The sequence below is a fragment of the Silene latifolia genome, chromosome Y (genome assembly GCF_048544455.1).
Source record: "Silene latifolia isolate original U9 population chromosome Y, ASM4854445v1, whole genome shotgun sequence".
In the NCBI taxonomy this organism is placed as follows: domain Eukaryota; kingdom Viridiplantae; phylum Streptophyta; class Magnoliopsida; order Caryophyllales; family Caryophyllaceae; genus Silene; species Silene latifolia.
The window spans coordinates 125,430,045-125,502,133 of NC_133538.1; the positions used below are offsets into that span (position 1 = coordinate 125,430,045).

The 72,089-nt window shown below is 39.5% G+C and overlaps 1 long non-coding RNA gene across 1 annotated transcript; it reads right to left on the reverse strand.

Annotated features, from left to right (window-relative positions):
* Positions 1-27,093: 27,093 nt before the first annotated feature.
* LOC141627335 (uncharacterized) lies at positions 27,094-30,554 on the reverse strand. The gene is made up of 3 exons (XR_012536902.1): positions 30,366-30,554; positions 28,301-28,398; positions 27,094-27,135 (listed from the first exon to the last, which is right to left on the reverse strand). It is a non-coding gene; the product is annotated as an uncharacterized LOC141627335 (long non-coding RNA).
* Between the last annotated feature and the right edge of the window lie 41,535 nt (positions 30,555-72,089).

Below are 72,089 nucleotides of genomic sequence, written 5' to 3' on the forward strand. Positions count from 1 at the left end.
CTTTGATGAGAATCTGGTTCTATCGAAAATTTTATTTGAAACTTTTGAGAGAATTTTTAATTCTTACGATAAGTAACCTTTTAAATGTTTTGGTTACCGATTCCAAAGTTCCAGTTTTATTTTATATAACCTTTCATTTCAACTTTCAAGTTTCGAGGACGAAACTTTTTAAAAGATGAGGTGATTGTAACACCCGCGAATTTCCCTTTTTGACATTTAAAATTTATTAAACCGTTTAATCACTTTATTATATATTTTTGAATTATTCAATTTAATTAATTTTATGTCAAAGACGATTTTTATGTACGTATTATATAAAAGCTCATTTTTATAAAAATTCGTATTATTAAATTATATTTTTAAGGCATAATTTGTATGAAAATACGTATCTTAGTCGGATAACTTTAATAACGACAAATAACATTAATTCCCGTCTAGCATAAGACCGTCATAATTCATTAGTAAGGCTAATTTATTTCGGACCAGCCCAATTTCGACAACACAACATCCTCGCCTACTCTCTTACTCTCTAAGTTAAATAATCTTTTATTATTATTATTATTATTATTATTATTATTATTATTATTATTATTATTATTATTATTATTATTATTATTATTATTATTATTATTATTATTATTATTATTATTATTATTATTATTATTATTATTATTATTATTATTATTATTATTATTATTATTATTATTATTATTATTATTTATTGTTGTATTTGTTTGCGCGTCCCCACACACCCATCCTCATTCATACTCCCTCCTGCCTTTCTTCTTTCTTTCGAAACAAAACAACAACAGCAGCAGCAACAATACTCAACCTCCATTTTCGCCCCCTTAAATCCCAGATTTCTCCCTTATTCCTCAACCAAATCTCCTAATTCTTACACCATTAGCTTCCCCTGTTCATTCTTCATCTTTTGAGGTAAGAAAGTATTGTTTTTGTGGTGATTTCAGTTTGACCCATCTCATGAAAGTTCTGATTTTTAGCTCTTTTATCTCGTTTTATGTCCTCTAGTTTAAGAAACTGAAGAACCGGTGAGAAGCTCATACTTTTTAGACGTTTTCTCGGAGTTTTGAAGGGCAAAAAGGTAACGGTGATAGGTTACTCGACAAACATGTCGAAAGTTCCGTCTTGCTTGTCGTTCTCTGATTCTTGTTTAAATAAAGTTTAATTCTTTACTCCTTTATTCGTTTGTATAATGAATTTGTCTCCAATTAGGCGTCTGAGATGGACGGTATCGTCCCCTGCTTCTCTGACCGTCGTATTAATGGCCACAGGACTGGTGTCGCACGACTGTAGTAGTCGAGACAGTGGCTGCGGGCGACCTGTCACGGTCTTTGTTGGGTCAGGTTGTAATGGTTTTGTAGGTGGTTCCGACATGACCGTGCTTGGCGCGTTTTGGTGGTTGTTTTGTAGAACATTGAGTAAATTAAAGTGACGTCTATATGGAGTATAAAAACAGAGAGCCAATCATGCATAAAGAGTTTGATGGCCTTACTAGATACGGTTATATTGAGAAGGTGTGATTGCTTTGTTTATATTGTGTTTAATTTCCGTCTTAATCTTGCCTCAAGTGTTGTCTTAAAGTGGGTTGAAGGGAATTGTTTGAGTGTCGTTGTTGGAACCGTGATAGATGGACTTTGTGCTATTATTGGAACGGTTTTGGTGCACCTTTTGGACTGTTTTTGGACAGTCGAAATGGTGGTCGTATGGGCTGTTTTGGTACGGGTACACACCCCTTCTTCCCCTCTTCCCTTGTGTATTTCAAGCCTTGGTGATTTGGTTATTAATTGATTTGGGCTTGCTATGGTTATCCAATTGGGTTGGCCCTATTCATCTAGTTGGACTTGTCTTGTTTATTCGATTGGGCTCATTTAGTTTTAGGTATTCGGCTCTTTTGGTCCTAAAGGTTGGACTCATTAGGTTTTACTTGTCGGGTTCCCTTAGTTTTATTTATTGGGCTAGTTATGTTGAAATTAGTTGGATTTGTGTAGTTATTTTATTGGACTTGGTATGCTTCATTTGTTGGATTTCACATTTTATCCCGTAAATTTCACATAACGTAAATTATGCATTATCACTCATTATATTTTATTTAACCGGCATGTTAAATTATAAAATGGAACATTCATTAATATAATACGAGTATGAGATATTCATTATAAGTACTTGTAAGAGTCACATTCTTGATAATGCCATGTATTGTTCTGTTGTGAGAGTCTCGGTCCTATCGGATACTAGAGGTGAGCTATAAGCCCTCTAGTTGCGATATGATCGTCGGGGTTGATGTTCCCATCCGTATTTATGGTGAGATGCAAGCCATAAGTATGAATGTGACATTAGTGATCCCGGGTCATATGATGTTTGCATGATCATTCTTACCCCTATTGTGACTCAAGTGTGACGTTTTACATTGTGTGACGACTTGACATTCCTTATTTACCCCTTTCGGACCTTTGGTTACGAGTGTGTGCCATGTTTCCGGATTGGGTTATCTTTCCTCTTTCGGACCTTTGGTTACGAGTGTGTGCCATGTTTCCGGATTAGGATATCCTACCGCCTTTCTTCGGACCTTTGGTTACGAGTGTGTGCCATGTTTCCGATTAGAGGTTACTCGACCTTTGGTTACGAGTGTGTGCCATGTTTCGAGTCTTGGATACGATTGGTATATCGTATGTCGAATCGGGTGACGTCCATCCCGAGAGTCTGGATCCAGGTTTAGACTAGGACCGTATTATGATCGTCGTCCTACCAGGAAGTTGGAGTCTAGGATGTAGTCTTGTGTGTGGTATCTCGGACATGCTTTAAAGGTAGCCTCTGAGTCGGATACTCCGTCTACACTTTGTGTCGGTCTTACACTTGTTGAGTCGATCAATATGAGTTGGTTGACTTGGTTACTCCATGCCCTTGATTGCATGTTTATTTTAACATATCATGCCTATTCTATTAAGAAAGTATTATGCCTGTCTCATCATGATCATTCATTATATCTCTTTATTCTTCATTGTTCACATATGATGCATGATTTATATGTTTAATTAAGTGGTTGTTTACTTGCATTTCGACATATTGTGGCTGGGAGAACCTTGAGTTACTCCCCACTGACTGTGGCGTTCATGTTTACATGAATGAAAGGTGGTGAAGATGCTAACGTGGGGAAGACGTGTGGGCTAGCGAGAACTAAACCCTCGGACCTTAGTTTCTAATTTAGAAACCCTTTATTTGTTTATTCGTGGGATATCTTTTCCCCGCTTTCTAGACTTAGGTTGTAATAACCTAAATCTGTCTATCGTAGTACTTGTTTCATTTCGTTTTTGGCACCCGCGTTTTAATCTTTAACTAGTAATCTAAAAGTTTTAAAATTTCACAAATTTCCGGTTTAGTTTATTAGTTATATTTTTCGCTTTATCGCGGGGTGTCACATCCTTTGCCAAGGATAGATGACTTGTTTGATCAGCTGAGTGGTGCATCAGTCTTTTTTAAGATTGATTTGAGGTCGGGGTACCATCAGGTGAAGATTAGAGAGGTGGACATACCGAAGACAGCTTTCACGTCGAGGTATGGCCATTATGAGTATGTGGTGATGCCTTTTGGGTTGTCTAATGCACCGGCTGTGTTTATGGATTTGATGAACAGAATCTTCAGACAAGTTTGTGGTGGTGTTTATCGATGACATCTTAGTCTATTCCAAGACTAAGGAGGAGCATGCGGAGCATCTCAGGATTGTGTTGCAGACCTTGAGGGAGCATGGGTTATATGTTAAGCTGTCCAAGTGTGAGTTCTGGTTAGAGAGAGTTTCTTTTCTAGGGCATGTGATCTCTAAGGATGAGGTAGCTGTGAATCCGGCAAAGATTGAGGCAGTGACAAAGTGGGAAGCACCAAAGAATGTTGCTGAGATCAAGAGTTTCTTGGGTTTAGCTGGGTATTACAGACGGTTCGTGAAGGATTTCTCCAAGATTGCTAGACCTATGACAGCTTTGATGAGGAAAGAGAACATGTTCCATTGGGATGAGAGTTGTGAGACGGCGTTCCAAACATTAAAGGAGCGTTTGACCACAGCTCCTATCTTGGCATTGCCTGAAGGGATTGAAAACTTTGAGGTTTATACAGATGCCTCAAAGAATGGGTTGGGATGTGTGTTGATGAAGAACGGTAAAGTGATTGCCTATGCTTCTAGGCAATTGAAGCCTTATGAGGAGAACTATCCTACACACGATCTAGAGTTGGGTGCAGTGGTATTTGCTCTCAAGATTTGGAGACATTACCTTTTTGGGCCGACCTTTAAGGTATTTTCTGATCATAAGAGTCTCAAGTACATCTTTACTCAAAAGGAGTTGAACATGAGACAGAGGAGGTGGATGAAGCTGATTGGCGATTATCACATGGATATTATCTACCATGCAGGGAAAGCCAATGTTGTTGCAGATGCTTTGAGTAGGAAGAGTGTACATTCTTTCTGTATAGCTTTATCTTTAATGAGGTTGAGAGGTGAGGTGGGGAAGTTTGGGATATATATGATGCAGAGAGGGGATGCCATGGGAGATTTGACAGTGCAGCCTGATCTTTATGATGATATTCGAGGTAACCAGGCGTTGGATCCTAAGATGTTAGAGTGGAGGGCTGGAGTAGAGAAAGGGACAGTGTCTCGATTCTCTATTCATACAGATGGTAGTCTGAGGTTTGATGGGAGGTGGTGTGTCCATAATGATGAGGAGTTGAAAAAAGACAATCATGACAGAGGCACATTGTACACCATATTCAGTACATCCAGGTGGTGACAAGCTATACAAGGATTTAAGAACACGTTCTGGTGGCCTGGGATGAAGAAAGAAACAGCTGATTTTGTGGCCCGTTGTTTGACATGTCAGAGAGTTAAAGGGGAACAGCGACGACCACAAGGTAAGATTCAGTCTTTAGAGGTACCTGAGTGGAAGTGGAAATCCATTTCTATGGATTTTATCATGGGTTTGCCGAAGAGTCAACAGGGTAACAACATGATATGAGTAATATTGGATCGACTGACCAAGTCAGCTCATTTTGTGCCAATGAAATGTACATGGACTAAGGCACAATTAGCTATGGCTTATCGGAATAATGTGCTAAAGTTGCATGGAGTCCCTAAGGACATAGTATCTGACAGAGATGCGAGATTTATCTCCAAGTTTTGGAAAGAGTTGCAGGAATCTTTGGGCACAACGTTGAAGATGAGTACAACATTTCATCCTGCGACAGATGGTCAGACTGGGAGAACAATCAAGACTCTTGAGGATATGTTACGAGCTTGTGTGATGGACTATGGTTGTAGCTTGGAACAGAGGTTAGATTTGATTGAGTTTTATTATAACAACAACTATCACACTAGTATTGGCATGACACCGTTTGAGGCCTTATATGGGAGGAGATGTAAGAGTCCGATTTGTTGGGACGGCAGTGTTGAGGCAGTGGTTCTAAGACCAGAGATGGTACATGAGATGGTTGAGCAGATTAAGATGATCAGGGAAAGGATGAGAGCGGCTCGGGATAGGCAAAAGAGTTATGCAGATCTACATCGCCGGGATATAGAGTTTCAGGTTGGGGACAAGGTTCTTCTGAAAGTGTCTCCTATGCGTGAGGTTATGATATTTGGGAAGAAAGGCAAGCTAAGTCAGAAGTTCATCGGGCCTTATGAGATCTTAGAACGGGTTGGAGAGGTTGCTTATCGTTTGGCTTTACCAGCTGCGTTGGAGAGGGTGCATAATGTGTTTCATGTATGTCAGTTGCGCAAGTATGTGAGTGATCCGTCACATGTGTTAGATGCACAGAGCATAGAGCTAGATGAGTCCTTGTCCTATCTTGAGGTACCTAAACAGATTCTTGACCGGAAGGTTAGGAAGACTAGGAGTGGTGAGACAGTTTTGCTCAAAGTCTTTTGGTCTAATCACGAGTTTGAGGAAGCAACATGGGAGGCAGAGAAGGCCATGAGAGAGCGTTACCCTTTCCTTTTTGATCAGGTGTGTATGGTTACGGGGACGTAACCTTATTTCTTTTAGGGGGGTAGGAGATGATCGCAAAGAGTTTATAAGAGTTTTTATACCCTTTTTGGTGTCGTGTCGGTATGTGTCGGTATGTTTGTTGTGGGTTGAGTCGGGTTGAGTTCGGTTAGTAACGTGTTTTTATGTTGAGTTTTGTTTTGGTTGTTGTGTCGGGAGTGTAGTAGTGTGTCTTTGTTTTGTTGTGGTTTGAACTTCGGGGACAAAGTTCTTTTTAAGGAGGGAAGACTGTAATACTACGGTTTTATGAGTCTCTGGGTACTCTGTCGAGTGGGCCTTACTCTGTCGAGTAAGGGTGTTTTGAGATTTAAAATAGTTTCTGACCTGTTGGTTACTCGATCGAGTAGCCTTGGTACTCGATCGAGTAGGCGGCACTCGATCGAGTACGTCAGTTACTCGATCGAGTAGGCGGCACTCGATCGAGTACGTCAGTTACTCGATCGAGTAGCCCGGTTTACGGGTAATATTTTGTCGAGTTTTGTTAATAATGTGAATTAATATATAAACACTTCCGTCACTTTCATAATACGCTTTTACAAACCTAATTACTTTCAAAAGAGATTTCAACCTACGTACTTGGCAATCATCGCATTATTGACAAATCCCGGAGCTTGGAAGGTCGGAATTCATCTTTCTTTACATCTTTGTGATCCTTGCGTCGAGGGTAAGATCTACGTACCGAATTTGTTATATTTAATTAAGTTTCGTTAAACCCTAATTTTGGGAATTGGGGTATTTGTGTTAGTTTTGTGTGGTTAGTGATATATGTGATGTTATATTAGGAGGAGGATTCGTAGAGGAGGCTTTTTGATAACAGCTATTAAGATCGTCTGACTATATTGCATTCCAAGTAGGGTTTCCCTACTCAGCATTAGTCTCTTAATGTGTTGGTGGTGATTTGTGATTGTTGATTGTTATCATACGAGTATTGTGACGGTTGTTGGTTTGATTGCTGACTAGTAGTTGTGATTGTTTGTATCTGTCTGTGTTCTTCGGGGTGCGTCCCTGGCTGAGTGGAGTCACTTGCGGGAGTGGCTTTACGCCCATTATTCGCCTTCTGTGGAACCCGCCATAGAAGGGATGTGCACATTAATGGATTTGGGTTTATCGCTCGATGGAGATGAGCGGGGCTTAGGTGGGAACGGCTACGGTTCCCCACTGGCGGCGAGGAGTAACCTGTTGCGATGGGTACTCTGGCAAGGCTACACACTTTAGTGTGTAGTCAGTATTGTGGAGTTGATGATGGAGTTCGGAGTACATCTGTGACGATTGAGCTGTGTTGTTTGTTGTTTTGTTGAGTTATATAAATTGTGTGATTAGTACTGACCCCGTTTATTGTTCTAAAAACTGTGGTGATCCATTCGGGGATGGTGAGCAGTTGTTGAGCAGGTATGAGTCGAGATACATGGGCTAACTGGGATGTGTCATCTTCAGACGATTGAGTCTTCCGCTGTAGCATTAGTAGTTTGTCAGACATTTTCAGTTAGTTGATTAGATAGTTGTTTTGAGAACATGTAACCCGTATTTTGGGCATTTGGTTTTGGATTGTATTCTTCCACTAAACTTATACTATTTATATGATGTTTCGTTATTGTCTTATGATTATCATTGCCTCGGGGAACCGAGATGGTAACAGCTTTATACCTGAGTGGTCCTGGTAAGGCACTTGGAGTATGGGGGTGTTACAATATCAGCATCTATACCAGTTATATCAAAATGTGACCAAGCAAAACTAGACATTTTAGTTTTGAGGAAGCTGACCAGATTGGGCCTGACCGAGTCAGGTGCGTCTGATCCTACAAGTACCTTCCTGTCAGGGAATTCTGGGTCCAGAATGACCTCTCCTATTTCCATTTGTGATTGTACAATATATTCTTTCCTGGCAGGGGACTTTAATTACTATGCAAGGGACTTACCTGACTTTGAGGGTTTCAAAGCCTGAGTGTAACATTCCAGGGCCTGAGTGTAATATTCTTCATCTATCTTCATAGCTTTGAGGACGTCGAGCATCACCAAGTTGATTGAACTGCCTCCGTCTATCAGGATTCTTGATACCTTAGCCGTGTCAATTTGAATGGTAATTACCAGGCTATCATGGTGTAGGTCTGATATTCCGTGCAAGTCTGAGTCATCAAAAGTAATGGCAGGTAATGACTTAGACCTGGAAGGGGGTTGAAGTTTAGACTCCCTGGAGATTCTTTTGGCGGTAGATTTGGTTAAGCCCGCATTTCGAGCCTCCGTTTATGAACTCGACTTCATAGATGGGGGGAGGAGGAGGAGGATCTCTGCTGTTTCCTAGATCTCTCTTGCCCGGTCCTTCCTCTTTGTTCTTGGGCTGCTGGATTAAGTCTTTTAGATAGCCCTTCTTTAGGAGGTACGCCACTTGTTTCCCGAGTTGAATGCATTCTTCTGTGGTGTGTCCGATATCCTGATGAAAGTCACACCATCTTTTTGGGTCTTTCCTGGGGTTGTCAGATTTCTTTGGCCATCTAACCGTATCTCCCAGGCTTTCCAGGCGTTTGATCAATCCTGCAGTATTTATAGAAAAGTTATATTCAGGAATATTTGGTAAGCTAGAAAGGTTACCTTTATGTTCATGTGCCATGTTGACTTGGACCGTTAGTCCGGAATAGGAAATCTTGATCCTGGGGTTGCCTCCTTTCTGGTAGGAGCTTTTCCTGTTAGTGTGTCCGTAGCTTTGCTTTCCTCCGGATGAGTTTGTTCTGAAGTTGAGATCTTCTTCCAGTCTGACATGTTCTAAGGCGATGGATTGAACAATGGCAAAGGTTGGACATGCTTTTTTGGTTAAGTCTGCGTAGATGTCACTGTCAAGCCTGGCATAATTAGGCTGATTGGGGCAACCAAGCTTCGGACAAATCTAATTATTATTTGGCAGATAAAGGATACCAGAAGTCAAGCAAGCTACTAAACCCTTGAAGAAAGACCTGATGGTAAGCCTAGAATAGCCTGATGGGACTCTTAAACAGGCTGGATCAAATTAACAAGCAGAAAAACGGTTATATAAAAACAAATACTCATGTCCTATTCTCATGGAAGACCAAGACCAACTACAAGAGCACACTATTTCCATAAATCAGAACGTGCAAAAGGAGAAGAACAAATGTTTGTTGAGGGAGAACAAGTCAACCGGGTAAATAGGGAATGTGCCCTATTTTCAGCTAACTACTCCAACGATCAAGAGGAACGTTGGACTGAATGTAACGTTAATATTGAAAGATTATAAATAGCTCGAGGAAGCATATGTAAAGGGGGAGAGAAAGAGATCACTTGAATACAATTTGTTTTCTGTTTTTATTGTATATTCAATCATTTATTCCGTTTTAATATTCAGCTTATCCAGAAAATACAAACAACATCATTTATACTCCATACTTTCCATTCATTTATTTATACTTTTGACTTTGATATACAGAGCTAGATACCCTCACTACCTAATAATCAAGCCGGACCCTTACAGAGAAAATCTTGCTAAAACAATTGGCGCCCATCGTGAGGCATCTAGTTCATTAATCTTCAAAAAAAAAATATCTTTATCATCTTCCATTTAATATTCACAAGAGAAAATGGTGGAACTCACCCCAGAACAACAATTAGCTGTTGCCTTGGTTAAAATATAGGAATTAGAAACAATGCAAGAAAAAGCAGCCCAGGCAGAAGCTGAAATCACTAGATCAAAGAATCGGAGTCCAGCGTGAAAAAGAAACTGGAGAACCAGGCTTCAGGTTCCAAAACCAGATTTGGACCAGGAACCCCATTTTCATCTATCATCAGACAAATAGATTTCACCAGTTTTGGAACCTCGGAGAAGGATGCCCCCTCCGATCTACACGCCACCCCTGATAATGCATCAAGCAAGACGGAGACAACAATAATGATGGCCATGCTCCAGGAAATCCACAAACTCCACAACAAGATAGAAAATATACCTGGAGTACCAGATCTTGTAGCTGATGTAGAAATAGATAGCTTCGCTGACTCACCCTTTGCAGATGAAATTGCAAAGATTGATCTCCCCAATAAATTCACCGTTCTATCCATGAGAACCTATGATGGGACCTCTAATTCGCAAAACCATGTAGCCATATTCAAGCAAAAAATGCTAGCAGCCTCAATACCCAGCGAACTCATGCAGGTTTGCATGTGTAAAGGTTTTGGAACTACCTTGACTGGAGCAGCACTATAATGGTTCATCAACCTCCCAAATGGTAGTATCATGAATTTTGCAGATTTGGTCAATGCCTTGAACCAGCAGTTCGCAAGCAGCAGAGACATGGCTAAGAGACCTAGCAACCTGTTCAGAGTTAAGCAGCTTCCAGACGAGCCCCTCAAAGAATTCCTAGCCAGATTCGTCAAAGAAAAGGTGGCCATTCCTAGATCCGACGAAGAAACAGCAGTGGAAGCTTTCAGGCAAGGAGTTCTGCTTGACATTGACATCTACCTAGATCTAACCAAGAAGGCTTATCCAACCTTCGCCACTGTTCAGTCCATTGCCTTAGAACATGTCAGACTGGAAGAAGATCTCAACTTCAGAACAAACTCATCTGAAGGAAAGCAAAGCTATGGCCACACTAACAGGAAGAGCTCCTACCAGAAAGGAAACAACCCCAGATCAGCACCTTATTCTAGACCTTAACGGTCTGAAGTCAATGTGGCACAGGAATGCAAAGGTAACCTTTCTAACCTACCAACTATTCCTGAATATAACTTCTCTATAAATACTGCAGGATTGATCAAACGCCTGGAAAACCTGGGAGACACAGTTAGATGGCCCAAGAAATCTGACAACCCCAAGAAAGATCCAACAAGATGGTGTGACTTCCACCAGGATATTGGACATACCACAGAAGAATGTATTCACCTCAGGAAACAGAAGGCTTACCTCCGAAAGAAAGGTTATTATCTGAAAGATATAATCCGACAGCCCAGGGGCAAAGATGAAGGAACAGGCAAAAAGATTCAGGAAACATCAGGGATCCTCCTTCTCCTCCCCCCAATCTATGAAGTCAAATTCATAAATGGAGGCTAAGAAATCTGCGGCTTGACCAGTTCGGCCGCTAAGAGATTTTCCAGGGAGTCTAAGCTTCAACCCCTTCTAGATCTAAATTATTACCTGTTGTTACCTTTGATGACTCAGACTTGTAGGGAATACCAGACATGCACCATGATAGCCTAGTGATTACAATGCAAATTGGTATAGCTAAAGTGTCAAGAATCCTGATAGACGGAGGCAGTTCAATCAACTTGGTAATGCTGGACGTCCTTAAAGCCATGAAAATAGACGAGGAGAAAATCATCAAGAAATCGAGCGTCCTGGTTGGGTTCAGCGGAGAAACAAAGAACACCCTGGGAGAAATTAACTTGCCTACCTATGTAGAAGGCGTGGCTTCCTATGAAAGATTCGGAGTAATGGATTGTCCATCCTTATACAATGTAATCCTGGGCAGACCATGAATCCACAACGTCAAACCCATCCCATCGACATATCACTAATGCGTTAAGATACCGACTGAATGAGGGATAACCACCATCAGGGGAGAACAGAAAGCATCTCAGGAATGTTACAGTCAGGCTTTGAAACCTTCAAAGTCAGATAAGTCCCTCGCATAGCAATTAAAATCCCCTGTCAGGAAATAATATATAGCCCAATCACAGATGGAAACAGGAGAGGACATTCTAGACCTAGAATACCCTGGCAGGAAGTTACTAGTGGGATCCGACGCACCTGACTCAGTCAGGCCTAATCTGGTCAGCTTTCTCAAAACTAAGATGTCTTGTTTTGCTTGGTCACATTTTGACATGACTGGTATAGATGCTGATATTATAACTCATAAATTAAATATTGACAAATCATTTAAGCCTGTACAGCAAAAAAGAAGAAAATTTGCTGCAGAAAAAAATGAAATCATCAATCAAGAAGTTGACAAGCTACTAGACATGGGAATGATTAGGGAAGTAATGTACCCTGACTGGCTAGCCAATGTGTTAGTTGTCCAAAAGAAAAATGGCAAATGGAGAGTCTGCGTGGACTACACTGACCTGAACAAAGCCAGCCCAAAAGATCCATTCCCCCTGCCGCATATTGATGCAATAGTGGATGCCACCGCAGGCCACGAGATGTTGACATTCATGGATGATTCAAGTGGATTCAATCAAATAAAGAAGCATCCCCCAGATCACAAAAGTACAGCCTTCATCACTGAAAGAGGAATATATTGCTATACTGCAATGCCCTTTGGATTAAAAAATGCAGGTGCAACCTATCAGAGATTAGTCAACATGATGTTTAAAGACTAAATTGAAGACACCATGGAGGTCTACATTGATGACATGGTAGTCAAATCAAAGAAAGCAGAAGACCACGTCAAAGATTTGGAAGTGGCATTCCAAATATTGGAAAAATTCAACATGAAGCTAAATCCACAAAAATGCCATTTCGAAGTCTCAGCAGGAAAGTTCTTGGGCTATATGGTGACAAAGAGAGGAATGAAGCCAGTCCTGAACAGATCAAAGCAATCCTGGAGCTAGAGCCACCAAAAACGGTCAAAGACATACAAAAATTAACAGGAAGAATAACCACCCTGAACAGGTTCATTTTAAGGTCATCAGAAAGGTGCAAATCTTTTTACAACCTGCTCAGGAAAAATAAAAACTTCCAGTGGACTCCTGACCACCACTCAGCCTTCGAAGACCTAAAAGCATATCTATCTTCCCCACCTTTGCTGGCAAAACCAGTCAAAGATGAACCCCTGACGGTATACTTGTCAGTCACTGAGACTGCAGTCAGCGCAGTCCTGGACAAAGAGCTAGACGGACAACAACACCCTGTCTATTACGTAAGTAAAAGTCTACAAGATGCAGAGATAAGGTATGGCCTACTTGTAAAGTATGTTTTAGCTTTAATTATGAGTTGTACTAAATTATGACCGTACTTTGAAAGCCATCCTAAAATAGTCAGGACCAATCTTCCTATTAAAATTGTACTTAGAAAACCAGAACTGTCCGGACGAATGTGTAAATGGCCAGTCCAGCTAAGCACTTACAACATAACCTTTGAACCCAGGACAGCAATTAAATCACAGGCACTAGCAGATTTTGTGGCTGATTTCAGTCCCGCCCTAGAACATGACCTGATAAAAGAAGTTAACAGACTGACCAATGACCAGACAGACCTAGAATGGACCTTGTTTGTTGATGGTGCAGCCAATATGAGGGGTAGCCAATAGTATGAAAATTACTTCAAGCACCTGGACAGAAAGTCTTCATGCTAGCAATGACTGACTACTTCTCCAAGTGGATAGAGGCAGATTCATACAGGCAAGTCAAAGAGAAGGATGTCATAGCATTCATCAAACGTAACATCATATGCAGATATGGCATACCATCAGAAATAGTGTGTGACAATGGCACACAATTCGTGGGAAAAAGAACAGCGGCTTTCTGCGCCCAATGGAATATTAATCTGGTAACATCTAGACCAGGCTATCCAAAATCCAACGGTCAGGTAGAATCCAGCAACAAAGTAATAATTAGCTGCCTGAAGAAGAAGCTAAAAAGAAGAAAAGGCAGATGGGCTGAAGAACTCCCCCTGGTCCTCTCGGCTGACCAAACCACGCCAAAAACATCTACAGGCCAAACCTCCTACTCCCTGGTCTATGGATGTGAAGCGGTGATCCCAGCAGAGATTGATATCCCATCAGCCAGATACAGCCTGAACACAATAACAAACAACGCATCTCTGATGGAGGATAGTCTGGACATAACAGAAGAATTAAGAGATGCAGCCAACATTAGAATGGCAGCCTATCAGCAAACAGTAGCCAAAAGTTACAATAAGACTGTTAAGGCCAGGGTATTCTGGATAGGAGACCTTGTTCTCAGAAAAGTCTTTCAAAATACTAAGGAAAAAATACAGGCAAACTGGCTCCAACCTAGGAAGGTCCTTACCTGATCGAGTCAATCGTCCGTCAGGGCGCTTACAAGCTACAAACCCTGGATGGCGAGATGATCCCTAGAGCCTGGAATGCTGCACAATTAAAATTATTTCACATATGAAATGTACCCCTCAACATTCTCATTTTTTCTTTTACCAAATAGAATCTTGAATATTTGTTTACTCACACAAGTGCATTCATATAACTCACACTTTACTTAAACAAATTATCAAGATTGAGGGCCACTCCACTAGCATACACATTACTCATAGGCAAAAAATACCCAACTTTCAGTTGCAAAATAGGCCTTAAAATACTAAGCTTAGTTCGAATAAACAAACTTGGGAATATTTTTCCTGAATTGTTTGCCATAAATGGGTCATAAGCCCTCCAGACATGCATGGGTCGTAAGCCCTCCAGACAGGCAATAACCCCACCCATAAGATAAAAGCCTGGCCAGATCCACTGCAAGGAACCTGGCCTGATCCAGTAAACTAACTGGCCCGATCCAGTACGCATATAACACTACTAATATACCTTATCCAGATACATCGCAAAAAAAAATAAAAAAAAAATAAAGTACACAAGTATCAGAAAAATTACAAAAGACCAATTATTCAAAGGTCAATCACAACGTAGCTGATCAACCACCAAATATTCATTCTAGGGATGTTCCCCATGGATAGGACCTACCTACCAAAAACACCCAAAAGAAACAAATATTCATTCTAGGGACATCTCCCCTGAATGGACCAAACCAAAGACAGAAATCTAAACAGGTTTCGAATCAGAAACCGACCCACAACCCCCCACCATTTCTTGATCAGCAGATTTTTCCTTGAAAGGAGGAGAATCTACTTCCTCTTCATGACCCAGGTTGGCCAAGTTAGGGTACTGGGTATCTAAAGCTGTCTCATCCCGATCTGGGTCCCACTTAACCCTGTCAGATTCAGGATCCCTCATAGCATCAACCCGGCCTTTCCCAAAGAAATATTAGGCAGCATCAGCAAGCCGTGCCTCCACCAACTCCTTTTCAGCGCCTAGATCTTCGTTTTTCTTCAGCTGATCCTGCATAGCCTGCTTCTCAGCAACCAACTCTCTTCTGACAGCTTCAAGCTCCTCTTTTACAGCATCAAGCTCCTTCCTGGCCGCCTTCTCAGCATTTTTTGCTGCCAGCTCACAAACCTGAGCAGCCCTAGATGCTTCCCTGGCTGATCCTAGCTTGGACTGAAGCACTGACTCGATACCCCTGGACTTATGCAACTCATGGTTAACCCTATCCAACTTCTCTTCAAAGCCGACAATCTTAGCCCGGTCATCCTTGAGCTGGCAAGCGGTAATTAACCTAGCATTCAAACCCTAAGAAGGGAAAGGTAAAACTTATTAACCCAACCAAAAGGGGGGGGGGGGCAATACAAAAAATAAAAACAAGTAATGAAACCCTTTACAACCAACCTCTTTGGCCTGAGAAGTGAGAGCAGCATCATTCGCCACAAAAGAAGACAGGAGAGCCAAAACCTTGGTAGAAGACTCAACAGCCTCATCAGATAATAGCTGATTACTCATGCTGGCAGAAAAGTCATTTATCTGTGTCCAGGCAGCTTCCATATCGCCAACCTGAGAAGGCACCTCTCTAATACTCCTAATCGGCTGAGCCTAGATAAGCTCCCTCTCTTCTCCCTCTTCCTCAGCGATAACAACCTCTTTTCTTCTTTTGGATGGCTGGACGACTTCCGGAGACACAAGCTGGGGCGGTTCCTTATGAGGTTGAACGTCATTAACCAAAATATTGAGAGTTTTATCACTCGCACTACCAGTAGCCTCTTGACTCCTGGATTGCTCTGAAATTTTAGCAACCCCAGCCTTCAAATCAGCAGCACTGAAGCTAGACAGTCTAGCAGAAGATCTTTATAATGGATCAACAAAAAGAGACACGTATAAACAACAAAAAACAAATAATAGAAAGAAAACAGTCAACACAAAGAAGACGTACAGGAAAGAGCAGAAGAGGTAAGCTTGCCTTTGGGCGCCTTAATTACACTTAGCTTAGGCCTCATATACCGGGGCAACAGATCTCTACCCAGACTACCAGGCCAAGTTCTCTCTTCCTCGGGAAGAGCCAGGAATACAGTAAACTTACCACTCTCCAAAGGAGGATGTCTTAAATAGTCCAGGCCAGACCCCAAACTCTCAGTCCGGACAAACAAGTAAGTCTTCGCCCAGCCTTTATCATCTCCTGAATCCAGGTTGGTGATCAATGGAGACATCTTAGATCTGATCCTAAAATTGAAACGACCAGTAGAAGAATTTTTTAAATGATATACTGCCTTAATATCATTAACAGTAATGGTAAGATTATGCTTGGTGCATAAGTTCTCGACAGAGTGAACAAGCTTCGAGACCAGGCATGATCTGGAAAGGAGATACATCCATGGCCCGGATGGTATCAATCATTAGAGGAGTAAAAGGCAACTTACAACCAGCCTTGAAAGCCCACTCATAGATGCAAAACTAGCCTGGTGACCTCCAATTAGCCCTGATAGGACAAGATTCAGGGATCCAAACCTCGGCTGAATCAGGGATCAATTTTTTCTCCCTTAAAATCCCGTCATAATTTATTTTCAACAGGTTCTCTTCAGAAAAAGAAGACTCAAGTGACCGGAGAGCAGAGAAAATAGAATCTTGGTACTTGAAAGCTATAGCACGAGCAGGAGGATCAACTTCAACCACCTCCTCTTCATGGGTTTCTGTTGGTTCAGGACCAGCCGCAACCTTCTGAGGAGCAGGGCGTTTTTTGGCTCCCATACTCTTTGGTATTTCTTAAAAATAAATATATTTGTGAAAATTAAGAAAATTCTTTAAGAATTGCAGGGAACAAGTTAGTTTTTGATTTCTGGAAAATTAAGAGTTGTAGAGAGAATATAGCGAGAGAAGTAGAAGAATTTTGGTGAAAAATAAACTCATTCTTAACACCGTATTTATAGGAGCAGTACAACGGTGTAAAAACCCTAGAAATTGCAAAATTGTCGGCGTGACATCATCAAGCTAGCCGTTGTAGTGTTTAACGGTCACTAGAAGTCTAAGAGTCACATAATAACTATGATTCTCTTTATTTTTTGAGCCCGAGAAATTGACATCTCACCCCTGGCCTGATCCAACACGGGTAAAATGTCAAGGGGCAATTGTTAGGCCCAAATTAACCTGGACCGACTTTTGTCCAGCCTGGCATATTTAGGCTGATTGGGGAAACCAAGCTCCGAACAAATCTAATTATTATTTGGCAGATAAAGGATACCAGAAGTCAAGAAAGCTACTGAACCCTTGAAGAAAGACCTGATGGTAAGCCTAGAATAGCCTGATGGGACTCTTAAACAGGCTGGATCAAATTAACAAGCAGAAAAACGGTTATATAAAAAGAAATACCCATGTCCTTTTCTCAAAGAAGACCAAGTACAACTATAAGAGCACACTATTTCCATAAATCAGAACGCGCAAAAGGAGAAGAACAAAAGTTTGTTGAGGGAGAACAAGTCAACCGGGTTAATAGGGAATGTGCCCTATTTTTCAGCTAACAACTCCAACGATCAAGAGGAATGTTGGATTGAATGCAATGTTAATATTGAAATATTATAAATAGCTTGAGGAAGCATTTGTAAAGGGGGAGAGAAAGAGATCACTTGAATATAATTTGTCTTCTGTTTTATTGTATATTCAATCATTTATTCCGTATTAATATTCAGCTTATCCAAAATATACAAACAACATCGTTTATACTTCATACTTTCCATTCATTTATTTATACTTTTAACTTTGATATAAAGAGCTAGATACCCTCACTAACTAATTATCAAGCCGGACCCTTACAGGGAAAATCTTGCTAAAACAGTAACCCCATTTCTTCTCACCTAGGTTTTAGAACTGATAAATGAAACTAAGAAAAGTGACGGACAACCTTTTATACCAATCTCGCATCATTAACAAAACCCGTCAAACTCAGCCCGTAAAACTCACTTACTCGACCGAGTAAGGCACTTACTCGACTGAGTAAGGCACTTACTCGATCGAGTGCCCGTTACTCGATCGAGTATCCAACTTACTCAATCGAGTACCCTACAGGCAGACTACTGTTTTGCGTCAAAAACTACTTACTCGACAGAGTAAGCCGCACTCGATAGAGCACCCCAAGACACATAAAACCATAGTATTGCAGTCTTCCCTCCTTAAAAAGAACTTCGTCCCCGAAGTTCAATCCATACTCAAAACAAACATACAAACTCGACCAAGACACAACAACGCAACTAAGAACTCAAAACGAAACCCCAACCTATAAAACATGAACTCTTAACACCAACTATGTCTACCTCCACAACATGACTCACGATTTCGTATCCACCACATTATTGCCATCGTATCCACCACATTATAGCCTCTCTCGACACTAACTCCACAAACGCCGCTAGCTCCGTTTCACTAACATATTATCCACTAGAAAATATAATATCAACATCAAACGGAATGTTACACAACAACTGAAGCACGACTAAAACCTAGGAAAACAGTTCTTACATTCAAGGAAGACCTATTCATCATTTCACACAAATAGCATGGAACATTTGACTAAGCATAAATAACGACAGGAAGATTATAGAAGTCAACCAACCATCCCCGGATAAATAGGGCACGAGTCCTATTAATCAGGAAACCCTAAACCACCCTAATGGAACCGTTGCAAGGCTACTATAAACATAATAGAAGAATATAATAAGAGGATCACTTGCTCACTCACTTACCCACTCTTACTTTAATTTCATACTTGTATTCAACACAATATTTATCGTTATTATTAAGCAACCGTACTTTACCTTTCGCCTGACATACATATTCCCTGTCAGGGCAACTAAAATCATAGTAATAATCCCTCCTGGCTTGGTGCCCGTGGTTTTTTCCCTTATTCCTAATGACTTTTATACTTCTAATTAATCCCCTTTATCCTCCCTTGTCACACAAATTAGATCAAAAACCCTGGGAATAAGGGAAAAAACCACGGGCACCAAGCCAGGAGGGATTATTACTATGATTTTTAGTATCCTGACAGGGAATGTATTTGTCAGGCTAGGAATAGAGTATGGTTGTTTAATAATAATGCTAAGGTAGTTTATGATTACAAATATGAGAGTAGAATGCGAGTGTGTAAGTGATCTTTCTTCTTTCTTCTTTCTTCTTCTATGCTATTTATAGTGGTCTTCTTACCCTTGTAACGGTCCTCCAAGGTTGTTTTGGGTTTTTCCAGTAAATAGGCCTCGTGCCCTATTTACCCGGGAGAGGTTGGTTAACTCCTGAAGTTGGCTGCCTTTGTCTTTGCAGGGTTGACTGTTTCATAGTTGTTGTGAATTTTGTTGAATAAGTCTCCCATGTAAATATGAATCACTTTTCTGAACTTTAGTTATTGCCTGACGCATTTTGGTTGTGCTTAACATGTGGCTTGATGAGATATCCTTTCAGGCCTGGCCTAATAGGCGCCTGACCTGACTTTCCCTCCTGGCTGGCACCTATTCAGGTGTTTGGACGTCTTATATTGAATGTCTTCTGTTCAGGCTTAGCTTAGACAATCGCCTGATTCTTATCTGATCAGGCAGGGTAAATCTGGGCCCAACAATTGCCCCTTTTCTTCTTATTCCTAGTGGATAAGGAGATAAAAAAATTCGGACCAGGCAAAGTGTATAGGAATATTTTCCCGGAAAAAGAATTTGAGTTACTTTCAACTTCTATAACGGCTAATGTTCATAAATGAGGTAGGTTTATCAAACCCTAGGAGAGTCATGATTGGATTTGTCTATTTGTGTTATCCGTTGGATTTTTGCGGCTATAAAAATGCTTGAACCGTTTGCTTGCTTTCACATTTCCATTCTTGAACTTTCTAAATTTTCTTTCACTTCTCTCTAATTCCTTTATGAAATAAACCCTTCTTTGAAAATCTTCATATTCCAATCATTCAAAAAATGGTCGGTGGAAGGAGAAAGACTTCTGCATCAAAGGCTGTTGCTGGGGCTGAGCATGCTCAGGTAGATGTTCCAGAAATTATTCCTGAAGATGAAGTTATGGAGATTTCTACCCCTGCAGAAATTCTGTCTATGACGTACAAGGGTGTCACTTTTGCCCCTGTAAAATCTTTGTCTACTTCTTTTCCTGAGGCCAATCAATTGAAGCCCTCTTTTGAGCATTAGTTGAAAAGTAGGAGTCTTCTCCCTTCTGGTGCTAAAGTCTGGGTCCTTGAGAATGGTCCAGTCAGGATTAATTGGTGTAGTCTTGGCTGGTTCTGTATTTTTGAATGGGCTTTCAAAGGAGGTTACAGGCTTCCCTTTTCTCCATTTATGGTTGAAGTCATCAGGGCCATCAAGGTTGCCCCTTTCCAACTTATGTCGATGGTTTGGAAGATTGTACATTCTGTTGAACACCTATGTGCCAAGCATAACTTGGTGATTACCCTTGAAAATTTCAAGAATGTCTGCCATTTGAAAAGTAATATCACTAGCCGCTTCAATCTTCAAGTCAGGGCAAAGATGACTCATCTGATTACCAATGTTGATTCATGTTAGGCCTGGAAATCCGCACATATTTCAGGATAACATTTCACCATGCCCTGACCATTAGGAGGTCAGGGCATCAGGGTATCAAAAGACAGGCGCCAGCCAAGGAGAGGACAATGGTCAAAATATAAGGACAATATTTGACCACTTCAAAGATAATATTATTGTCAATATTCGGACATTAATTATATCATTAAGGAGAAAGATTTGGTAATAAAAGTCATGCAATTAAGAGAGTAATTAAGCGCATTAAAGAGCATTAATCCGAGCAATTAAGGAGGAATATTCACGTTAAGTACAAGATTTGGCAGCCGTTCAGCTCGGCTATATAAGGAGTACTTGAAGATTATTTGAAGGAGACGCATACTCGAGCATACAACATTATCACACAACACTTTAGCTGTTTTACAATCATTTGTGCTAAATTACCCAATAAGATAGTGAAATCCTCTCCTGGCTTGGTGCCTGTGGTTTTTTTCCCATTTAAGGGTTTTCCACGTACAAATTCCTTGTCTTATTTTTACTCGTTTATCTTACTTTACTTTTCTAATTCCATCTCATGCCCTGCATATTCACAGATAAGTTCGAGCTAGTTAACCCTGCCTAAACATACCCCGACCTGATTCCACCCTGCGTAAAATCCATATAAAACAATTGGCGCCGACCGTGGGGAATCTAGCTCTTTAAAAATCTTGTTTCCTTATCTTACAAAAATCCAAATAACCTACAAAGATGGCCCAGCCTACAATCGAAGAACAATTGAACTCATCCCTCCAGCAACTTGCTGAGTTGGAAGATTTGAAAGACAAGGTAGCTCAAACTGAGGCTGAAATCCTTCAGTTAAGAGAATTTGAGTCAGCTCTGAAACAAAAACTGGAAAAAACTCAAGCAACAAGTTCTAGATTCCAGCCAGGAACGCCATTTGCATCAATCATCAAAAACATTGTTTTTTCCAGCTTGGGTAGTCCAAGTGGCTCTAAATTTATCATTGTTGATGGTGATGGTAAGCCAAACAATAACAATAAAAAACCTGATGAATCTGCAGCAGCCATCATGATGGCAGTAGTGCAGGAGATTAAGAAACTAAATGAAAATTTTGAAAAGATACCTGGAGTTCCTGCCATCTTGGAGGAAGCTGCCCCTGACAGTTATGCTGATTCGCCTTTTATAGACGAAATAGCAAAAGTGGATCTGCCTAAAAAAAATGTGATTCTGTCTATGAAAATTTATGATGGGACCACAAATCCACAGAATCATGTACCTCTCTATAAACAGAAAATGTTAGCTGCATCTATCCCTAGTGAGTTCAGGCAAGTTTTCATGTGCAAAGGGTTTGGAACAACCCTGATCGGACCTGCACTACAATGGTACATCAACCTGCCAACTGGGAGTATCCATTCTTTTGCCAATCTGATCAACAACTTCAACCAGTAGTTTGCAAGCAGTAGGGAGTTGGAGAAACGATCCAGTGATCTTTACAGGATTACGCAGAAGCCAGAGGAGACTCTCAGGGTATTCCTCGCCAGCTTTAACAAGGAGAAAGTGTCCATTCCCAGGTGTGACGTTGGAACAGCAGTGGAGGCATTCAGACAAGGGCTGCTACCTCATAGTGATTTTTACAATGAGCTCACTAAGTATCCCTGTCAAACCTTCGAAGATGTCCAGGCCAAGACTCTTGCATATATCAGGCTGGAAGACGAAAAAAGTTAAAAAGTTGGATCATCCAGTGGATCAAAGGATTATGAAAAGAACAATAGGAAGAGCAACAAAGGAAACAGTTAAATACCTACTCCATATTCCAGGCCAGACCATTCAGAAGTCAATCTGGCATATGAGTATCAAGGTAAGGCTAAAGTCTTCCCATCTATTTACGAACATAACTTCAGTGTTGATATTGTAGGCCTGATCCAGCGACTTGACAACATGGGACCAGCAGTCTGATGGCCTAGGAAGGTGGAAAATCCCAACCCTAGGAGAGACAACTCCAAGTGGTGTGACTTCCACATGGGCCTTGGACATACAACGGATGATTGCTTCACCCTGACGAAAGAAGTGGCCTACCTGTTGAAATCCGGATACCTAAAAGGCCTAATCAGAACAAAGGGCGTAAATGGAGATCAGAGCAAGGAGAACCAGGAGCAAAAAGAGGACCACAACCTTCCTCCACCACTCCCAATTTATGAAGTAAAATTCATATCTGGTGGATCGTAAATTTGTGGCCTGATCAGTTCAGCAGCAAAGAAGATAGCCATATAGCCAGAACGCCAAGGACTACATCACCCTGCAAACCGAATCATGTCCCGTCAATCACTTTCAGTGATTGTGACCTGGTAGGGATTCCTAATGTTCATCATGATGGCCTGGTAATCTCAATGCATATTGGAACTGCAACAGTGAGGAGGATCTTAGTAGATGGAGGCAGCTCAGTGAACCTGGTCATTCTTGATATATTGAAAACCTTGAATATTGGTGAAGAACAAATCACCAAGAAGTCCAGTGTTTTGGTAGGGTTTAGTGGAGAAACCATAAGCACATTGGGAGAAACCCATCTCCCAACTTATGTTGAAGGTGTCTTATCCTACGAGAAATTTGGAGTCCTGGATTGCTAGTCATCCTACAATGCAATCCTGGGCAGCCATGGATCTATAATGTCAAGGTTGTACCATCAACCTATCATCAGTGTATTTAGTTACCGACAGACTGGGGCATATCAACAATCAAAGGAGAACACAAGGCAGCACAAGAATGCTATACAGCGGCATTGAAACCTTCCAAGGCAGGTAAGTCCCTTGCATAGCAATTACCGTACCCTGTCAGGAGCACTTATGTGGCACCATCCAGGATGGAAATAGATCAGGTAATCCTAGAACCTGAGTATCCTGACAGGTATGTTCAAGTTGGGTGTGACGCCCGAGAATGTGTCAGGCCAGAACTGGTAAAGTTTCTTAAGAATAAATCATCTTGGTTTGCTTGGTCTCATTTTGATATGACTGGAATTAGTGCTGATGTAATTACACAGAAACTTAACATTGATTAATCTTTTAAGCCTGTGCAACAGAAAAGACGAAAATTTGCGCCTGAAAGAAATGCGATAATCAATGAGGAAGTGGAGAAACTTCTGGATATGGGTATGATCAGGGAAGTAATGTACCCCGAATGGTTGGCTAAAGTGGTTGTTGTGCAGAAAGAGAATGGTAAATGGAGAGTTTGTGTAGATTACACTGACCTGAATAAAGCCTGCCCTAAGCATCCGTTTCCCCAGCCACATATTGATGCCATGGTAGATGCCACTGCAGGATTGTTGTTAAACTCCCGATCCAGATCGTAGGATCTTACGATCCTATGATCCAAAAATTGGTGACCGATCCCGATCCTAGGAAGGATCTTAATTTTGTAGGATCTTACGATTCAACTTATCTCAAATTTTTCTAAAGTTGAATATTAACCCGATTCTACGATCCCACGATTATACGATCCGATCCTACACTAGTAACATTTTAATTTTTTCTGTTAGTAGAATTTTATATATGACCATAAGATAGAAAACTACTATAAACTAGAACAATTTGTTGGTTCATGGTAAGATAATAGTGGTTTGAGATTTAAACACACACTACTACACATACCTTGCATTAATGACGCTTTTTTAAGCGTTTTTCGACGCTTTAAAGCGTCAAATTTTTGTTTATCGACGCTTTAAGAAAGCGTCAATTTTTTGGCCGTCGCTATTTTTTGATGCTTTTTTTTGTCAGCAAATTTGACGCTTTTAAGCGTCTTCAAGGACTATTGACGCTTTTAATTGTCAATAAATTTGACGTTTTTAAGCGTCTTCAATGACCGTCGACGCTTTTTTGGGTCAACAAGTTTGACGTTTTTAAGCGTCTTCATTGACTATTGACGCTTTTATTTGTCAACAAATTTGACGCTTTTAAACGTCTTAATTGACTATTGACGCTTTTATTTGTCAACAAATTTGACGCTTTTAAGCGTCTTAAGCGACTATTGATGCTTTTATGTGTCACTCGACGAGACAGAATTAGGCGTCAACTATTTCTATATTGACATTTCTTATTGTCACGGTATAATTTCGGCTATTAGATTTTTGAGAATTTGATTTCTTAATAAAATCGTAGAGATTAATTAAATAGACCTATATTCTGCATTCAAAACACCCTTGTAGTAATAACAAATGTAGGCGTTCACTCTAAAAAAATTGTTCCAAGGGAAACATGTAAATTAAATTAGATTTAATTTCACACAAAAAGATCATCTAGTAATCTACTCTATTGCTCCCATCTTTTTGCTGGATTAGAAGTTCCCCTCTTTTCATGTTTCTCTTAGCTGGTCTATTAAATACTTTTGCCAACCTGTTAAATGTAAACAAATAATAATATTAACTATCCTTAATACTTAATTGCCCCAAAAACTAAATAGCACAAGAAGTTAGTGTACTTATATAATTGATGCAAAGGTCATGATGAGAAAAAAAAATGAAGCAATACTTCACGTTTGGATTATGCAAATAACATTATTGACTCAAGTGACCCATTTGCTATTTCTATATCTCCAACAAATATATAAATTTTTTTTTATTGAGAAGTTCTGCGAGTGCTTACCGTTATACACACGTACTTATATCGATATCGATATTTTCGCATAGTGCTTCCGTAAAAGACATTTCTTATTCTCATCATCAACAAACATTGCATATAATCGTTTAATATAATCATTTATCTGAACAAAATACTGAAAGTCCTCGCTTGGTTGGAGTACCATGGAATTTCATTATGCTGAAGTTAGCAAACATGTCCTCTTACTAAGTTTGCATAAATTATTGGATGTTAGTTATGTGTTAGAGGCGAAATGCGATTACAAGGCATTTACCAAATATGAACAAAAAATGTAATGTACCTTTTTCCGCAATCTTTTGTTCCGTATTTTTGGATTTTCAGTCCTAGTATTTGCCTTGTCTATCATCTTCGCATCAGCTACCAATGAACTCCAAAAAAGACCTACAAACAAATTAAATCAAGAAGTCATAATTATCAAGGAACTTGGATTACTGAAGCTCCAATAACAACATCGACTTCTATACCAGATATATAGCTTCATAAGAAGATCTTTAGTCTTGACTTACTTCCACTTTGTTACGGAAACAAACGAACATTAAAGGCATCAAAAGAGTCTTACTCATAGCGAATGAATAATGTTGACATTTTGTATTGGACTGGCATTCAAAAGAGCCATAAATGGGAAAACCTGAGAAAAGAAGTGGTAAATCCTTAAATCAATAAAGAAAAGATCTTTAAAATTACAAGTTTAAAATGAATTTGCACAGGAGTTGTGCACAGCATAAAAGCATCAATCCAAACGAAAAAACAGAGGAAATATTTTTATTTTTTTGTCATTGCTCTTGAACAATAAGCTAGTATACTTGTACACTTTCATTTTGTTGTCATTGCTCTTGAACAAGAATCAGTCGTGCCAAGTTAACATCTTTCACGCATATAGCCTTCGATTACATCCAAGATAAGACGCGGTCATTGAACCTGCTAATTTAGTACTCTATAGTTTATAGTATAAAAAACAAAAATAAAAGTTTGCACAACCAAGATGAACTGTACATATGCAACTCAAAACAGACACCAATTCCCCTTTTGAATTCATATTTCCATACAAATATCCAATGTTAGAAGTAAGAGAAATGGTTACCAATTCTTTGATCAGTATATTTGATAGTGACATGCCTGAAAACAGCCCTTCAATCAGGTCTAGCAAAATGTGTCTTGACCTTAGTCCTAGAGACAATATTCATGCCATTCTTAAAATGATGTAGGGACTGAAGCATGGCGATCAAAGTTGACCCGGCAATCCGGCATCGATCATAAACGGGATATATCAATAACATTGATTAAACCTGCCACTCTACCAGTCCACCCATGGTACAAGATACAATGACAGGCGCCACATAAATATGTCAGTGTTTCATTTAGTGCATATGAGTGGAATTGAACATACCTGCTGCATTTTCATAAATATGCAGCACTGAGAAGCCGAAACTCGCATAATTTTTACAGACACAAACTATCATATAATTAAACCGTTCATAGAAGGAAGTCCAAAAGAAACATCTTAGGTCAATCACTTATTCACTCTTAGTACACAAATCAACAAACTAGTGACTATCTTTCAGTCAGAACACAATACCTTTTGTATCCCGACGATAAAAAAAATTCAACATGAGTTCTAAGTCGAGAACTTCATTTTAACCAAAAATTATTGTTCAGTCACTACTCCATATTTGCTATTTGTAAATGACAAAGTTAAGTCCCAGTTTCATAGATTAATTGGAAGGGAAAAAAAAAAGGAAACATGGGCGAGAAATTGAGAATGACTGACAACTTACTTGTATAGGAGACGCAACCCAATATCCCCTTTACTACCACCTTGCTTCTTGGGCAAAAGCGTCTGGTGTGAATGTTTGGCAATATACCCCCGTTGGCCCAACAGCTTCTTCTTGTTCCTCGTTGCGTTACCAGCCAACTCCAACACCTACCAACACATACCTTTGGTGATTCAATTCCATATATGATTAACTTGAATTATTCAATATAAACTTGATTTAAGAAAATAATTGCTGCAGTCCTGGCCAGTTTAATGTATCAGCTATGGACTGTCGGGAACAAGTGCAGAATCGAAGGGGTGATGCCAACCCCAGATATTGTTGTGAGGAAGTATTAGGAAGAAGTTAGAATGCGAGTTTGATGTATTAAACCTCAATCAAAAATTCGAAATGTTAACAATTGGATGAGTAGTCTATGTTTAGTTTAATGGTGAATACAAGCTAAGAGGACTTAGTAGAATTGTACTGATATTTTTGAACTTAATGAGAACTTACACTTTCCCAAAAAAAAAAAAACAATTGTCTACAGTGGTTTTTGAACCCGCGATTTCCGAAACAATATACGGAGTATAGCTGAGCATTCTTCAAGTAAATACAGAATTCTAAAATAGCAGAACCAACAAACGGACTAAAAAAATCGAAGGCCCAGAAATATGGAACGGATATTCATGGAGTTGAAACCCTCGGAATTTCGAGAATTTAAACAAGACGATGAAAGCAGCGATTTTTTTTCACAACTTTTTTTATGCTCTCGATTGCATTAGTCCACAGCCCGCCACTATCCGCGTCCTGCCACTACTACTCACAACAACCCCCCACCTAGCTACACCAAAAACCACAACACCAACACCAAAACCATATGCTTAGGAAAAACCAAACAACTTTCCTAAGCATATTCTGCTAACAGCTAACCTAAATAGATCGATGGTTGTTAGCAAGATCAAGCATGTATATTAACACGAATAATTTGACAGGTAATCAAATAGCGTGAAAGTATAACATCCTCAGAGCAAAATGTCTGATTAGAGCATCAAGAAAAGTTTGGACTAGTAGTCATAGTATTCCAATATTAGCCATGGTTAAGCACGTGCTGCTCACAGGTGCCTTCATATTAATTTGTTTGACAGAACCAATATATCATCAACTATTCGAGACAAAACGATTAAAACACATAACCGACCTGCATTATATATATGGAGTTATAAGGATCAGCGCAAACCAAACAGGGTAAATACTTCTTTCTGAAGTCGTTTTTCTTTCTATAAAATTATCAATGCATTAATCGTATCCAATAATATAGGCTAGAAACCATACTTTCAAGCTGTGACACTTGCTCAGGTGTCAGTTTGGCCGAGAACCCAGTGGCTGCATTCTTGTAAACATAAATCAACGACTCTTTTGCAGCATCGTCACTGTTGAGCAGATAAATTGTTATGATAAGTTGTAGATGATTAGTAAATAATGAATAACAAATATTAAAAAATGAACAGCAATTGTTGCAAATTAGTTAAGTTGCAGGTTTTGACGAAAGAAGAAAAGGTTCACACAAGAAGACCCATGACGCTCACTGACATTGCATAGACGTCTAATACTTGAGCGTAACTTTGCTCAATTAATAATAGGGTTCTTAACTTGGTGACGAGGGGGGTAGAGGAAATGTTGTCCCGGCCCTCCAGTTACCCATCAAAAGTTGAGCGTAACTTTGCTCAATTAATAATAGGGTTCTCAGTTCTCACTCAGAATACAATTTCCCGCAGGGATAACAAAACTCTACGAAATATAGCTTATATATAATTATGTCCAATAGCTAACATTCATTGGGTATGTGGGTCGATGAATGTAATTAGAGTGTAACTTCATTTTCCCGCAAATGCTCTTTGCCATGCCAGGTCATAAAGGAATAGTACCTAAGCTAGGATTAACTAAATATATTTAGTAATTTCCCGCAGGGAGTTGGACTAGCATCAAATTTCGCTCAAAGACTTTCTAGCAAGCCGGATATGCATCTGAGAATCCAGTTCTCCACAGCTTAGACGTCCCATAGGAATTTGGCTCCAATCACTATCCGAGTGACCAATTAAGCTTTACAGCATGGTTGTCCAAAGATAAGGTTTTTCAACACAGTAGCCATCCAATTTAATGTTCCCTTCATTCCAATCCACTTGTCACAGTTATCAGGAACGATCATCTTCCTTGTTCCTTAACTATTATATGTTTTGTATCACAATTGCCAAAATAAAATAAAGGTCCTCATATAGATAATCATCTCACACAAAAATATTCTTCAAATAGCGAGCTTTAGTGGTAATGGGCAACTCTCAAAGTAGAGGATTCAGGTTTTGGTAGAGTGGGTCTGTCTGAGTAAAACTCAGGATTTTTTTATTCTTTTCTTTGCATCAAAGCCCTTACGAAAGTCAGAACTAAAAGTTGCTCAAGTATCCAAAGTTAACCTTTGTTCACAAGAAAGTATATCATATCATAGATCATGCAAAGGCAGCATCGACAACTCATTCATAATAGAGAAATGTTGACTATAGCAGGAAATAAAAAACAAGTAGCGAGTATAAACTCTACACTAAGCATGAAGAAGCAGAAAATGAGTGCCGTGGGAAAACTATCCTACCTATGTGCCTGTTACATTACACTTCACTGATAGAGCAATTGGAGAATCAAACATCGTACTGTGCATTCGCAAATTTTAAGTTAGAATAATCAAAGGGTTGCTCCTTTTCACTCCGATGGATTATCAAACCTTGGGATTCTAAATATTGTTCAACTAAATCTAAAGTCTAAGTCTGAAGGTTTCTCGTATTCATGGTGATATGGAATGCAGTAACGAAAGTGAAACCAAAAATCACACATACAAGTGAAACTCATCAAAAGTAAAATACAACAATGGATATATAGATAGATAAGGCGTTGATCATGAGACTGACTGTGCTTCAACTTGATACTTGGTTTTACAAAAGTGTCAATTAATTAGAAACTCGAAGTTGCTAATGTTAATGATTCAAAATAAAAAGCAATCACTTTTTAAAGACAACAGTATTTGCCAACAAAATTTGGTCTGTTAAATTTATCGAATTAACAACATCAACTCTGCCTCAAAACAAATTATCATCTGCAGATGAGAGGAATCAATTGAACAAAGGAGTCCCAACCAACACGAATTTCAACAACTATACAAAAACATCAACTAATTAAGACTGAAAATTTATGCTTTCCATTCCTCCAATCGGAATTATTAATTGAAACTGAATGCGAAACAATAAATTATCGAATTGAAATTTTCGATCGAAATTATCCATATTCCGATTAAATCCATCAAAATTAACATCAATAACATACAAGTAATTGAAAATGGATGAGAAAATCGTACCTATGATATGTAATAAGCAGATTGCATCTTTGCGAGTTGAAGAAGTAGAATTGATTGGCAGATGGATTCGTTTTGATGATGATTGAAACCAGGAATTTTGATGTTAGGGTTTTATTTGAAGAAGATGAGAGTATAGCGCGATAGTGGATGAATATAATTAGTGGAATTATTTGAGGAATTTTAGAAATTGCGCCTCTCAGTAATTGTACCTGGCGGTTTTCCAAAAAAAGAAAAAATTGGAGGGTTATTTACATCCACGCTTTAGGAAAGCATCAATACAAAAGCGTCATCAGTGTAAGGGATTTGTAGTAGTGACAACCTTTCATCATATTTTGTTAACATAATTACGTATTTAAGTTAATAAGTAGGATCTTACGATTCTCCGATCTGATCCTACCGATTCATTTCACGGTAGGGCACGAGAGGCTGACATTCATGGATGCCTCCAATGGATTCAATCAAATAAAGATGCACCCTTCTGACCAGGAAAGTACTGCATTCATTACAGACCGGGGCATATACTGTTACACAACCATGCCTTTCGGCCTGAAGAATGCAGGGGCAACGTACCAGCGCCTAGTCAACATGATGTTCAAGGATCAAATACGTGATATCATGGAAGTCTATGTAGACGACATGGTAGTAAAATATAAAAATGCAGAAGATCATGTGAAGCACTTGGAAATAGCATTTCAAATATTGGAAAAATACAACATGAAATTCAACCCCGCAAAGTGTCGTTTTGGAGTCTCTGGAGGAAAGTTCCTTGGATACATGGTGACAAAAAGAGGCATAAAAGCCAGCCCTTAACAGATAAAAGCCATCCTGGAACTTCAGTCACCCAAGTCTGTTAAGGACATTCAGAAACTGACAGGCCAGGTAGCTGTCCTGAACCGGTTCATATCAAGATCCTCTTAAAGGTGTAAAACATTTTACAACTTGCTCAGAAAAAGTAAACAGTTCCGTTGGACACCTGAGCACGAAACAGCCTTTCAAGACTTAAAATTATACCTGTCATCTCCACCTTTAGCTAAACCAGAAAAGGAAGAAACCCTGTTAGTATATCTATCTGTCACTGACACAGCAGTAAGTGCAGTCCTGTTAAAGGAACAAGAAGGCCAGCAACATCCTGTCTATTATGTAAGTAAAAGCTTGTTAGATGCTGAAATGAGGTATGATTTACTTGAAAGATATGGTTTAGCTTTGATTATGTCATGTACTAAGCTATGTCCTTATTTCGAGTGTCACCCTATCATATTCAGGACCAACTTACACGTAAAATCTGTCATGTGGAAGCCTGGACTGTCAGGTAGGATGGCCAAGTGGTCAGTCCAGCTCAGCACATATCGTATAACCTTTGAACCCAGGACAACGATTAAATCGCAGGCCTTAGCAGACTTTGTGGCTGATTTCAGCCCTACCCTAGAATCTGACCTTAAAAAAAAAGTTAACCAGTTACAAAATAGAACCCTAGATCAAGAATTGACTTTGTTCATAGATGGAGCATCTAATGCTAGGGAGACAGGGTTAGGATTAGTGCTAAAATCGCCACATGGGGACATGATAGCTCAGGCTGTAAGATGTGAGTTCAAAGCCACCAATAATGAAGTAGAATATAAAGCCCTGATAGCAGGCCTAAACGTATGTATAGACCTCGGCATCCAAAACTTAAAGGTAAAAACAGATTCACTTTTAATTGCTAATCAAATAAAGGGAACTTATACGGCAATGGATGCAAAAATGATTTCATATTTAGAATATGCAAAAAACCTTACCAGTTTGCTTTATTTGATATAGATCAAATACCAAGAGACCTGAATACCCAAGCTGATGCTTTGGCCAGCCCAGGTTCAAATTTTACCCACGTAGTTTTTGGTAAAATACCGATTGTTCATTTATTAGAGTCAGCTATCAGTAAAACTGAACAAGTCAACCCTGTCCATCAAGATAATAATTCTTGGACCAAACCTTATTATGATTGGTTCCTCCAAGGAATATTACCTCAGGGCAGGCATGAAGCGAGGGCTTTTAGAATCAGAGCTTCAACCTATTCTATTATCAATAACACTCTATTTAAAAGATTGCAGGCTGGACCATATTTGAGATGCTTAGAACCTGATGAAGCTAAGCAAGTACTCCAGGAAATACACGATGGACATTGTGGCAACCATAAAGGAGGAAAGAGCCTGGCAAGTAAAATACTCAGGATAGGCTACTATTGGCCAACACTGCGGTCTGGTTGCTTGGAATATTGTTCAAAATGTGAAGCCTATCAAATTCATGCACCAATAATATACCAGCCATCTGAACTACTTCACTCAATTTCTGCACCCTGGCCGTTCATGAAGTGGGGCATGGATATCGTAGAGAAGCTGCCTGTAGCCTTGGGATAGAAAGTATTAATGTTAGCCATGACTGACTACTTCTCCAAATGGATCGAGGCTGATTATTTCAGGCAAGTAACTGAAAAGGAAGTGATATCTTTTATCAGGACAAATATAATCTGCAGATATGGAGTCCCATCAGAGATAGTGTGTGATAACGACACCCAGTTTGTGGGAAGAAAGATTAAAGCATTTTGCCAAGAATGGAACATCAACCTGGTTACATCCACTCCTAGATATCCGCAAGCTAATGGCCAGGCTGAATTAAGAAACAAGGTAGTCATAAGCTGCTTAAAGAAAAAACTGAAGAGAAGACGAGGCAGATGGGCTGAAGAACTTCCATTAGTACTATTGGCAGACATGACAACTCCAAAGACATCAACAGGCCAAAAACCCTATTCTTTGGTGTATGGTTGTGATGATGTCATCCCTGCAGAAGTCCGAGTGCCAACATCAAGATATATCTTGAACAATGTTGAAGCAAACAGCAGCCTGATGCAAGACAAGCTGGTCCTGGCAGAAGAACTAAGAGATGCTGCCAAAATCAGGATGGCATCATATCAACAATTAGTGGCCAGAACTTACAATAAAAATGTCACGATTAGAATCTTCGAGGAAGGAGACCTTGTCCTACGAAAAGTTTTCCCAAATAAGAAAGAAAAGTCAGCAGGCAAGCTATGCACTACGTGGGAAGGCCCCTATTTAATTAACCCAATTGTCGGACAAGGAGCATGTTGGGAAATGTGTCCTCAACAATAGTGCGATCACATGATTTAAATATCATTATTAAATCTCATTTCAAGAATACGGAACGGATGATACATTACATATATAGTCAACTGGTCCACACATATCGGTAATGATTGGCTGGCTAGAGTTTGACATTACTATCGTGCGACGGTGGTGATCAGTTGATCCCTTGAGGTCACACCTAAAGGACGATTCCCTTAATTGAAAAGGTTAATTAGTTGTATACAGATACAGATTAATTAATTCCTTAAAATTGAACAATTCGATTTGTGAGAAAGAGAATATTGATATCTTATTGTAATGGGATTAAATAAGATTTATTTTAGTAATAAAATGCTTTGTTGCTAAAATTATTTATTGTTTGAGAAACAATAAAGATAAGAATGAATGGTTAATTATAATTACAAGAAGTTGTGAATTATAACTATATGACCCATTTTATTTATGTGATCAAGTATCACTAGTCAATTTGTTGAATGTAATTTAATTAATTTATAAAATGATATTTATGTGATAAATATGCATTTAATTAATTAGTAACATGTATCATACTACATGTGACATATTGTGTGACAAATGAAAATTGACAAAAATAAAATGGTAGTCCATTTTATACATAATGGACCGAAATTAAGAGGGTCTAGAGGATGGTGGGTGATTTATTTTAATAAGCTAAAATAACATCATTATGACTCTACTTGCCTAGCCTTACATGCCTAAGGTTTAGATAAGGTCAAAAGCATAAAGGGAAGGACAATATATTGGTCCATTACCTCCCCCAAAACCGTGCTCCCTCTAACATTAGAGTAGTTTTTACTCTACTAATTCTTTAATGAATATCCATTCAAATTACATGCAAAAATGTTCATGTAGAATTTCCTCTCTTCTCTCTCTTCCATCTTCATCAAAAAGGATGAGATTTTAATCTAAATTGTTCATATAAATTACTAAGATTACTAGAAGTAGTATATGAGTATTAGTAATAGATTTTAAGGTAAACTACATTGCAAACATCTAGTACATGTTTATTTGTGGGTTTAAGGGATTGTCTTGGGTGCAACTAATTGGAGGGCTTCTAATTTGAAGTCAAGAATGTTCATCCATTAATGGAAAGCTCAAGAACTAACAAGAAGGAGATCTTGTTAGTGCCCTATATGACCGAAATCATTATGGTGAGAAAATGTTTTCTTATCTTCTTTTATTAATGTTTGCATGCATAAAATCTATGTTTAATTTTATGACAAATTAGTTTAAACATATATGAGTATGTTAGTATGTATAAAGATCTACATTTCCTTCAATCGGTATCAAGAGCCACGGTTGTTTGCATGCAAATCGGTTAAAAGTTTTTCTGAGTTATAAGAATAACAAATAAAACTTGTAAAATTTGTGTTATTATGATATATCACGAAATTAATTCATGCATGTTAATATTTCTGGTCCTAAAATGTTTTAGGATATTTTGGTTAATTTTTCGGATTTTTATTGTTCATATTTTACAATAATGGCATTTAAATATGATTTTATGAGTAAAAATGTCATTTTTGGTCTAAAATTAGCTATACTTCGAATTTTCCATTGAATTTTGGATATGTTGTCACATATATTATTTTGAGATAACCTGTAAATTTTCATAATTTTTGGACTTGTTATGGTCGAAAAATGAATTTTTCATTATTAAATTCGGATTTAGGTGAAAAATAGGTTAATATGACTTAAATTTCGAATCTGGTCATAGAAAATTAATATGTTGTCACATGCAATTTTACAAGATTTGTGTAAAATAATTGGCTATAAAGAAGTCTTTTTGCATGATTTATGGATTTTTGAAGAAAAATAGCATAAATAGTGACATTATTAGTGGAAAATTAATAAAACATAATCTATGACTTAGGAAAAACGTCTAATGTTGCATTTTATTATCTTTTTCAAATCTAAAATTGAAAAGTTAGTGAAAATAATTTTTTCATGTTTTTATGATTATTTTATTAAAAATCGATAAACCGCAACATTGTTTTTCCGGAAAATTTTCGAAATTTTTAACCTAAGATTTTTGAACATTATGAGTGTCATGGTGTTTTTCCAGAATGTTCATGAATTTAAATTTCAAATTTTGAAATTTTGTGATTTGTTTGAAGTTTATAGCTTATTTTTGTAATTTTTGGTCCATTTATGAACAATTTTATAAAATATGGGTTAATTATGGTCAAATTATTAGTGAAGACTAAATTTTGAGTCCTAAGAGGTTAGGGTAATTAACTTATGCATAAATATGAGTTTATGTATTTTTGTGATTGTAAAATGTTGAAATCACGCAAATCCGTAAAAACCCGAGTAATATACGATATTGGCTAATTAAAGGCGATTTAGCATAAAATTGAGCATGTTCATACATATTATAATGCTGCATTTTCTTTATGATTGTCATAATTTTAATTTATGTAATTTTTGAATTATGTAATTTTACTTAGTATGGCCTTAGATTTTAATTGGTATTTCCCGAAATGTATGGGAATATCGATTCGGTTGTAATTTTATTGTGATCTCGTATCACTGTTTTGTAATTTAATAGATTTATTTTATTTTAGTTACAAATGTATAATAGGAAATTATGTAATTTATTATGTAATTTAAATTCATCTCGGAGTTCCCAAAGACGGATTTCTTCAAGAATGGCGATACATAAAGACGGTGTTACCTCGAGATGCGTGTCACAACCGAAGTTCAAGGGACCAATGGAGTTGGTTTCCGAAATGTAATAGTTAAATAGTTTTTCTATTTTAGGAAAGGCCATACTAGAATTTATTTACTTTTATGCTTGCATTTTATTTTATGTCACATGCATTGCTAAATCGCCATAACTAAACATGCATTGTCTTTTTATCGAGTTTATCGACCGTGTCAATTAGAATTATCGTAGTTCACCGCTTTAGTTCACTTAAAACGTGATAGATAATAAATTGACATGACCTCTCGCTAAAACAATTAATTGAGACATAGCCTTACCAAATAGTAGAAACCATGAAAACCTATTTCGCGAGGGAGTGCGCTCGGCCCCACCGGGGTTCAAACCTTGTTACGTAGGGGAAGTGGGTGATAAATGTCTATCCACCGAATTCATGTTGATAAGGGATGTATCGGCCACACCGTGCCCAAGTTAATGTGGGTTTGGATCATGGACACATTTATTCGAAATTTGGATTGAACTCAACAAAAGTTTTTGACAAGGGATGTATCGGCCCCACCGTGCCCTTGTCGGATGTGTTTTGGGCTAAAAGATAAATGTTAATGTAATATTATCGACCAAGAGTTCTAAAAGTAGAATCGATTAAACGTTAATCCACCGAGTTATATTGATAAAGGATGTATCGGCCCCACCGTGCCTAAGTCAATATGAATTTGGGTCTTGCATTTATCATAGTTGGGTAGAGGTCACTATGTAAATGCTATACTTGTTATTTCAAGTATTTATAAAACGATAAATGTTAAGTTTTCCACTATTCCGTTTTTATATTGTTCTATTTCTTTGCCCCAATTCATATACGATATCATTTCGATTTTGATACAAATCTCCATTAAAACATCGTAACTAAAGACAAAATTTGACTTTGCTTCTAAAACCTCAAACGAACCATTGCTAAGGATCTCTTGTAAAGAGTATAGATTAAAGTTATTCATTATCAAACAAGTTTTTGATTCTAGACTAACACATCTACTTACAATGGATTATTTTTCCATGTACTTAAATGAATTAAGTACCTTGAAGCGATAAATTGTTTTGGTAATTAGTTTTGTCAAGAATTCGTAATTGACCAAAATAACGCAACCACTTCAATGAAAGTTTTAAGACTAAAACGAACAAATGAAGAGTAATCTTCATGAATTCTATTTTGCTTCTCAAAGCAAAGACTCATTGAAATGAGTGGGAGCATTCTCTTAAACCGTTAAGATGAGGACGAGGTTCAAGAAGTAAAGATTATAATGGAATTGATACAAGGTAATGTTAAAGGTAAAGTTGTTGAGAATGACGATACTAAACCTATCAATCCCGACCGATAAGTTTCCATTGTCTTAAATGTTGGACACGAGAAAGGAAACTACCCCAAATCATTGAAGTATCAACAAGTTAGTTGTGGGACATCTAATTGAACCTTCTTCTTTAATTGTTTATTTGATTAAACATAAAATTTTGCTAGTACTACTTCGTCAATATTAGAAACCAATGGAGGTTTTCATCATTGTACTTGATACATAGGATGATTAGAATATGACGACTAGCAACAATAATGTCGAGAGATAGAGTAATTGTGTACTCAATCTAGTTTTTGGATTTAAAGTTGTACTTAATTATGACTATTAAGTGCATAAACTCTAAATAAGAATATAAACTTGTTAAGATACAAAAGAGGTTTTCACCTTTGTGACCCTTTACACCATGATTTGATGTATGGCTAGCCCATCATCAAGGTGATTATATTCTAAACCGAACTAGAATGATATATCATGAAGATGATGTAAGACCCAAATTGGTAACCCAAGATTAAACCTTAAATTTTGGAATGATGAACGCAAAGAGTTATCGAGTACTCTTGAAACCATTAGATTGTTAATGGTATATGCGTATCTTGTATTCAAAGCAAGATGTCTCGTGCCTTTAGGTTGAAAAGGAGATCGAGGTTGTAAATCATCGATCCAAAATAGGTTGATCATTTTCTTTTACCAACGATTTAAGTTGACGCTAATATGTTCACTTAATAAGGTAAATAGAGAAATCTTTGAAGAATTTCAAAGAGTTCAAGGAATTACGATTTAGTCGTGATGGGATTATCAAAGTGAAGACTTTGATATAAGCCAAATGAATTGTGATATAGTATCACAAATTAATCTCTCTTAGCACGCATTATGGAATAATGTGTGGTTGGATAAGAATTCAAACGCTATTCGATATGGTTTGGACTTCAATCAAGTTACTTTGGGTTACTTGATCCTTTTTTTTTGGGAATTTATCATTTTGTCTAAATTATTTTCCACTAAATCATATGAGATATGAAATGGTATTGTACCATGTTTGTAAGTTTTCACAAGAAACAAATGCTCATTTTTCCCTTGCAATTATCACGAGCACGACGGGTTTGCGGCTCATGAAGCTGTCTTTCTAAAATACAAGTTTATTTCTAGAAGACAGAGTGGGAGAAATTATTCAAGAGCCACAAAGAATGTTATGTCGCAAGAAACTGGTCTTTCTTGGCTACATGAGACGTTTTGTGTAAGTCATTGTTTCTTCAAAACCTAAGAGGTTAAATTCGTCACTTGTTAAAAATGATGAATTCATGCTACTTTTAAGAAAGTAAAGAGCTTATAACTTACAAAAGAAATTGGTTGATTCAAGTTGATTACTTCTAGAAAGTAATGAACATATGACTTACATAAGAGTGTTTAAGTCACAACTCAATACAAGGCTTAGAGCCATGAAAATCCGAAACAAAAGGGCTTGATTAGTGACAAAGAGTTTTGCACTAACTCAATACAAGGCTTAGAGCCATGAAAATCCGAAACAAAAGGGCTTGATTAGTGACAAAGGGTTTTGCACTAATAAAGAGATATTTCAAAGCAAGATTGGTTGCAAAGGGTTTTGCACTAATTGAAATGATTAAGTCTATTTGGATCTTCTTAGGGATTGTGTATCATTATGAGGATATGCATACAGCAAGTGAATCTAAAACCCACTTCTTCAATAGAAGGAATATATTCAATACATGTCATGAGTTTTAGTAGATTCTTGCAATCCTAAGATAATATGAAACTTAAGAGAGGGTCTTAAGTAGGACATCAATGAGTTAGAATCAACATTTTGATCATGTGATAAAACATTTCTCGATAAGTCGAGAAGTTGTGTTTATACATGAAGTTTAGTGGGAGTTACGGAAATTTTAATTAGTCCGATATGTGGATGACATATTGATCATTGAGAATGATTTAAGACTTTTGGAGTATTATAATACATCTTGAATATCCGGATTTATGAAGATAAATCCACATGATATTAGCGTCAGTAAGAAGTCTTAAGTTGATAAGATTCATGACTAGTTCAATTAAATTGAACATATTTGATTGATTCCATTTGCTTCCGCTGCCGGATCAATTAAATGAGTAATGATGTATAACACTTCATATACTTTGAGTATGATGAATTGTTTTCAAAATCAAATTTAAGTAATCTTTACCAAGTAAGCCATAAAGATTACCCTTAAGTGCTTGCAGAAGCATTAAGGAAGTAAAGCAAAGTGTTTATGATGCAATTTTGTGTAAGGGTGTTACACAAGTGACAATTGACAATTGATATTGCGCATTGTTTCCGACAAAACCATAATCAAAACACATTAGGATGGTTAAGATACCATTGTGGCAATGTTAATTAAGAAGTAGATTTTCTAGAATCGTTCTAGGAAATAAAGAACAATGAGAGATATTTATAACGGAAATTGAGTACACTTGCGATCATGAGATGTGCAAGAAGGATGAGTTCCGCACCTTAATCGTGAAAAAAAGTGGGAGCTATTCTTAGGCTAGAGGGCCTATGTCTTGAGTGGATCTCGACACGTACTCAGAAAGTTTTGTAATGCAAATGTATACATTACAAAGGAAAACGAGTATGTAGTGAGGTTGAGTAAGGTACAAGAAATTGATAAAACCTACTAACCAAAGCCTTCTCAAAGGCTAAATATGATGAGTCATGTCATTTCAATTGAATTGAAATGAACAACTACGTACAAGATCAAATTAGATTATAGAACATGAAATAGTAATCAGGCATTGACTATTCATATGTGATAATCGCATTTGTCGTTCGAGTTTTACTTTAAAACTCTTTTATTATACTTTGTTACATCCAAACGGGTTGTAGAGACAATTGAACCCCGCTAAAGTGAACCCGGATTAACATTGTGTTCGCCCATAGTCACTTGTATGAGGTGACGTCTCGAAATGACTAGAGTGTGATGCGATTGATGGCAAGTTCAAGTGCCATAGAGTCATGTGAGATGACTAGTCGATCACATAGGCAGACTGTTAGGAACACTTTGTCGGGCAGTGACCGCTTATAGAGTTCTGGCAAATTTATATAGCCTGGTCGTGGCGAGAGCTACTATAGTATTCTAATGAGTCGATTCTTTTGACTTAAGACTGTTCACCTAAGATAGCACAGTTTCAGATTAACTTTGATTTGTGTTACTACGACCTTCGTAAATGGGGTCAAATGGGCATATTTTGGGTTATGATGGTTGTGGCTAGTCGAAGGGAATGAGTGCGATAGGAATTATCCACCCCCTTGTCAGGGTTAAAACAATATCTCAGGGCCACTCGAGGAGTAATGAACTGGAAATGCGTGGCCACGCTCGGAAGGTATCCATGGTGGATAAATTCCGGTCAATCAGTTATTCTCCAGATCGAGGAAACCACTCTCGATATGATCACTTGCAAGTACGACCCGAAAGACACCTTGAATTGAGTGGGAGATAGTAATAGGACAAGAGAATTGGTGACGCACACTTGTCGAGGACAAGTGGGAGATTGTTGGGAAATGTGTCCTCAACAATAGTGCGATCACATGATTTAAATATCATTATTAAATCTCATTTCAAGAATACGGAAGGGATGATACATTACATATATAGTCAACTGGTCCACACATATCGGTAATGATTGGTTGGCTAGAGTTTGACATTATCGTCGTGACGGTGGTGATCGATTGATCCTTGAGGTCACACCTAAAGGACGATTCCCTTAATTGAAAAGGTTAATTAGTTGTATACCGATCTGATTAATTAATTCCTTAAAATTGAACAATTCGATTTGTGAGAAAGAGAATATTGATATCTTATTGTAATGGGATTAAATAAGATTTATTTTAGTAATAAAATGCTTTGTTGCTAAAATTATTTATTGTTTGAGAAACAATAAAGATAAGAATGAATGGTTAATTATAATTACAAGAAGTTGTGAATTATAATTATATGACCCATTTTATTTATGTGATCAAGTATCACTAGTCAATTTGTTGAATGTAATTTAATTAATTTATAAAATGATATTTATGTGATAAATATGCATTTAATTAATTAGTAACATGTATCATACTACATGTGACATATTGTGTGACAAATGATAAATTGACAAAAATAAAATGGTAGTCCATTTTATACATAATGGACCGAAATTAAGAGGGTCTAGAGGATGGTGGGTGATTTATTTTAATAAGCTAAAATAACATCATTATGACTCTACTTGCTTAGCCTTACATGCCTAAGGTTTAGATAAGGTCAAAAGCATAAAGGGAAGGACAATATATTGGTCCATTACCTCCCCCAAAACCGTGCTCCCTCTAACATTAGAGTAGTTTTTACTCTACTAATTCTTTAATGAATATCCATTCAAATTACATGCAAAAATGTTCATGTAGAATTTCCTCTCTTCTCTCTCTTCCATCTTCATCAAAAAGGATGAGATTTTAATCTAAATTGTTCATATAAATTACTAAGATTACTAGAAGTAGTATATGAGTATTAGTAATAGATTTTAAGGTAAACTACATTGCAAACATCTAGTACATGTGTGGACAAGGCCCTCGGGAACTGCGTCCGCGGGATCCACACTAGGCATAATCGACTCGAGGTTCTTTCGAATCGAATTAAGACATATTAGAGTCGCCACCAAGTTTTTTTGGGAACTTGGAACCGTTCAAGTCAACTTTACACCTTTCATCGAAAAGCATAAAGCCAATCGACTACGAGTGATTAAAGATAAAGACTTGTACCCTATATCACTCGATTTGAATGACTCTCGTAATCCAATGGTATTTAGACGGATCCACAAACCATAGATCTTGAGTAAGGGGTGAGGGTACGTGTTGGGAAGCCCATAAGGACACCCAACCCCGCCCGTCGATAACGGCCTCTACTAAGTCAAGTGTCGGATTTCAAACAAGGTCATAGCTACTACGATGTATGATATACAAACGTTGTTTTAACCCTATCATGTGACAACAATTTCTATGTCGTTTTAGATGCAACTAAACTAACTTTGTCAAAGTTGTAATTTAGCATGTGAGTTGATTGATCTAAGCAACATACAAAACAAAGCAAACAAGGCTTAAGGGGGAATGGGGGAGCCGTTGGGATCTACCTATTACAAACCAGGCATTTCATGCCGACAGAACGATAAATAAATTACAACTCGATCTAATTACAATTGCTACATACAACTCAAAACACGACACAAAACACACGGCCATTGGGCCTTGAAAACCGTGCACATGAGGGTGGCCCACGGCTCACATGACCCACGGTCCTTGGGTCACTCCTCGTAATGCGTGCTTGCGCTTAATCTCATCGAATTAGACATAGGGCTACGCACCAAAGCATGCATTAGCATAAACCGGGCCATGTTGCTTTAGACAACATGCGGTTTACTACGCTCCTACAAGCATTGGGGAACAACCGTCTAACCAAACAAGACCAAGGTTTTTGAAAAGGTTTTGACTCAATAAAAGAAAGCTAACTTGAAAAAAATACAACTCGATAAACAGCGATAAATTACAAGCTACAAAATAAACAAAGAACGAATGACAAACAAGGAAAAAGAAACGAAATAGGAAAGACAAAACCCACGGCCAACTCACGGCCCAAACCCACGGCAACCTCACGGCCAAGACAAGGCCAACCTAGTTCCTAAGTTAGATTCATTGGTTAGATCGAATGATTGCGAAAAGGGATAGGAAACAAGTTAGAAAACGAGTTAAAAACGATGTCGATTGATTGTCGCGCAAGGGTGCATTCTACACGGCCTAAAGGGTCTAATTAGGTCAAATTCGCTAATTAATTTAACTCATCGAGTGTCAATAAGAAGGTGCTAATCACGCACTCTTATACTAGCGAGAAATTAGGTGAAAGAGGGAGATGCATTCAATTAGTTACAGAATCGTCGATTGATTTTATAACTTACGTCGAAGCCACCTATCATGTCTAATTAGGTTATTAAATTAAATTAAAGTCATCTAAATACGTCATAGGTTAACAATCAGAGGTTAAACTAACATGCAACGGGTCCTAGGGTCTGTCGATTTGGCCGAAACAAAAGGGGGTCGAAAACGAAGAACAAAGTTAGATAATTGTTTTATTTATGCCCTACTTTGAACACGAGGATATGTAAATGAGACGGGGGTGTACGACCGACAGATGTAGCGGTTTCTTTTCCCATCTCAAGTCAACACGGGTGTTCATAGTGGTACTTTAACTCATACTCGGACTAACTAGTTTCATAGTTAATTTAAAACAATCGATAAACAAGCGAAAAAACAAACAAAAAAAGACAATAAAAAAAGCATAAAAAAACGAAATAAAAAGAGAGAAGAGAAGGGGATTTGATGCACCCTCAACCTACATGTATCGTTGACACCGTCTTAGGTCGTAATCGATGGTAGATTTTATCTCGAGAGGCCGTCGTCGACGAAGAACAAAGCAAACACGGGTTTTGGAAAGTTTCTGGACAGCGATTTTAAAACAGTGATATCTCCCTCTTTTCACGACGAAAATTCGATTCGAAAGATGTTTTGGAAACTAGAAAGAGAGGAGAACAAGGATCTTAAAGCAACCCCTGCTCGTTTTGGGTTATTGGGCACGAAAAACGAGCACAAACAGAACTGGACAGACAAGAAGAAACCGCGAAAACAGAGTGTTATTTCACTCTGTTTTTCGAGGGATTTCGTGTACTCTCAAGGGCAATTTGGCTCGTAATTCTTTGTCTAATGTGTAGATGGATGTTATGTGGTTAATTAGGAACAAGAAACTCGAATTTTTATGGAGTTTTGATGGAGGAACGAAAGGGTTTTCGAAGAGGACACACAAACAGTTTCAGTTTGTGTGTCGGTTTTGTTTAGGGTTTTTGAAGGATGTTTAGGGTTTGTTTCTGAGGTTTAAAGCTTGTATGTGATGCTTGGATGTATGGAGGACTTAGAGGGATGAATGTATGGTGAAGGGGTGGTATTTATAGGGAGTTAAAGTAGGTTAAAAGAGAGGAGGAGGCAGTCGGGCTCAATCCCGTATGGCTGCTGTCCATCGGTTTTTGTGAGGGTTTGAGGGGGGTTTTCTTGGTGATTAAGCTAGGATAATATGGGTAGGATACTAGGGTATGGGTTAGGGTTAATGGGTACGGGTCTTGGTAGTGTTTGGAGCGGGTTTGGGCTCGAGAATTGGCTCGCAAAAACAGGGGGCTCGGTTTATGCGTGGGCTTCTTGTGAGGGGTTTGGGACGAGGATTTGGGCCATGGTATGGGGGTTCGAACATGGGTGGATGGGTATTGGTCTAGGTGGGTTAATGTACTCGAGATTCGTGCCAATTCGCAAAGGAAACGGGCTTAAAAACCGAGCTAAAATCGAGCTCAAAACACACGGTTAAAAACGAGTTTTCTTCGCTTTTCAAATCGATTTTTCAAATCAATTAATAAATTGAAATAAATGACTTTTCAAATCAAATATACTCATAAAATGATTTTTCAAACCAATTATTTATCTTATTTTCAATAAAATAAACTTGGGAAAATAAAATTCAAAATAGAATAAATTAAATTGAAATCACTTTAAAAGGCTTTAATTTAAATATCATTTAAATTAATAAAATGAACTCACTAAAAAAACATTAAATTAAATATCATTTAAAATAATAAAATGAATTCCCTTTAAAAAACATTAATTTAAATATCATTTAAATTAATAAAATACTTCATCGACGACGCCCATTCTACCTCGTAAAACGAGCTCCAAATAATGACAATGACAACTAAAGAATACATGTGTCCTATCATCATCGGGTGTTTGTCGGGTTCTCTATAAATTCCAATATCGACGGATACGGGTATCTACAGAGCCCCCACTTTGACTGAGGCTTGGACAAGGCGAAAGTCAAAGTATACCCCCCAGTCCCTTTCGACCCGAGGATTCTTGGTCGTTTATAGTCCATTAGACTTGCGTACATAAGCTCTTGACCATAAGAAGAGACCATACCTGAAACTTCGTAGGAGATTGACTCTTGCTTCTGTTGCGTCGAAATATCATCGTTGGTCATCGACCCATAAATTGCATAAATGGTGGGTTGAGCCTTATCCTTAGGCGCCTACGTATCCGTTTCTGACGGAATCAAACCCGCGTCGTAGTCCGGCAACTGCTGACACATGCCCAAAGTTTATCATCTGCTGGCGTATGTCCAAAATTCACCATCTTCTGACATTTGCCCAAAATTTATCATCTGCTGGCGCTTGTCCGAACGGGACGGGACTTTCCGAGGAGGTTGCCGCCACTTTTATCATTTGCTTTCAACTGTGGAATTCTTCCATTTCATATTCTTGTATTGAATTGAATTCTTGGTGGATGTCATCCTTTACATCTTGATAATGGTCTCTGAAGCCAACGGCTTCAGAGCCCCCAGTTTGCAATGGCTCTAAAGTCGAAGACTTTAGAGCCCCCAGTTGAAGTATATCCTGCTACATTTGAAACATAGAAAACGTACTAACAATAATCATCACATAAGCACATTTGGATCATCGATCCTAAAATTAGATCATTTGAAAGATTGGGTCATCGACCCGAAAATTGAATTTGAAAATTTTGAATAATTGGGCCATCGACCCGAAAATTGAATTTGAAAATTTTGAATGATTGGGTCATCGACCCGAAAATTGAATTTGAAAGACTGGGTCATCGACCCAAATTTTGAATTTGAAATGAATCACTTGGATGCTGGGTCGTCGACCCCAAAAGTTTTTGAAATTTTGAAATTGAACCTTGATGGGTGAGCATGAAATGCGACTCAGACATTCTATACGACCGGTACACAACGTGGGCGTAGCCCGCTACCGCAAAACAAAAAAGAAAATAAAACCGCAAGTGTGCACGGGCTTTAATTCAAATATGGACTTGTCGAGGGTAGAAAATGTAAATCGGCCGTTCCGGCGCCAAAATATGGCAAATGGGAATCACAAGGTCATCGAACTTGGGACGGAGATATCGTATGGCATGGGCGTGCTCCCGAGGGCACATGGGAATCAAGATCACTTGGCATTGACAAGGTGTATTAAACTCACAGAGGGACAACGTTGGCTTCGCCCAGACACTAAACACAGGTTAATTTTATGAGAACACTTAGACATCACATGTCACTCTTGTTGGGAACATTCTGTCACTCTTCTCCTCGCCTCCTTTCTTTTCAGCGAGTATTCATCATTTCTTGCCACCGCCTTCTTTCTTTTCAGCGGGCTTTTACTATTTTTCTTCCACGCCTTCTTTCTTTTCAGCGGGTTTTTACTATTTTTCTTCCACGCCTTCTTTCTTTTTTCAATGGGTTTTTCATATTTTATGTTCCCAACACAAACCTACATCTATATGACTCGGCATCTTTGCCTAAACCGTTAGATAAAGCTCATTCCGAGACTTGACACTACTCATCTGAACCTATATCCTCGTCCTAGCCTACGTCGAGTGCTAAGACTGAGAAGACTCCTAAGACTGACTCACAGGCGACAGGTGTGTGGAAACGGTTGGGTTCAAAGGCACACTCGGGCTCAGCCTTAGAAGGGAGGCTTGGCCCTCTCTTGAGTGTAAAAGATAGGCTGGGCCCTCGGGAGGAAATGACGATCCCTCCTAAGAAGCGCGCTAGACAGGACACAACTACCCCTCCCCCACAGGAACCTCGGTCACGTGACCCAAAAGGCAAAGGGAAAAAGAAGATGTAGGAGCCTTCGACTCCAAATATATTATTTGATACTACTACTTATTATTTGTTGCTAGCTGTTTTTCTTTTTTTTTTCTTTTGAAGGATGTAATGGGCATCGCCCGATCTTTAATAAGACTTACTATCTATTAAAAATTCCAGTTTCTGCATAAAATTTCATTTTATTTAAAGGAAGGGTCGGTTGTACTCTTTTAAAGAGCTGCCTACGTATCTGTTATCAACAGAATCATACCGAGCTCGTAGTTCCACAAAACAAACGCGCTACAATCATCGATTTATAACGCGCAAAAAGCAGCGAAGCAAAAGTGCCGCGGCCTAGACTCGCTCACGAGCACTGCAATTCAAAATTTTATTTTATGACATTGAGAGTGAGTCCTAAGGATAGTATTTCTTCAGTTGATCCAAATTCGTCGGATTTGCGAAGTCGTTTCCATCTAGATCTGTCAGTCTGACTGCCCCTCCCGATAATATCTTCTTTACCAGGTAAGGACCGGCCCAGTTCGGCTTGAATTTTCCCCTCGGGTCAATTGGTAGTAAAGCGCGGACGGACTTTAGGACCAAATCCCCATCCTTTATTCCTCGAGGTTTCACCTTTTTGTTAAATGCCCTTTGTATCCTTTTCTGATAGAGTTGAACATGATGTAGTGCATTTAACCGTCGCTCGTCGAGCATGACCAAGGAATCGCACTGGCTTGCGGCCGATCGCCTTCAGGGACTCGACTTTCTAACAGGATCCTTAAAGAAGGTACCTCTAATTCGATAGGCTGGACTGCTTCCATCCCATATGTTAAATAGAACGGAGTTGCTCCAGTGGCTGTGCGAATAGACGTTCTGTATCCCCATAGTGCGAACGGTATCTTTTCTGGCCATTCGCGATAATTGTCGGTCATCTTTCTGAGAATCACAGTGATTGTCTTGTTGGCGGCTTCCACCGCACCATTTGTTTGGGGTCGATACGGTGACGACTTGTGGTGTTTGATTTTATACTTTTCAAGTATTACGGCAGTTTCAGCCTGGAAGTGGGTGCCATGGTCGCTAATGAGCTCATGTGGCACCCCATATCTGCAAATGATTTCATTCTGAATGAACTTTGCTACCTGCTTCGCTTGTAGGACTTTGTATGATTTCACTTCTACCCACTTCGTGAAGTAATCGATGGCGACTAACATGAAGCAATGCCCCATTGTTCCAGATGGGTTGACCTTTCCGATAATGTCGATTCCCCATGTTGAGAAAGGCCATGGTGATGTCGAGTATATAGCGATGACGGTGGCACATCTTTGTATGTTTGCGAAGATTTGGCAATTATGGCAATGTTTGACATATTGGCGACAATCTGTCTCCATCGTGGTCCAATAATACCCTAATCTCATGATTTTACGAACCAGCATATGGGCATTCATGTGTGGGCCACACTCTCCGTCATGGACTTCTTCCATGACTCTTTTCGCAGTTGGTGAGTCTATGCATCGAAGGATATTTTTTGCAGATCTTCTTGTACAATTGTCCGTCATTGGTTCTAACGAATCGAGCGGCTAGCATTCGAATAGCGCGCTTTCCGCGGTTATCCATGTCGTGGATACTCTCCGATTCTTTAAATTTCGAATAGCATGATACCAAGGTTCGGCCTCGGTTTCTTCGTGTCTCCGATTACATTAACATAAGCGGTGACGATCTTCGTTCGACACATATCGGCATAGTATCCATATGATCGGTATGTTGATCGTAACGACTAGTTTTGATAGTACATCAGCAGAACTGGTTTTCGTCTCTCGGGGAGGTGCACGTACTTGACCTCGGCGAACAACTTTTCTAGTTCCTCGATTTTCGCTTAGTACGGAGCCAAGCTATCACTTCGGGTTTTCCACGTCCCGGCCACTTGATTGATCACTAGTGACGAGTCCCCATGTACTACAAGCTTTTTGATGCCTAACTCGAGAGCCTTTGTGCAAACCGAGTAGGCATGCTTCATATTCACCGCGTTATTAGTGACGTTAAAGTCCAACTTGATCGAAATAGGAACATGTTCACCTTCCGGCGAAATGAGTAGAACTCCTATCCCGTATCCCCTATAGTTCGATGCTCCATCGAAATAGAGGTCCCACGTATCATTGTCTATGTGAACGATATCTTCGTCGGGAAACGACCACGTATCCACAACCTCGGTTTCTTCTATCGGGTTATCTCGCCGGAAGTCTCGCAACCGCCCTTCCCTTTATCACTTTCAGCGGTACATATTTCAGGTCGAACTCGGAAAGCATTAGAGTCCATCTTGACACCTGCCGTTCGTTAATCGGTTTTTCAAACAAGTATTTGATTGGGTCCATCTTCGAGTGGATGCAAACACTATGACTGAGCATGTAGTGCCGTAACTTCTTTGTCGCCCATACTAAAGCCAAACATGTCTTTTCGAGCTGAGTATACTTGATTTCATACTCCAAGAACTTTTTACTAATGTAGTAAATCGCTCTTTCCTCTTTATCGATCGTCTGCGACAAAGATTGCCCCCATTGCAAAGATCCGTGATCGTAAGATACAACAAAAGTGGCAACCCAGCCGTTGGTGGGTTGAGCACGGGAGGGGAAGATAGTATTTCTTTGATCTTATCGAACGCAGCTTGGCAGTGATCATCCCATACGACGTGTTCCCCGACCTTCAATTTCTTGAAAATTGGTTCGCATATCATAGTTAGCCTTGCCACGAACCGACTTATATATTGGATTCTTCCCAGGAAACCTCGAATTTCCTTCTCGGTTTTCGGGTGAGGCATTTCCATTATAGCCTTTATTTTTGATGGGTCCACCTCGATGCCACGGTGGCTAACGATGTGACCCAACAGTTTGCCGGATGTGACTCCGAATGCGCATTTTTGTGGATTCAACCTCATGTTATACTTGCGCAGTCGCTCGAAGAATTTGCGTAACGTACCAAGGTGGCCATCACGTTCCTTTGACTTGACAATCATGTCGTCGACATAAACCTCGACTTCCTTGTGCATCAAATCATGTAACAATGTTGTTGCGGTCCTCTGGTATGTAGCCCCTGCGTTTATCAACCCAAAAGGCATTACTGTGTAGCAATAGGTTCCCCATTGCGTTCTGAACGCAGTCTTATGCATATCTTCTACCGCCATCTTGATCTGATTATAACCGGCGTATCCATCCATAAAGGATAGTAACGCGTGTTTTGCCGTGTTGTCCACCAGGATGTCGATGTGAGGTAATGGGAAATCGTCCTTCGGACTTGCCTTGTTTAAATCCCGGAAGTCAACACAAACCCGAACTTTACCATCTTTCTTTGGTATCGGAACGACGTTAGCCACCCGGTCGAGTATTCGACACTTTGATGAACCCGACTTTGAGTTGCTTGTCGATTTCTTCTTTGACCTTCAAAGACCAATCTGTGTGCATTTTGCGTAGCTTCGCTTGATGGCTTATACCCGGCTTGATTGGGATCCCGTGCTCTGCAATTTCCCTATCAATGCCCGGCATGTCTTTGTAGGACCATGCGAAAACATCTTTGAACTCATGCAACAAATCAATGAACCCCTGTCTTTCGGTGGAACTTAAAGTAGTTCATATTTTAAGCTCCTGTGGTTCTAAGGTTGTACCGACATTGATAGTTTCGGTATCTTCGATGATCGAAGTTTTCTGTTCGTACTCTTCCAACCCTTTTATCAATCAGAGAGGTGGTTCCATTTCTTCTTCTTCTTCGTCTTCGACCAACTGTTCATCCTCGACCTCAGTCCCAATGTCATTATTAAAACAATCATTTTCAAAGTTTGAATTGCAATGTAAGTAAGACAAGTCGTAAGAAAACTGGTTCATATTATTATTGATTTGAAATTGCGCGAAATGCGCTAACATTTGAGCCAACTGATCAGAACTCAGTGGCGAGATAGGGGTATTCGGGACAGGCCCCGGAATACCACCATTAGGAAAAGGTGCATAGGAAGGGAAAGCTAGGGGAGGGGTATTTTCAACACCTGACTCCTTAGACTCAATCTTAGGACCTATCTCGACTCGGACTCCACTCGGACTCGGACTCGGGAATCGGTAACATCATTTGGCTTGAACATCTCTCCTTCTCCCGTTGTCAACTTGAAAAGAAGTCCTTTGTTGTCAGTCCACTTGATTGTTTTCCGCCATCCCGTGTTGGTCCAAAGAGGATCCACATCGGTGATGAGGGTAGATGGGTCGAACCGTTCGCTTCTCAGGATCATGCTTACCAAATCTTCGTTTGGTATTGGTGATTTCTTCTCTTCACTGAAAAGGAGACCCATGGCGTTCTCGTCATTCATTGGATCCGGTTTGGTTTCTATTGGCATCACGGTCAGAATGTCTTCGGGGATGTAGTAGCAATCTTGGAATACTTCGATTCCTGGGACCATAAGGTTCTTCTTTGGGTCAAAGATAGGTTCGGGGAAGTCCATGCAAGGGAGTTCTTCCCCAGCTTTCACGAAGTGACCATTGAGAGTTAGGTGATACGGTCCCATTTTAATATCTCGATCTTCGATCGTTCTTCCCCTCTTTTCCCGTAGATCTTTCTCAGTGGGCTCATATCCAAGCCCGAAGGTTACTCCTTTGGCTACGGGTGGTTTCAACTCGAAAGCCTCCTCTTTTCTAGGATATAATGAGAAACCGAAGTACTTCCCAGTTTTGAGAATCACCTCGCAGACATGACTTCCCGTATATAGATCCATATTTTCGGAGTTCAGCTCGATCATGTTGACAATCTCGAAACCACATGCGTCATTGGTAGCTTCGACCCTTACTTCGGAAGTAATGTCTCTTCCTGCTACAAGATGGTGGCGTGGCGTCAATGGTGACGGTTTTGCCATTGAGTGGGACCTTGATTTTTCGATGCAGCGTTGATGTTACGGCCTTCGCAACATGGATCCGGGCCTTCCCAACAATAAGTTGAAGGATGAGCATATGTCAATCACTTGGCAACTTATTTTCTTTTCCACTTGCCCAGTCTGTACTACCAGGTCGACAAGTCCACTCACTCGACGCACAGTGCCATCGAATGCCCGAACTGTCTGCGTAGTGGGGATGAAGTCATTCTTCTCCAAGCCCAGAATATGCGTCGTTTTCAGAGGGAGTACGTTGACAGCCGATCCGTCGTCAACCAAGGTCATAGGGATATGCTTGTTGAGACACACGGTAGTAATATAGAGGGCCAGGTTATGTCGAGGCCCGAACGGCGGCAGATCTTCGTCGGAGAATGTCACACCGTTGGTAATCTGAGGCCGATTCTGGGCGATGTGAGTGACCATGTCCGCAGGAGTAGTATTCGACGACACGGTCATGTTCATCAAAGCTTGTAACAAAGCTTGGCGATGTTCGAAAGAGCTCAGGATAAGTTGCCAGATAGATACGTCGGCCTTAGTCTTTTGGAGTTGCTTGATGAGGGAAGCCTCGGAGGTCGACCCTTCACCAAGAACTTCGACCACTGCCGGCTCCTTTTGAGGTGCCTTACTCGGGATATCCTTAGCTTTCTCCACACGATATGGGCGCCCGGATCTAGTCAAATGATTTGACTCTAGGGCATCTTGCCTCACCTTTAAGATTTCTTCTTGGGTGTGAGGAATTGTCGCACCTTTGACGAGGTAAACATCATCCTCGTCATCGGCCCAAACGCCATTGATTTCATTGCCGCTTCGGAGTATGTAAGGAGTACAATCGACAACAAAATCCCCGAATGTAATCTCGTTTCTCGAGCTTGGTAGGAATTTGGAGCAATCCACGAATATTCTTCCGACGAACACCCCTTTTAGATGACATGGGCGGATCAAGTGAGAGTAATCGACACTATCTTCGGTAGAGACAAAGTTAGTGTGGTCGCCAAACGGATTGGTGACGTTGTTGGGTTTTATGGCCGGGATTGGGAGCGTTCCGTTCTCAATCATATCTTGAATTTCGTGCTTTAGTCTAAAGCACCTTTCGCAAGATCGTGTCCCTTCCCTTGATGAAAGGCACAAAGAGGCATTCGGTTTATACCATTTGCCTTGTTGATCAGCAGGAGGGTCCGGAGTTGGACCAATGGGCTTCAACTTTCCTTGGGCCATGAGCCTTTGGAGAGCATAGGCGTAAGTACACCCGATATCGGTGAATACCCTCGGACCTTGGCGCGGAGGCCTTTTTGACTGTCCATCTAAGAGATTGACAGTTTCAACAAAGTGGGCCGCTGCGGGCGCTTTTGCTTTAGATGACGAAGCCCCTTGGTATCCCTTTGGCTTCTCAGCTTCAGCTATTCGGACATCGTCTTCTACCTTTATCCCGATCCTTATCAATTCTTTGAAAGAACCAAAATTCTGGTACTTCAGAGCATTACGGTAAACAGGTCGCAAATTCTTCACGAACTTATCTACCATTTCAACTTCATCAGGCTTCTTAGCTAACTTCACGCTTTCAGCGCGCCATCTTGTGAGGAATTCAGTAAAGCCCTCTTTCTCCTTTTGTGTCATAACCTCCAAAGTTCTTATGTTGGTTTGAATCTCAACATTGTCAAGATAGTGCTTACAGAACTCCACCGTAATATCTTCGAAAGTGGGGAAGTTCTTAAGGTCAAGATTGTAGAACCACGCCTTCGGGTGTTCTCCCAGAGATTGGGCAAAAATTTCAGAGAGCATATCAGCAGGTACTCCCTTCAGTGCTAAGTACCCTTTATAGGCCTTAACATGGTGGACCGGATCTTCAGTGCCCTTGAACTTTGGGATGTCAGTGAGTACCATGTTCGTGGGCAACTTGTCCTGAACTGGGGCATAGGCCCTAGCATTCTCATAGTGAATGTTCTTCCCCTGGGAGAGCTTCAAACGGTCCTCGATGAACTTGAACCGTTTCTCTAAATCGTCGAGGTGGAGTAGATGAAGAGGAATCTTCAACCAACTTAGACTCGATCACATCCATTCGGGTCATCATGAGGTTCACGGCCTCCGTGAGCTTGTTGATAGCATCTTCCATTGCTTGACGTCGGGTTTTGGGCGGCCTTTCTACAAGAAAACCCCGTACTGAGTCAATATTTAAAGTAAGAGCCCCTGCACACTTAAGGACACGACCCTAACTTGACTTGAACAAAGACTCGACTTGAGATTGACTAACCAAAGGTTCAACTCACGGTTTGATTTAGACATCGGTTCATTTTAGACTCGACAAAACGACATGACTCAAACTGTCATAACTCGATTCTAAACTGGACTTGGTGTGACTAAACCCGTGATTGGGCTAACATAGCCCATGGGTTCGAGTGAAACGTCCATAAGGCCTAGCTTGGACGTTTTTTGTGGACTATTCTAGACCAAAAGGTCGACCAACATGACTCAAGGCCCAAGAGGTGAGCTTGGGTGACCCAACAAGGTCGTGTTCTAGACTCTTAGAACGAGAAAACACCTGGCCTAACACGGCCATGACCCGGACACGACTCGACGCATTTCATGCTTGGTTGAGGTTCGAGAAACATTTTGGATTGATTTTGAAAAACGAATGATCGATTTGAAAAAAAGAGATTTGAAATGGGCAGCATGCCGGCTATAAAAGCTTGTTTTGGGCCGAAATTCTAGTCCTATTTGGGCAGCATTCCGTGTTTTGAAAATCATGCTAGGTTTGAAAGTAAGTTGTTCAAAAGTTCGGTTTTGAAAAGGACTTGGAATTTTCGAAAAAAAAGGACTCGGGAAAACACATTGCACATTGTCATTCTCATGTTATAAGGATGTATGCTCCTAGACATCTCTAAGTCTCGGCAAGTCTTCTATAAGAAGGTCTATGCCCTCCATCCTTTTGCGGTCTAATAGAGCGAGGTGTCTTAAGGTAAAGTACCTAGAAGATCGTCCCCACCATCAAGAACCACGCGAGGCGAAGTGGAAGCGAGCAATGTGCAGCTTCCCGGCATAGTGGGACGTCGCCCCCCACGCATCACGAAGAAACGCTGGGACGGCCCGGGCAAGTCCTTAAAGGTTTATGCATGAATCGTAGCACTATGAGTAATGTTTTACTTTCCAACACTTTCTTTTCAAGTTTCACCTCGGAGGAAAAGACCCTAGAAACACAATGTAACTAGTCCTCTTTTCCCAGTGAGTCGCCAAACGTGGACAAGGCCCTCGGGAACTGCGTCCGCGGGATCCACACTAGGCATAATCGACTCGAGGTTCTTTCGAATCGAATTAAGACATATTAGAGTCGCCACCAAGTTTTTTGGGAACTTGGAACCGTTCAAGTCAACTTTACACCTTTCATCGAAAAGCATAAAGCCAATCGACTACGAGTGATTAAAGATAAAGACTTGTACCCTATATCACTCGATTTGAATGACTCTCGTAATCCAATGGTATTTAGACGGATCCACAAACCATAGATCTTGAGTAAGGGGTGAGGGTACGTGTTGGGAAGCCCATAAGGACACCCAACCCCGCCCGTCGATAACGGCCTCTACTAAGTCAAGTGTCGGATTTCAAACAAGGTCATAGCTACTACGATGTATGATATGCAAACGTTGTTTTAACCCTATCATGTGACAACAATTTCTATGTCGTTTTAGATGCAACTAAACTAACTTTGTCAAAGTTGTAATTTAGCATGTGAGTTTATTGATCTAAGCAACATACAAAACAAAGCAAACAAGGCTTAAGGGGGAATGGGGTAGCCGTTGGGATCTACCTATTACAAACCAGGCATTTCATGCCGACACAACGATAAATAAATTACAACTCGATCTAATTACAATTGCTACATACAACTCAAAACACGACACAAAACACACGGCCATTGGGCCTTGAAAACCGTGCACATGAGGGTGGCCCACGGCTCACATGACCCACGGTCCTTGGGTCACTCCTCGTAATGCGTGCTTGCGCTTAATCTCATCGAATTAGACATAGGGCTACGCACCAAAGCATGCATTAGCATAAACCGGGCCATGTTGCTTTAGACAACATGCGGTTTACTACGCTCCTACAAGCATTGGGGAACAACCGTCTAACCAAACAAGACCAAGGTTTTTGAAAAGGTTTTGACTCAATAAAAGAAAGCTAACTTGAAAAAAATACAACTCGATAAACAGCGATAAATTACAAGCTACAAAATAAACAAAGAACGAATGACAAACAAGGAAAAAGAAACGAAATAGGAAAGACAAAACCCACGGCCAACTCACGGCCCAAACCCACGGCAACCTCACGGCCAAGACAAGGCCAACCTAGTTCCTAAGTTATATTCATTGGTTAGATCGAATGATTGCGAAAAGGGATAGGAAACAAGTTAGAAAACGAGTTAAAAACGATGTCGATTGATTGTCGCGCAAGGGTGCATTCTACACGGCCTAAAGGGTCTAATTAGGTCAAATTCGCTAATTAATTTAACTCATCGAGTGTCAATAAGAAGGTGCTAATCACGCACTCTTATACTAGCGAGAAATTAGGTGAAAGAGGGAGATGCATTCAATTAGTTTAAGAATCGTCGATTGATTTTATAACTTACGTCGAAGCCACCTATCATGTCTAATTAGGTTATTAAATTAAATTAAAGTCATCTAAATACGTCATAGGTTAACAATCAGAGGTTAAACTAACATGCAACGGGTCCTAGGGTGATTCGATTTGGCGAAACAAAAGGGGGTCGAAAACGAAGAACAAAGTTAGATAATTGTTTTATTTATGCCCTACTTTGAACACGAGGATATGTAAATGAGACGGGGGGTACGACCGACAGATGTAGCGGTTTCTTTTCCCATCTCAAGTCAACGCGGGTGTTCATAGTGGTACTTTAACTCATACTCGGACTAACTAGTTTCATAGTTAATTTAAAACAATCGATAAACAAGCGAAAAAACAAACAAAAAAAGACAATAAAAAAAGCATAAAAAAACGAAATAAAAAGAGAGAAGAGAAGGGGATTTGATGCACCCTCAACCTACATGTATCGTTGACACCATCTTGGGTCGTAATCGATGGTAGATTTTATCTCGAGAGGCCGTCGTCGACGAAGAACAAAGCAAACACGGGTTTTGGAAAGTTTCTGGACAGCGATTTTAAAACAGTGATATCTCCCTCGTTTCACGACGAAAATTCGATTCGAAAGATGTTTTGGAAACTAGAAAGAGAGGAGAACAAGGATCTTAAAGCAACCCCTGCTCGTTTTGGGTTATTGGGCACGAAAAACGAGCACAAACAGAACTGGACAGACAAGAAGAAACCGCGAAAACAGAGTGTTATTTCACTCTGTTTTTCGAGGGATTTCGTGTACTCTCAAGGGCAATTTGGCTCGTAATTCTTTGTCTAATGTGTAGATGGATGTTATGTGGTTAATTAGGAACAAGAAACTCGAATTTTTATGGAGTTTTGATGGAGGAACGAAAGGGTTTTCGAAGAGGACACACAAACAGTTTCAGTTTGTGTGTCGGTTTTGTTTAGGGTTTTTGAAGGATGTTTAGGGTTTGTTTCTGAGGTTTAAAGCTTGTATGTGATGCTTGGATGTATGTAGGACTTAGAGGGATGAATGTATGGTGAAGGGGTGGTATTTATAGGGAGTTAAAGTAGGTTAAAAGAGAGGAGGAGGCAGTCGGGCTCAATCCCGTATGGCTGCTGTCCATCGGTTTTTGTGAGGGTTTGAGGGGGGTTTTTCTTGGTGATTAAGCTAGGATAATATGGGTAGGATACTAGGGTATGGGTTAGGGTTAATGGGTACGGGTCTTGGTAGTGTTTGGAGCGGGTTTGGGCTCGAGAATTGGCTCGCAAAAACAGGGGGCTCGGTTTATGCGTGGGCTGCTTGTGAGGGGTTTGGGACGAGGATTTGGGCCATGGTATGGGGGTTCGAACATGGGTGGATGGGTATTGGTCTAGGTGGGTTAATGTACTCGAGATTCGTGCCAATTCGCAAAGGAAACGGGCTTAAAAACCGAGCTAAAATCGAGCTCAAAAACACATGGTTAAAACGAGTTTTCTTCGCTTTTCAAATCGATTTTTCAAATCAATTAATAAATTGAAATAAATGACTTTTCAAATCAAATATACTCATAAAATGATTTTTCAAACCAATTATTTATCTTATTTTCAATAAAATAAACTTGGGAAAATAAAATTCAAAATAGAATAAATTAAATTGAAATCACTTTAAAAGGCTTTAATTTAAATATCATTTAAATTAATAAAATGAACTCACTAAAAAAACATTAAATTAAATATCATTTAAAATAATAAAATGAATTCCCTTTAAAAAACATTAATTTAAATATCATTTAAATTAATAAAATAGTTCATCGACGACGCCCATTCTACCTCGTAAAACGAGCTCCAAATAATGACAATGACAACTAAAGAATACATGTGTCCTATCATCATCGGGTGTTTGTCGGGTTCTCTATAAATTCCAATATCGACGGATACGGGTATCTACAACATGTTTATTTGTGGGTTTAAGGGATTGTCTTGGGTGCAACTAATTGGAGGGCTTCTAATTTGAAGTCAAGAATGTTCATCCATTAATGGAAAGCTCAAGAACTAACAAGAAGAAGATCTTGTTAGTGCCCTATATGACCGAAATCATTATGGTGAGAAAATGTTTTCTTATCTTCTTTTATTAATGTTTGCATGCATAAAATCCATATTTAATTTTATGACAAATTAGTTTAAACATATATGAGTATGTTAGTATGTATAAAGATCTACATTTCCTTCAGAGCATACAGGCTCCAAACATTAGAAGGAGAAATGATCCCAAGATCCTGGAATATAACTCATTTGAAATTGTTCCATATATAAATTCTATCCTGGCATGATCATGTAAAAATCATATCTTTACTATCACTGTTTCACCCTGACATGCTACCTGAAAATTATGTGTCTCACATGTTCTATGTGCAATCCATGTCTATATATGCAACTAACCCAATTTCTTTTATTTTTCTTGAATCCTGAACAATTATACATGATAAATGATTATATGCATAAATATTCAGGATTGAGGACTACTCTATTGTACATTAGACTTCTTATTTATGTACTTTTTAAATTTTTTGCACCCCACTTTGCCTGACGAAGTTGGTAACCATCACCGGATACGGTGAATAGCGGGACAAATCAGGCATGAAATAATTACCTGACCTGACTATTTACTGCACACATCTACAACCGGCTGGACGCAGTAAGACGGTGCAAGGGTGTTTTATCCCGACCATTAGTCTAAATGCCCTCTCGACAGGCCGAGTACCAAGCCCTCCAGCCAGGCAGGGGAACATATGTTGGAATATGTGTCCTCCGACAATAATGCGATCACAACTGTTGATCATGATGATCACATGTTTAAGTCTCTTTTAAAGAATACAATTGGGAAGTAATATTTTACTGTCAACTGGTCCACACATATCGGTAATGATTGGCTGACTAGAGTTTGACATTACTGTCCTGCGACGGTGGTGATCAGTTGATCCACTTAGGTCATACCTAAAGGGTAACACTCTTAATTGATCGTATGATGATACGGGTTATCTAAATTGCTTAAAATTGACGGACGATTTTGGAAGTGATATTTACGTATCTCATTATAATCTGATTAAATAAGATACGTTCAAAGTGATCGAATTGTTTTAATTACTTAGATGAAATTATTGTTTAAGGAAACAATTGCATTTGAATGAATAAATTATTATAAATACAAGATGTTGTGATTTATAATTGGTAAAATATTTTGGTACAAGTAATTATGAATTACTAAGTCGTTTTTGTATATGACGTATTTTATTAATGCGTTGATTTTTTATATGTTAAAAATACATAATAATTTTATGTGACATGTGACATGTGACATATAATAATTTGACAAAAATAAAATGGAGTCCATTTTATCCATGAAAACCGAAATAATGGGGATGATTAGGAATATATTATGTTGATTATGTTAGTGGTAAACATAATCATTTCTTCCTAAACCTAGCCATGCAACCCTACTTGATCTTGTGAAGACAACCTTGTGCATGCATTGGCCCCTTCCTTCCCCTTCTACCCGGTTTTTCAAGAGGAGAAAACCATGGATTTTTCTCCTTATTTTACCATAAACACTACCAATAGTTAGTGTATCATTATTTCATTTTTCATCATCTAAAAATATGAGTTTTAGTGAGATAAAATCTTCCTCCTCCTCCCTCTCTCTTAACCGAAATTATTGAGAGATCAAATAATATTTTGGGTCAATTTTTATACAAAATTAATATTGTTCTATTAATAATAATATTAATTTTATTAAGTTGTTACTTTGGGTATAAAACCTTGGGAGGAATTCTCTACTTGAATCCTTCTTTATCCACTTAAGGAAGCTCAAGAACAAGTGAGTAGGAGAACTCACTTGTGCCCATATAAACCTAAATCTTCAATGTGAGATGGTGATTTCTTCTTTAATTATTTTATTGTTTGCATGCATAAGATAATCTTTTAATTTTATGACTAAATTAAAATCATCACATATATGAATATGTCAAGTAATGAGATATAGATTTCTAACAACATAAGCCCTCCTGACAGGCTGGTTTTCCCACCCCTTCAACTGCTATGGTAAAAACTATATGTGGTTGAATGGCTTACATTGGCTTTAATTGCAGGACATGAACAAATATTAAAAAAACAGGTTAATAGGTTTAAAATTTAACAGGTTAACAGGTTTGAAGAAATAAAGTTTGCAGGTTTGAGGAAATTCTTAACAAAGAAAAATCAAAACAGGAAACAATAAGACATCAAGAAATAAATAAAGTGAGCCAAGGAAGGCCACTCCCATCATATTTATAAAAAGCCCTTACCGCCTGGGGCAAAGGCACCAAAATAATTGTCTAGGCTAGGGATAACCTCCCTGACCAGTTAGGCACACAAAGAAAAAACAAAAGGTTAAAATTGTCTTTCCTGGGACATCCCCCCTGGATAGGCCAATACCATGAAGAAAAACATGAAATTACTTCTCTCCCTTGGAGGCAGCATCAGCATCATCATCTTTGGCCTGATCTGCGCCGGTACCTTGCTCTCCATCAGCATCAACATCCTGCTCCCCTGGAGAGTCGATCTCTTTTTCATTAACCATATTATGCAGGTTAAGATACTTAGCAGCAGAAAAGGCCATCTCAGCTTCCGGGTTTCAATTTGCCCTGGCCTCCACAGGCTCTGACATAGCAGCCACTTTCCCCTTGATATAGAAGTGCAAGGAAGCATCATCAAGCTTGAACTCCAAATCATATCTCTCCAGGGTAAGCTCCTCATTCTTGTCCAGTGCCTCCTACAGAAGCTGCTTACTCGAGCTGGCCTCAGTCTTGGCAGCATCCCTCTCAGCCAGTACCTTTGCCAAGTTAGAAATCTCTGCAGCCAGATCAGCCCGAGCGAAATCCAATTCAGAATTCAGCTTATCATAATCAGATCTCAGAAGATTAATCCTGGCCACCAAAGAGGCAGCCTGATAAGCATTGTGGAGACAAGGTTCAGCACCCTGAACAGAAAAAAAAATAGTACAAATATTATGTCTTAATAAGAAACTCTAAGAAAATATATATTACAGAAAGCAAATAAAAAAATATATATGCGTACCTTTCTCGCAGCAGCCAAGACACCTGCCAAAAGGCTAACAACATGATCTACTGAAGCAACTGCTTGAGTAGCAGTCTCAATAGGATCCAGGGTAAGCATAACATCAGACTTTAAAGGCCTAGGCATTCTAGTATTCTAGGAGCACCTTCAGTCTTCAGCCAACGAGGAGCGCTAACAGACTTTGAAGGCCTTGGAATTCTAGCAACACCTTCAGTCTTCAGCCAACGAGGAAGATGATCAGCTGCACAACAGAGAGGCCGAGTCCTCTCCATTTAAGGAATTGCAAGGAAGTCACAGATGTTTGCAGTAGGGTACTCAATTTCAAAAGACCAATCATCAACTGCAAGACAGAGAGGTATGAGTCATTTAAATTTATTTACTTTCTTTAAAACTAACAAATAAACATGCAGGATAAAGAAAAAATTCCAGGGTACTCACCACCAACATTGGCATCATAATTCAAATATGCCAGATGAGGACCCACAGAATTGGTCCTGGTGAACATATATCCAGTAGCCCAGTTCTTGTCATGGCCACTATCAAGATTGCCGAGTAAAGGAGAGGTTGAAGGCCTGGCCTTGAAACTAATCCGGCCAGGACTGTTGGTCCTGACAGCATAGCATGCCTTGAAGTCCTCCGGAGAGAAGGAAATATTGTGTTTTTTGCAGAGATATTCAACAGAGCAGACCATCTTCCACACCATGGGAAACCGTTGGTAGGAAGGCACACCAATTTCTTTAATGACATTCACCATAAGTGGAGAGAAAAGAAGCTTGCAACCAGCCCTGAAGGCCCAATCATGGATGCAGAACCAGCCAGGAGATGACCAGTCTGCCCTGATAGGAGAATCTTCAGGAATCCAGACTTCGGAATCAGCAGGAATGATTCCCTTATCCTTCAAGACTTTTTCAAATTCAGGTTTCAGACGATTTGGAAAAGATTGTTGATCTTTTAAAGCTTTGTGGGTTTGAATTCAAATTCTCTGTGGAAAATAGAAATCATTTCAAGGGGTGGAATACTTGGTTTTTCAACCACAAGAGGTTGAACAATAGAAGGCCCGGGAAGATCTTCAGAAACAGTTTCCTCAGGGTTGGAAACAAATGGAGTTCCAGGAGTCATCACACCCCTGGAAGATTTTTTTTTTAAAACCATTGTTGAAGGTTTGGTGAAGATTTATTGAAGATTAATTCTGGAAATTAAGAGAACTCGAAGATGAAGATTTTCAGAGAAAATGATCGGGTTATGGTGAAGGTAAATTCAATGAAGTGAAGATTATTTATAGTCGGTAAAATTAGGGTTTTCAACCGCAAGTTGTAGAGTAATTATTGTGAAGTTGCAGTAATTACAACACGCGTCACACCCAACCACTGCTAGCCGTTACAGGATATGATCAGACACAATATAACCGTTAAAGCCAGTTTTCCAGAGTTTGAAGTTATCTCCTTATTTATAACCCGACCAAGCGTAAATAAGGAGATAATGGGCAATTGTTAGGCCTGGAAATCCGCACATATTTCAAGATAACATTTTACCCAGCCTTGACCATTAGGACGTCAAGGCATCAGGGTATCAAAAGACAGGCGCCAGCCAAGGAGAGAACAACGGTCAAAATATAAGGACAATATTTGACCACTTCAAAGATAATATTATTGTCAATATTTGGACAGTAATTATATCATTAATGAGAAAGATTTGGTAATAATAGCCATACAATTAAGAGAGTAATTAAGCACATTAAGGAGGATTAATCCTAGCAATTAAGGAGGAATATTCAGCATTAAGTACAATATTTGGCAGCCGTTCAGCTTGGCTATATAACGAGCACTTGAAGATTATTTGAAGGAGACACATACTCGAGCATACAACATTCTCACACAACACTTTAGCTGTTTTACAATCATTTATGCTAAATTACTCAATAAGATAGTGAAATCGTCTCCTGGCTTGGTGCCCGTTGTTTTTTCCCATTTAAGGGTTTTCCACGTACAAATTCCTTGTCTTATTTTTACTCGTTTATCTTAATTTACTTTTCTTATTCCATCCCTTGCCCTACATATTCACATATAAGTTCGAGCTAGTTAACCCTACCTAGACATACCCCGACCTGATTTCACCCTGCGTAAAATCCATACAAAACAATTCAAGTGACGACAAGGGTTGAGCCACAACCTATATGTTCATCAGGGCAAATTCTGTTGCCCCTGATCTGGATTATCTTAATTATCCGGCTGTGGAAGGAGGTAAGTTCTTTTCCCTGCATTCAATTCAGGTTGTAACAGTATGTAGATTTAGATTTTAAAGATAGACTTACTTGTATTGTGTTTGTAGTGGCTGATTGGGCTAATAATCCTGATGCCGAGAGGTCGGCTGACCGGATTGCTGCATTCATGGCCCCGCCGGATGAGGAGAGGGTGTGGCCTACCTGCCTTGGACATGAGTCCATGCCTTGTTTCAAGAAGGCTAAATTGAGCACTTACAAGGCTGTTAGAGGTGCCAAGGCTTCAGGGGCATGTTCATTAGGCAGTAAGTTTTTGTCTTTTCTTTGTAAATTTTATTGCCTGAACACATGTTAGTATTACTGATATAGGGTTTCATCGTGTATCTACCAGGGCTTCTGCCAGGAGTTCATGTTTTGACTTGTCTTTAGTAAAGGCAGGCGTTTCTCAAATCACAGGGGAAAAATCCCGGAGCAGTGAAGCTACAGGGAGTGATAGCACTTTGTAAGTCCAGGTGCTTGCTCATCAGGCTCAATTGGTGTCTTCTCCTCAGGTTATGGTTGATGTTGATGAGCCTAGTCAGGCTGGAAAGAGGAAAAGGTCGGATGAGGCTTCTGAGGGAGTTGGTGGTGTGAGTGAGGTCAGGGGGGTTAGGGCTAGGCTTGTTGATGTTCAATTTGCTAAGGAACGGAACCGAGCTCACTCCTTCTTAGTTGATGATCCTTACTATAAGTACCAAGCTGAGGAAATGTCTGCCCAGGCAGTGGCTGCTATGTATCGTTCTAGGGACCATGCTGCTAACCTGGTCACCATGCTGCAGGAAGTATGACTCCTGTCTCTTTGGTTTTGCATTGGTTATGTATTTCTAGTTTGCCTGATTTATGATTTGCTTGTAGAATCTAAATGACATGTTGAGGGGTGCTGGTGAGGTGGAATCCTCTTATGCTAAAAAAGAGACCCTGGACTGGGAGGTGCAATGCCTGAAGAAGGATGTTGAATCGTTGAAGACGGATTTAGAAGTGCTGAAAAAGGAAAATGAGTCTTTAAAGAAGGAGAATGAGGGAGGCAAAGTAAGGCTGGTTGTGAAGACGTCCAAGTTGGGGTCTGCTCAAAATGTTGTGAAATCCATTCAGGCCAAGCTTGTTACAGTCTAGGAAGAATTAAAGGCTGAGAAGCAGGCTATGTAGGACCAGTTGAAGGTAAATGAGGATCTGGCTGCTGAAAGGGATGTGGTGTAGGGTAGATACAAGGATGCTGCCATGTATTTCTTTGGCAAGGGTCGTGTAGATGCCATAAAGGAGCCTGTTGAAGTCAGGCCATACTGGAACCCAGAGCAAGAGATGGTTGATCTTAATGCCACCTATCCTGACCTTTGCAAGCTGCATGCTGATGACGAGGTTGATTCTCCTCTGTCCAAAGAAAAAAGTGGTGAGGCTGACGAGGAAGAGGATGATGAAGAGGAGGAGGCAGTTGATAAGGGCATTGGTTCTGCTACTCCTTCCAAGGTAGGCTGATAAGGTAATACTTTTTGGCCCATCCAGGGAGGGATGTTCCCTGGACAAACAATCTTTAATTTTTGTTGCTAGCTGGTATTTGTCCTACCCAGGAAGGGATGTTTCCTGGGCAAACTTTGAATTTTCTGATTTTCTAATTTGAAGATGTTTTCCTGTTCCTTTGTATGCCTTGGTTAAATTAAGTAGTACCTGCAATAATGCGATTTGAGCCATTTTGTTAAGATAATGCTTGTCAGGAGGGCTTATGGCCCTCAATCCTTTTTTAGAAAATCATGGCTTTTGCCTGTCTGGAGGGCTTTTCTGAGTAAGAGGGATGGTTGCCAGTTAGGGGGGCTTATGGTCCTCAGCCTGTTAGGAGGGCTTTAAGACAAGTGGTCTGGTCTTTTTTCACCGTCATACTTGTCTTTTCATACTGAGCTCAGTTTTTATATGTTTTTTGCGTGTGGCAAAAATGCCAGGGTTTGTGAACCCTTTCTGAGATGCTGTTCAGGTTGGTAGAGTGGCCCTTAATCCTGAATATTTGTTTAAGCCTGTGATTACAATGATCTAGATAATTTATAGAAAAAGGCGTAAAACAAGTTTTCAGGATTTAATATGATAATATGGTAAACTTGTACTTATATTGAATAAGGAGTAAATAAGAACATAACAAATAAGCATTCAGGCAAAATGACAATTAGCAGGAAAGCATGTATTGAGTCATAAAAAGGTCATGTTGTTATTTCATTTAGGTGGTCAAATCAAACATTGCCAGGTAAGAGATAAAGTTATATGGCCTTACCTGGTTTGGAGTATAGAATAATAAGTTTATACATGAAATAGTTTTAGGTGGGATATGTTCCAGGATCTGGGGATCATTTCTCCATCCAGGGTATGTAGCCTGTAGGCTCCCTGCCCTACTATTGAATCAATCAGGGAAGGTCCTTCCCATACAGGAGCTAGTTTGCCAACATTCTTGTCCTTTGTATTTGGGATGACTTTTTGTAGGACTAGGTCTCCATCCTTGAATACCCTGATGTTTACATTTTTGTTGTAGCTTCTGGCTACTGTTTGCTGGTAGAAGGCAATTCTGATTCTGGTTGCATCCCTTAATGCTTCTGCCAGGGTTAGGCTATCCTGCAGTAATACCTATGATCTTGGAATCACATGTATGTTAGGCACGTTAACATTCGGAATTTATGTTCATGTTTCCTTGAAGCTGTAGCTATGTTGTATTCAAGTAATATGAAGGTTATACTGTGCACGGATGTCTCAACTCAATTTTATGATAATTGATCATGGTAGTTCACATTTGTATATAGTTTCCATTTGTATATTGCTATGATTGTATGGTTGAGTGCTGTTTCGAGTATTGTTTCGTTTCTGTATGTAGTTGATAATAGTGGTATCGCGTATGGCAAAAGAATGCATGTGAGTTCATTAATTTCTGTAAGAGTATGTGGAAGTTGAGGATAAGTGATTATTGTTTGAGTAAGTTGGTGTGATGATGATGTCAGAATGGTGTAAATTTCTGCACCTTGGTGTGGGTGGTCTATGTCACGGTACGTAAACCTAAGGAGAGGGTCGTGTGGGCTGAACTTCGGGGACGAAGTTCTTTTTAAGGGGGGGAAGATTGTAACACCCAGGATATTTAAGAACATTGTTGACCGGTAATGTTGACCAAACAGACCTTAGGGATGAATGGTGAGGGATCAGACTTGTATCATGAGGTTTACAGGATTGCTTACAAGACCTAGCTGAGGCTACTCGGCCGAGTATCCCCGATACTCGACCGAGTAGAGCCTACTCGGCCGAGTACTCTTGTACTCGACCGAGTATGGCTGCTGTCGACACGTTAATATAAACGCAAGTTCGCGAGATTTATTTCATTTCTCATTTCTTCGACAGTTCCTCTTTCTCTAACCCTAGTCTATCTCTCTCCCCTATCACCCCATATCTTCACACTCTAATGAAATTAGCTTAAACCCTACCATGGGAGTGACGGGGTTCGCCGAGAAAGGATGACGGAAGTGGTGGTCGTCTATGTCACCGTCGATGTGCAATGTAGGTAAGTTTCTGCCTTGTGTTCTTATGAGTGATTCTTTGAGTATAGTGGTGTAATAGGAGATGGTTATCATTGTTAGGACGCTTGTTGGAGTCGTGCGTGGCTGTAAATGGGAGTCTTGCATGCTTTGCAATGAGGTAGGGTTTCCCTACTCAGTTTACTGTTAATTGAATTAAGATTGTAATTGTATTGTGTATGATTGTCATCTGCTGATCATCGGAGTATGGGTTTAGCGGTGATGGTGGCGTTGTTGTGGTGTTGTGACAGCGATAAGGCTGTGCGTGTTGTGATGGTAGTGGAGTCACTTGCGGGAGTGACTTCACAACCTAGTTCGCCCTCCGTGGAACCCGCCACGGGAGGGGATGTGCACATTAAGGGACAGGGATTATTAGTCGCTCGTTGATGAGCTGGACTAGGTGGGATGGGCTGCGGTCACCCACTGGCGGCGAGGATTACCTGTTGCGATGGGTAATATGGCAGGGCTACACCCTTCGGGGCGTAGTCAGTTATCGTGCGTGGTTGTGAGACTGGGATAGGGGGTGATCAGCTATTTATGTTGTTATTACGTCTTACTTTTGATTAACCAGTACTGACCCCGTTGTTGTTTTGTGAAACTTGCGGTGATCCATTCGGGGATGGTGAGCAGTGGCTTAGCAGGTTTTCTTGATTGTGGCAGCTAGGATTGGAGGGATCGAGTCATCACGCTACCGTTCTAGAGAGGCATTGTCATTAGTGTCATGGTTGTACCTTTATTATAAAGACGTTGTAATAAGATGTATATTGTAAGACATGTTAATAATGGATGATTGTTCTTTAGTTGTCTAATTTGATCTACTCCCTCGGGAAACCGAGATGGTAACACCGTCTTACACTAGAATGGTCCTTGGTAAGGCAACCTGGTGTGCGGGGGTGTTACACCATTATCACAAACTATTTTTGAGGGGATGCCATATCTACATATGATATTACGTTTGATGAATGATATGACATCTTTCTCCTTGAATTGTCTGTATGAGTCAGCCTCTATCCATTTTGAGAAGTAGTCAGTCATGGCTAACATGTAGACTTTTTGTCCAGGAGCTTGGGGTAGTTTGCCTACAATATACATTTCCCACTTCATTAATGTCCAAGGAGCTGAGATGGAGTATAGTCGCTCTGATGGTTGATGGATGAATGGAGAATAAAGTTAGCAGGCTTCACACTTGGAACTGTAAGCTAGGCAATCGGCCCTTAGGGTTGGCCAGAAGTAGTCTATCCTTAGAACCTTGCTTGCCAGGCTACTGCCACCTTTGTGATTTCCACAGTATCCATTATGTATGTCCTGAATAACTTGTTCAGCTTCATAAGGTTCCAGACATCGCAGATATGGTCCAACCTGAGACTTTTTGAACAAAATGTTATTTATAAAAGTATAGGTGGAACCTTTAATTCTAAGGGCCCTCGCTTCATGTCTATCTTTAGGTAATATCCCCTGTAAGAACCAGTCATAGTATGGTTTGGTCCAGGAGTTTGTGTCCTCATTGATGGGACAGATTTGGTCAGGCTTTGTAATGGTTGGTTATAGCAGATGAACGATAGGTATCTTATCAAATACAGCTGGGCTGAAATTTGATTCCAGGCTAGCTAGGACATTAGCCTGGGTGTTTAACTCTGTTGGTATTTGATCAATCTCAAATGAACTAAATTTTTTGCAAAGGTTTTTAACATAGTCTAAATAGAGAATCATTTTGGAATCCTTTTCAGCATAAGTTCCTTTGACTTGATTAGAAATTAAAAGTGAATCAGTTTTTACCTTGAGATTTTTCACACCAAGATCTATACATACATTGAGTCCAGGTATCAGGGCTTCATATTCAGCTTCATTGTTTGTTCCTTTAAATTCACAACTAATAGCCTGGGCTATTAAGTCTCCCTGTGGTGATTTTAGGACTAATCCTAGGCCAGTTCCTCTCATATTTGTTGCTCCATCTACGTGTAAGGTCCATTCCTGGCCTAGTTTTTGGGTGTCTAAATGATTCACCTCTTTTATGAGGCCCGGTTCTAGGCTGGGACTAAATTTAGCCACAAAGTTTGCTAAGGCCTGGGATTTAATTGTTGTCATAGGTTCAAAGGTTATGTCATAATTACTTAGTTGTAATGACCATTTTGCCATTCTGCCTGAGAGTTCAGGTTTTCTCAGGACATATTTGATAGACAGATTGGTCCTGACAATTATTGGGTGACTCTCAAAGTAAGGTCTAAGTTTTGTGCAGGATACAATCAAAGCAAGTACGTATTTTTCAAGTAGTCCATACCTTGTTTCTGCATCCAGGAGACTTTTACTTACATAATAGACAGGGTGTTGTTGGCCTTCAACTTCCTTGGTCAGGACTCCACTTATTGTAGTCTCAGTGACTGATAAGTAAACCGTCAGGGGTTCTCTTTTGTTAGGTTTGGCCAGTAGTGGAGGAGTAGCCATGTAGGTTTTTAATTCTTGGAAGGCTGTCTCGTGTTCAGGCATCCATTTGAATGATTTGTTCTTTCTTAGGAGGTCATAGAAGGATCTGCATCTTTCAGGTGATCTAGATATGAATCTGTTCAGGGCTGCAACTCTTCCTGTTAGTCTCTGGATATCTTTGACTAATTTGGGATATTCCGATTCCAGGATGGCTTTTATCTGTTCTGGGCTGGCTTCAATCCCTCTTTTTATCACCATGCATCCTAGGAATTTGCCTGAAGACACTCTAAAGTGGCATTTGGAGAGGTAGGGTTTTATGTTGAATTCTTCCACGATTTTGAAGGCTATTTCCAGGTCCTTTACATGATCTTCTGCCTTCTTTGATTTGACCACCATGTAATTTTGGGATTTATCTATATGCATCCCTTTAACTTTAAGGATTATAACGAATTTATCGAGATGATAACTAGACATAAAATAAATTGCATAAACAAAATTAGAGAATTAAGAAATAACCTTCGGTCCTAGCTAATTCGGCCTATGAACAATATCGCAATGATATTCTCCTATCAGTTGCACCCAAGATGATATGAGATTTGCCCTTGTTCTTTTGCTAGAATAGATCCCCAAATTAACAGATTAATTTTAGGTTTTGTGTTTTTCTTTTGATGAGAGGAGGCTAGGTTAGAATTAGGTTAGAAAATGATCTACATCTCACATACTTAAACCAAGTATTAGGTGAGTAATAGGGTAGATTTTTCTTCCCTTTTTCGGCACAAAATAACCGAAATAATAAGAGCATATCTCTTGTTATTTTCGGTTTCTTCACCTACTAAAATAAGGTGATTAAATCTCCTTATTTTTGGTAGTTTACAAAATGTATAAAATGTGATATATATAAATTGTCATTTATTTAATTCCGTATTAATAAGTCTATACACAACAGCTTGCAGTCGATTTATTAAAGCCGGTTTGTGACAATATTGCATAATATATACTTTAATTATAAATACCGCATATTTATAATTAGCTTATTAAATATAACCGATTACATTTAATTATGAATTAACATATTAATTCGTCCAAGCTAACATTATATACATTAATTAAATATAACATATTATATTCAATTTACGAATTGACAGTTAATTCGTCTCAGCTAATATTATTTAATCGGCATTAAATAATCGTCTCATCAACACATTGACTAACTGTTTAGTCATATAAGGCATCAATGTGATTACATTTCCATAACCACATCTCTCAAACACATCCTTTAGGTGTGACTTTTAGGGACCAGTTGATCACCGCCATCTGTATGATAATAACGTCAAACTTTCTAGCAAGCCAACAATTATTAGGTAATCGTTAATCAACTGATTAAATACGAAGTATACCCTTGTGAACCTGTAAGAGATTTACAAATGTTATCACACTAATTTGTGGAGGACACAAGCTCCAACAAACTCCCACTTGTCCTCACAAGTGTATGTGCGATAACCGATTCTCATATCCTAAAATTTCTCCCACTCAATGTAAAACAATTTGCAATATCTATATTCACAAAGGTCGTATTTTACAAGTGATCTGTATCAAGAGTGGTTTCCCCGACTAGAGAGTAACTTAACTGATAAACGAATAATCATTCGAGCATGGCCATGCATTTCAGTTACAACTCCTCGAGTGGCCCTGAGAAATTACTATACATGATAAGGGTTGGATATTTTCCTCAACTCGAATCCTGCAGATGTAAGCACAGTATGAAATGACCTGGAAAAAATCTACTTAGCCTCCAGTTACGACAGACCGTGAGAAAGAAACCAAAGTCACCCAAAAACTGCCTTAATCTCAAGAGACAGTCGATAGTCAAAAGACTCGACTCTTAGGAACAAAATGGATGTCCTATCCACGACCTGGCACCGAATGTTATTAAACATTTAGGACTCCATTACGTTGTCACAAAAATTGTCCTGCGAGGTATCGTTATAATCTCGCATATGTGATCGATTAGTCAACTGTTTGACTTATGGCTCGTTGAACCCACCATCAA